General features: G+C 56.2%; 2 protein-coding genes across 4 annotated transcripts in view; both read right to left on the reverse strand.

Moving 5' to 3' along the window:
- Positions 1-636: 636 nt before the first annotated feature.
- On the reverse strand, positions 637-46,473 carry LOC144735272 (protein spire homolog 1-like). The gene is given in 25 exon segments (XM_078617785.1): positions 637-733; positions 735-902; positions 904-963; positions 965-1,014; positions 1,773-1,857; positions 1,859-1,981; positions 2,873-2,900; positions 3,979-4,049; positions 4,324-4,461; positions 7,764-7,955; positions 9,111-9,271; positions 9,536-9,635; positions 9,801-9,886; positions 16,549-16,590; positions 18,459-18,588; positions 19,502-19,588; positions 20,282-20,461; positions 21,031-21,129; positions 25,590-25,715; positions 28,285-28,617; positions 35,868-35,914; positions 43,550-43,636; positions 43,671-43,809; positions 43,811-44,062; positions 46,281-46,473. Coding segments are annotated over 24 exon segments (2,667 nt in total). The 5' UTR covers positions 43,898-44,062; positions 46,281-46,473; the 3' UTR covers positions 637-685.
- Positions 46,474-57,852: 11,379 nt separating this feature from the next.
- STX16 (syntaxin 16) overlaps positions 57,853-72,089 on the reverse strand; it is a 17,112-nt gene continuing 2,875 nt past the window's right edge. For 2 of the 3 annotated variants that reach the window (XM_078617488.1, XM_078617486.1), the window contains exons 2-9: positions 68,514-68,525; positions 67,341-67,448; positions 66,767-66,907; positions 66,385-66,547; positions 65,476-65,567; positions 64,522-64,665; positions 63,924-64,004; positions 57,853-58,098 (exon numbers count right to left, since the gene is read on the reverse strand). In XM_078617488.1, coding sequence (XP_078473614.1) covers positions 57,994-58,098; positions 63,924-64,004; positions 64,522-64,665; positions 65,476-65,567; positions 66,385-66,547; positions 66,767-66,907; positions 67,341-67,448; positions 68,514-68,525 — 846 coding nt within the window. In that variant the 3' untranslated portion in view covers positions 57,853-57,993. The remainder of the gene's footprint in view (positions 58,099-63,923; positions 64,005-64,521; positions 64,666-65,475; positions 65,568-66,384; positions 66,548-66,766; positions 66,908-67,340; positions 67,449-68,513; positions 68,526-72,089) is intronic. The other variant, XM_078617487.1, reaches the window with a different exon arrangement.

A 72,089-nucleotide genomic window follows, 5' to 3' on the forward strand; every position in this document is an offset into this window, starting at 1 on the left:
GTGTGTGTTTTGTGCGTATGTCCTTGTGTGTGTGTTTGTGCGTATGTCCCTGTGTGTGTGTTTGTGCGTGTCGGCGGACGCGCGTGTATCTGTGCGTACGAGTTTCTACGTGTGTGTGTGTTGTGCACGTGTGAGTTTCCGTATCTTCTTGTGTGCGTGCGTGTGTTTGTCCGTGTGCGTGCGCGCACCAAGTATAGGGGCAGTGCCATGCTGATGGAGCGGCCAGCGCGTGGGAACTCGCGCACACGCACACGCGCATGCACATACATGCAGACACACACACGCACGCCGCATCTCACACTTTGCAGTTTGTGCGCACTCCCTGGCGGGCAGCGCCGCTCACTCCACGGGCACCCACGGTGGCGGCCGTCCGTGCCGGTCCCCCACGAGTTCCGTCCACGGCGGCAGAGGTGGCACTACCGCCCCCCCCCCCCCATCCTCCCACGGCCCCGTGCCCCACCAGACACGGCCGCCACCCACCGCCACCACCACCACCGCCCACCACCACCGCCACCACTCGCTTCTCCGCTTGTCCATTTTGATCCTTCGACCGGCGACGGCCGCAGTTTCCGCGTCGTCCCGCGTCCATCAATCTCGGCGGAACTCGTCACCGCCGCCGGCCGCCTGCCGGCCGTCGTCGTCTTTGATTTCTCCGCTGTTGCCGACGCCAAACCCCCGGCGCCGCCTACACCTCCTTGATGGGCGTCTCGCGCGGCACGGCCAGGTGGAACCCCGCGGTTCACGCCGGGGGGGGCCACAGACGTGGCGGCCGCCAGCCCTTCCCCGACGCCGGCGCCGGCGCCGCCCGCCAACTTCCGGGCGCCGGCGCCGGGCTCCAGCGAGCGAGTCTTGTAGCGGCGCAGCCAGGGCGCCCGCCGGTCGCCGTGGAAGGGGTTGCGGCTTCGAGCGGATGATGTCGGCGACGAAGCGGCGGCAGTCGACGCAGACGTCCACGCAGCCCCAGGTCGGCCGTGCTGCGCGTCGGCAGCGCCGGCTCCCAGCCGCCACCCGCCGCTGCCCACCGAGTGCGGGGCTGCCCACAGACGACGGTCGGAGAAGGAGAGAAACGGTTTGTTGTTGTGATCATCATGATTTTGTTATTAGTTCCGCTGGTATACCCCGGGAAAGTCTCACCGAGTCCTCAAGCACACCCCGACCCCCCCACACACCACACTTTAAAACAAGGTCCCCCACGCTACAGCTGGTGGTGTAGCAGCGCCACCTAGCGGGGGTAGCGGTGTCACCTGGTGGTGTAGCGGTGCCACCTAGTGGGGTAGCGGTGCCACCCACGAGGTCACCGCTGGTCCTTGTCATCCGCATCGGACGAACCTCACCTGGCGAGGCCTTTTTCTGCAGGCTGCTCACCTGAAGATAACCTCACCTGAGGACTCCCCCCCCCCAACCCATCACTGCCCCCCCAACCCTCCCCCTGCAACACCCCCAACCCCCCCCGCCCCCACCCCCAACCCCCCCCGCCCCCGCCCCTAACCCCCCCGCCCCCGACCCCAACCCCCCGCCCCCAACCCCCCCCACCAACCCCCCCCCGCCCCCAACCCCCCCCGCCCCGCCCCCAACCCCCCCCACCCAACCTTCCTGCCCCCAACCTCCCCGCCCCACCCCCAACCAAGACGCCCTCCAACCCCCCCCCCGCCCCCCAACCCAGACGCCCCCAACCCCCCCCACCCACCGACCCCCAACCCCCCCCCACCCAACCCCCCCCCCAACCCAACCCCCCCGCCCCGCCGCCCAACCACCCCCGCCCCGCCCCCAACCCCCCCGCCCCGCCCCAAACCCCCCCCCCCCGTCCCACCTGGGTGTCGCCCTCTCGCGCATGGACACGGTGCGGCGTGGTGCGGGGGGTGCTGCGGGAGGAGGAGGACGCTGCAGGGGGGGGCGCCGTGGGGCTGCTGGCGCCGGAGAGGCCGGCGGCGCCCAGCGAGTAGATGGGGATGTGGCCGATGTGCTTGGTGGGGAAACGCATCTGGACGGCCACAACAACAACAACAACGACGACGACGATCATGATAAACAACATCAACGACGACGTTGACAACAATGGCGATGACGACAACGATGACGACAACAACCACGACAACAACAAAGACCACGATAACGACGACGATGATGATAAACAACATCAACGACGACGTTGACAACAACGGCGATGACGACAACGATGACGACAACAACAAAGACCACGATAATGACGACCACAACGACCACAATAACAATGACGACAACAACAACAACAACACCAAAGACGACGATAACAACGACGACAACAACGACCACAATAACAACGATGACAACAACCAAAACAACAACAACGCCAAAGACGACGACAACAACAACAATGCAAAGATGACGACAACAACAACGCCAATAACGACGACAACAGCGACGACAACAGGGGGGGGGGGCGGGGATGTGTTTGTCCTTCCCCCGCACCTCCGATAATTAGTGCAGTTGGCTACGTATGGTGCGAAAGAAGTTCCACGTACGTACTCGTACACACAAATTAAGATAATAATAATAACAGTAATTGAACACCTACTACTACTAGTTGTATTTTAGCAGCTAAGGCCCACTGAGCTCTACAGCTCTTTGTCAGAAGCCACGTGGCCACGAATACACTTACACAGACGCCAGCCTCCACCGCACGACTGCGATTGCATTGCGGCTACGTGGTTGTGGCGATAACGCACGCAACGCACGCAGGAATTCTTGCGCACCGTACGGAGCCAACCGCGCCAATCGAAGGTGCAGCGGCAGGTCATAATGGCTCGTGCGACAGTTGTGGTTGTGACGTGGTTGTGACGTGGTTGTGACGTGGTTGTGACGTGGTTAGAGTGGTTGTGGTCCGAGCTGTTACCTTTTTGCAGCACTGCGAGCAGACAGGCCTGAGCACAGGAGACAAAATGGGCAACAATGACAGATCATCATCATCATCGCGGACAGAGCCACCGATGCCATCACCACTACCGCTGCCACCACCACCGCATCTCGTGGTCGCGGACACCGCTCCCTGGCCTCCACCAGATCCCGCGGCGGCTGCGCGGTAGAAGCAGCGACCTCCACGGCCTGACCCCGGCAGTCGCCCGGAGCGTGGTCTTAGACTCACTCAGAGAGCCACAGACTCGCACAGAGAGCCACAGATTCACACAGAGAGCCACAGACTCACACAGAGAGCCACAGACTCACACAGAGAGCCACAGACTCACTCAGAGAGCCACAGACTCACTCAGAGAGCCACAGACTCGCACAGAGAGCCACAGACTCACACAGAGAGCCACAGACTCACACAGAGAGCCACAGACTCGCACAAAGAGCCACAGATTCACACAGAGAGCCACAGACTCACTCAGAGAGCCACAGACTCACTCAGAGAGCCACAGACTCACTCAGAGAGCCACAGACTCACTCAGAGAGCCACAGACTCACACAGAGAGCCACAGACTCACTCGGAGAGCCACAGACTCACTCGGAGAGCCACAGACTCACTCGGAGAGCCACAGACTCACACAGAGACCCATAGATCTCCCCTGACAGTCTCCCAGTGTCCACTCTGAGGTTTCCTCTTCCCCGTGAGCACCAGACTCGTAGTCACCGCTCCAAATGCCGGTCTTGGCTATCGGCCCTCAGCCCCCCCCAATCCTGCACACGCGTCCCACCCAGCACAACTGTCCCACCCAGCAAAGCTGTCCCACCCAGCACAGCTGTCCCACCCAGCACGGCTGTCCCACCCAGCACGGCTGTCCCACCCAGCACGGCTGTCCCCACCATCACACCAACCACCACCACCACCGCAACTACCACAAGGACAACCACCACGGCGCCTCTCAAACATCTAACTCCGGTCAAGAAACCGGGGGACGCAGGGCAGAGGTCAGGGATCACCGCCTCCACCACCACCCCCAGCCCCCCCCCCCGCCCGTCCCTCCCAGTGCCCCGCCCCCCACGGAGGACCCCCCCCCCCACCTCTTGCAGAAGTGGCAGGTGTAGGCCCAGGTGAAGAGCGAGAATCGCTTCGAGCGGCAGCAGAAGCACATCTGTGGGCGACACGACGCTCACGCTCGGCACACTCCCCACTCACTCTCGTCACGCCGCACAGCCAACCCCAGCCTGCCCCCCGGCCCGCACCCCGGCCGCCCCCCAACCTCCCCCAGCTACCCCAGCTGCCCCCCAGCCTGCCCAAACCTACCCAAGCTACCCCCAGCCTGCCCCAGCTACCCCCCAGCTGCCCCCCAGCCTGCCACAACCTCCCCCAGCTGCCCCCCAGCTATCCCCACACGAGAGGGCAGTGTCGGCGCGATGGGCAAGCACCTTGCCCTTCTTGAGCGCCGTGTAGATCTCCTTGTACTGCTGGAACTTCTCCAGCTCGGCCTTGACCAGCACCTGGCGGATGTGCATCACCTCCTCCACCGTGAGCGCGAGGCTCTCCACCGGGAAGCTGAACTCGTCCTGACGCACGCACGCGCGGACAGACGCACGCGCGGACAGACGCACGCGCGGACAGACGCACGCGCGGACAGACGCACGCGCGGACAGACGCACGCGCGGACAAACACATGCGCACAGGCGCGCGTACAAGCAGACGCGCACGCAGATGCGCGCACGCAGGCAGACACACGCACAGACGCAAATACGCACGCACACAGATGCACGTACACACACACACGCACGCACACACGCACCCACACACACACACACGCGTGCGTCACCACTAGCCCCGAACCAGGCGCGCCGTAAGCAGTCGGAGGTCGGGGGATGGCAAGCGGCGGCTGGTGGTGGCGGCGGCGGTGCGTTGTCCAATCGGGGTTGAGCCGGTCGCCACCCAGGAGGGGTGCGGGGGGAGGGGCAGCGAGCCGTCGACGATGCTCGGTGATCGAACCCTAACCCCGCTCGTTAGCGGCCAGAGTACGGAGCGCGACAAGGTCATCGTGGCGACGCCGTAACGTGCGCTTCACGTGCGGCGACCCCGAGCGCGTCACGCCGGCCACGTGGGATGCTCGTTGCTGGCAGCCGATTGGCTGGTGCAGCGAGCGGGCGTGATGATGTCATCGTCCGGCAATGTCTCTTACGGGAGCTACGAGGTTTGAACTTACGATCCCCGTTTTTCTGATGAAGAGCGTCTGGACAAAGGGAATCTAGCAACGGGGCCTGGCAGAGGTGTTGGCCAAACGACGTAGCGGGCAGGACCCTCCTAAAAATGCCTCTTCGGACTCAAGTTCGTGTGGTTTTCCCCGAGTGAAATAAGTCAATATTACTGCTGCATTAAGGTCGTTAGGACCGGCTCAATCGCATTGGACAATGTGCAATCACCACCACCATCACCACCACCACCATCATCATCACCACCAACACCGCTGCTGCCGCTGCCGTGGCTACTTGCAATGAGCGGAGCTGCCACCATCACCGGCGCAATCAGTGCAGCGGTGTGCAGGGCACAGCTGGCGCGACGAGCGAATCGCGCGACAAGCGATTGATCGCTCGGCTTAAGCGATTGCGTGATCGTGGGATTTGTTTGTTGTTGCGCGGACGGACAGATGGAAGGACGCACAGATGGACGGACGGGTGGACACGGAGACATTGACGGGGGGGGGGGGGGGGGGGACGTTGATCGGATCCCAAGACGCTCGCACCCCTTACCATGATCAACATTCCGTCGGCACGGTGCAGGACCGGCGGTCGCGGTCCGACTTCCTGCATTGATTAGAAGCGTGCGCAGAGAAAAGGCAGCAGGGAAAGGGGGGAGGGGGTGGTGAGGTGGGGGGGGGGGGGTCGTGGAAGAAAAAAAGATCGCCAGAACACAAACACACAAAATGCGAAACGGGGAAAAGGACAAAGCGAAAAAGAACGACACGACACCGAGCAGCGCCGGGTTAGAGGGAGATCACACGCGCGCGCGCGCGCACGTCGCAAAATCAGCCGGGGGTTAAGGGGGCGGGCGAGAGTGGAGCGGGCGAGCCAAGCGGGGGTTGGTGGGGCGAGAGGACGGGGGACGAGAGGGCGAGAGCAAGCGTTGTCCACCCTCGGTTGATTGGGGCGTTGGGTGGCAAGGAGGGAGAGGGATCGGTGGGGGGGGGGGGGGGGGGTCGGGGGTCGCGGGGGCGGCTCGCAGGACGTACCGGCACCCTCGGAGCCCCGACTAGGGGCACAGCGCAGGGCTAACGTAGAAGGCAACCGCCGCTGTGCTTCACAGACAAGTCGAGGCCACCACTGGATGGGGGGTGGGTGCTGCTGCTGCTGATCTGTGGCGTTACCCATTCGAGCTATCATTTGCGATAGACAGGTCACTTCGGAAAAAGACGTTAGGAGCTCAGCGGGCTTCGCCTGGTCAAATAAAAATAGGTTCATTGTTACCGATTTCACTTAGTAAGCTTACCAATCCTCTGCTTTGCACTCCTATCGTCTTTTCGCCGCATTGCTTGTCGTCATAACTTTCGGACCCGCCCCTAGTGGAACATCTGTGACACAAAGAGCTTTGGAGCTTGTCGGATTCCTACAGCATGAAATATTCTGATTGCGAGTAGCTAACGGGTTTAAATATACAGGCGGTTCCCGGGTTACGGAAAGGGTTAGGTTCCGCAGAACGAGCCGTAACCCGAATTTTCCGTACGTGGGAAACTGAACAATTTTCCCGACCAGAATCAACAATAAAATCACATAGCCGTAAATAGTTGTGCCTCCCCTACCCGGTTCGTTGTGCCCAAGTTGTGCTGCCTCTACCCGGTTTATTTTCTCTCAGTTCTCTCAGTTCTCTAGCATACACGACTGTATGCTACAAAAGGAAATTAATTACATAACGCTACAAACATTTTCCATTTGCCATAATCCTCGTGAAGTTCGGGCTCGCCAGGGGGCCCCCGCTCATCGTCATCATCGTCGCGATCCACGGGCAGATAGCCCCCCCCCCCCGCCGCCCGTAGGTGCCCGCTGCTGCACGTGCCGTCAATGTGTTTGCACCTCCCCGTCGTCTTGCGTCACTAGGCACAAGCAGTGGCCACATCTCTCTGGCACCAGTCTCTGACGTCGTCGTCAAGACGATGTCCACGAGGTCTCCCACCCACCCCCACCTCTCTCTCTCTTTCCGGTTCTATCCATTTTTCCCCAAACAACAACACTTTTGAAATCTACCCGTTCGTTGTCCATCCTACGCGCGTGTCCGCACAGTGCCAGTTTCATATGGGGCCACTATGGCGGAGGTCGCAAACGGGTTATGATTCCTTACCCGTACCCGGCCGCACCAGGGTCGCAAACGGGTACCCGTACCCGGCCGTACCCGTACCCTACCCGTACCCAGCTGGGTACGGGTAGGGTACGGGTAGGGTACGGGTATCAGGTACCTGCTTGCGACCTCTGGGATGAAGCCATGTTGCAGGCGCGGGTGGGTTGATTCTAGGAACTTGAATTGTGAGAAGAGACAAGACGTTGGGAAATGAGTGACAAACAGTTACTCACCAGTGACTCACGGCCTACCCGTACCCGGCCGCACCAGGGTCGCAAACAGCTACCCGTATCCGTACCCGGCCGGGTACGGGTAGCCGGGTATCGGGTAGGGTACGGGTATCGGGTACCCGGTTGCGACCTCTGCACTACGGCGACCTCGAAAACACATCGCCCTACCCTTCTCTCAACCCCCCGGTTCGTCCTGACTGCCGATCCCCACGGGGGAACAGTGGAGAGAGTGGGGGGGCGGGGGGGGGGGGATTCGGGTGGGGGGGGGCTGGTGAGGTTCAGGAAGGGTGGGGGGGGGGGCACACCTGCAGGGGGGCCCACTGGGGGGCATCCGAACAAACCAAGTGCAGGGCCTTGCAGAGCAACCCAGCCGCACACAGCAGCGAGACCTCCAGGGGCCACGAGGAGGGTCCCAGGGCCCCCCCCATCGCGGGGGGGGCCCTCCACAGGCTGCTGGCCAGCAGCGGGCCCCCCACAGCCGCCACAAGGGGGGAGGACTACGGTCTCACCGGTAAGGGGAGGGGGTGGGTGGGGGGGGGGGAGGAGGGGGGGGGCCAGCGGTCAACGGGGTTAGAGGTCGCCGGATGTTGACATTGGCGGCGGTGGCGCCGTCGTCCGTGCGGGTCGGCGGGCGGGGGGGGGCCAAGTGCCCCGGCGGCCATCTCGGGTCGATCACCGCCACTCACCGCCGGCGGTGAGCGTAGCCCGGAGGTTGGGCTCGGTAGGAGGAGGGGGGAGGGGGAGGTTGGGGGGCGGGGGGGGGGTGCGATGAAGCATGGAATGGGACGCAAGCGTGCGGCGCGGTAGTGGCGGTCGTGGCACCGCAGAGTGAACCGCGTGGAACCCGAGTCTGGCTCCCAGCCTCACCGCTCGGCTACAAACCTTGGGCGTGGTGGTGGTGGTGATAGCGGCGGTGGCGATTGGGGGGCGGTCGTGGAGTATTGGCGGTGGTGTTCATGTGGTCTTGTGGTCATGGGTGACGGTGGCGATAGCAGTGGTGGCGATGGCGGTGGTCGTGGGTGGTGGTGTTCATGTGGTCATGTGGTCATGGGTGGCGGTGACGGTGGCGGATAGCGGTGGTGGCGGTGGTCGTGGGTGGCGGCGGCGGCGGCGGCTTTACCGTGGCGGGTGACGACGAGGAGCTGGCGGTGGCGACTCGCGAGGGTGGCCAACGGGGCGGAGGACACGATGATGATGATGATGGGACACGACACGAGGGACGCACACACACGGGGACCGTCAAGCGCCGGCAACGCCACCCGGTGGCGCCTCTGGTGGTTGTGGCAGTGCGGGCGGTGACGGCAGTGGGGCCGATTGTGACGGTTGTAGTACTGACTGGTGGCAGTGGTTTTTGTGGTTGTGTTGGTGGTGGTTGTGTTGGTGGTGTTGGGGGTAGCCCTTGCAATGGTTGCCGCGGTGGTGATGGCGATGCTGGTCGTTGCGGTGGTTGCGGTGGTACTAGTTGCACTGGCGATGCCGATTGTCGTCGCAGAGGTGTTGTGGTGGTGGTGGTGGCCCTGCTGTGACGGTGGCCGTGCTGTGGCGGTATTGGTGGTGTTGTGACGGTGGTGTTGGTGTAGTGGCGGCGGAGGTGGTGTTGTGAAGGTGGCCCCTTTGGTGACGGTGCCAGCGTCGGTGGCGCCGTCTCTCACCAGCGAGCGCGAGTCCTGGCGCACGGGGCGTGGGAACTCTCGCGCCGCCGTGGTGGTCGGCGTCTCCTTTTCGATGGAGTGGCGCCGTGGGCCTGGCAGGCGGCGCTCCGGCTGCGGCGTCAACGACACCGGCATGAAGCTCAGGTGCAGCGAGCGCCGGTCTGCGGGCGCCGGCAGTGCGGGGGGGAGGGACGGGGGCGGGGGGGGGGAGCGGGTGAGGGGGGGGGAGCGGGTGAGGTGGGGGGGGGGGGGGATCCCAATGTTTATACCGCGGCTGCGTGTTGGTTTGGCGGCCGCCCCAGTCAAGACCCCGGGCCTCCTGCCCCCCCAAGCCCACCGCCAACACCCCCCACCACGACCGGCGTGGTTGTGGCCTCACGCACGCACGCACGCACGCACGAGCTGGCGCCGGCGGTGGTGCTCACCCCGGGGCCCCGCGTCGCGCAGGAAAGGCGACATGTCGCCCAGGTAGTCGAGTGTCCCGGCGTCGCCGAGGCTGCCCTCCTCCTGCTCCTCCTGATCCTCCTGCACGCACGCACATGCACGCACACACACATGCACACACACATGCAAACACACGCACGCACACGCACGCACACGCACAGTCCCAGCGCTCACCAAAGCACACGGACTGGCAACCAACTCATGCTTTTGGTGGTGGTGTTGCTGGTGCTGCCGGTACCACCGCACCTCGAACTCTGCCTCCATCTCCGCCAGCGTTGGCGCCTTCAGCAGCTTCTTCTTGCGGACGCGGCGCCCGTCCGGAGTGTCGATGTCTGCCCACGGCACGCACACACACAAACACACGCACACACACACACATAAACACACGCGCACACACAAACACACCCACATGCACACCCACACACACCCACACACCCACACACAAACACACCCACACACACACACATAAACACCCACCCAAACACACACACACCCACACACAAACACACACACCCACATACAAACACACACATACACACAAACACACCCACACCCACACAAACACACCCACACACACACACACCCACACACACACAAACACACACCCAAACACACACAAACACACCCACATACAAACAACAACAACAACAACAACCGCCATTCGCCACTAAGTGGCGGTGACGTCACCACGACGCTTGTGCCAGGCCATGTGCACCTTGAGGCCACGTGAAGTGTCGAACGCCCGCTGGCAGGAGGTCACGGGGCAGACCCAGGTGCCACGGGTCGACTGACCGAGATGACCGAGATGACTGGCTGATGCACCACCTGTGCCCCCTACTGTGCCAACTTGCTGTGCTTTAGCCACCCGGCGCTCCGCTCGTTGTTGTGAGCGTCGCTCCTCCGCCCTCCGTTGTTGTTGGAGGGCGACTGCCTCCAACTGCCCAGTAGCGTCCTTCACGAGCCTCCTCCACTGAGGCCGATCTTGACACCGCTGGTACCAGTCATCGGCAAGTCCACTCAGCTCCACGTCCTCCTGTACCACATCACTCCATCTCTTCTCTAGCCCGTGCCGCGCCCGTTTAGCCCCCTCGATCCGGCCGAACAAAAGCTGTTTAGGCATGCGGTGGCTGGGCATGCGGGCTACATGACCCAGCCAACGCAGCCTTGCCTGCCGGAGGAGCTCACTGATGGGACTTTGCCCAGATCTTTCAAGGACTTGTGAGCTCCTCACACAATCCAGCCTGGTTAAACCCAGGATGGATCGTAGGCAGGCCAGCCTAAATGTTTCCAACCGGCGAAGATGCTCCACTAGGGGGGTCCACGTTTCGCAAGCATAGAGAAGGGAGGGAATGACCGTGGCCGAGAAGACCTGAAGCTTCGTGCGGAGCGACAGACCAGGTAGCTTCCACACAGCGTTACGCAACCGATGAAAAGATATTGCCGCTCGACTGATTCGGAGTGAGACCTCTGCTGATAAACTGGAGCCGGTCATGAGCACACTGCCCAGGTATGGGAAACTCTCTACTCTCTCCACAACTGCCCCATCACCGATTGGGAGTTGTGGGGGCGGAGTGCCCGATGGTACAAAATACCCAGGCAGGTGCTTAGTTTTGGTGGGGCTGATGGTAAGGCCCCACCTCTTAGTGGCACGCTCCAGTCTCAGCAGCAGCGTCTCCAACTCCTCTTCTGAATGAGCAGCTATTACCAAATCATCGGCATACATAACGTGGTTGACCAATAGGGAGCCATCCCTTGATCGCACCCGGGCGTCGATCAGCCTCCCATTGTATCTGTACCAAATGGTAATTCCCCCGGTACAGCTATTGAAGGCTTCACGAACTACGCAGTCGAAATAGATGTTAAATAATGTGGGAGCCAGAGGACATCCCTGTCGCACCCCAAGGTGTACAGGGAAAGGCTCCGACTCCCGGCCACGTAGTTTTACCCGGGCCCGCTCACCATCATGAAGGTCCTTAATGATCGTGAGCAGAGGGTCAGGGACTCCGAAAGCACGAAGAACAACCCAGAGCCCAGTCCTACTGATGGTATCATAGGCCTTGACCAGGTCAATAAAGCAGAGATGTAGGTCTTTTTGGAATTCCCTACACCTCTGCTGTAGCAGACGGACAGAAAATATGGCATCTGTGCAGGACCGCCCTTTCCTGAAACCGCATTGGGGCTCCGCAAGCCTCTCCTCAGCATGCCTAGCAAGGCGATGTTGAATAATCCTTGCCAGGACCTTACCCGGCACACTGAGGAGTGAGATGCCCCTGTAGTTGTTACAGTCGGTACGGTCCCCCTTCTTAAAGAGGGGGACCACCAGGGCATCCTTCCAGTCCTGCGGAACCCGTCCAGTGGTCCAGACTGTTGTTATGATGTCATATAGGGCAGTCTGTGCACAAACGCCACCCTCCCTCAGCATTTCGCCTGGGAGATCATCTCTGCCCGGTGCCTTCCCTGGTCTCAGACTCCGGATCGCCCTCAGTACTTCCTCAACAGCCGGTACCTCAGCCAGCCACTCACAGGGGGTGACCTCTTCCAATATTTGAGGCACCGCAGCCTCAGCAGGGTTATCCCCACTTTGTGCCATGATGTTTTCCTGGCTGAGAGATTTTCTCTCCCCCAGGACCTCACAGAAATGCTCAGCAAATCTGCAAACCTGTTCCTGGGGGTCGGAGATTGGATCACCGTTTTTTCCTCTAATGATGGTAATAGGTGTGGCGCTGCAGGTTACTTTTTTGATGGAGTTAAATAGTGATTTGTGATCGCGGGCCACTGAGGCAGACTCCATCTCCTCAGCAACCCGCGACCACCACCCATCCTTACAGCGCCTCACGGCTCTCCGAACCTCCGAGCGAAGACTGCGGTAAACCTCCTCATTCTCTGACGTGGGATGCTGTAGGCGATGAGAGTGGGCCTGTCGCTTTTTCTCAATTAACCTGAACACCTCCTCCGTCAGCCAGGGTTCCCGGGGAGGTCTGGACCGCGTACCCAAAGCAGCCATTGCAGCTGCATGAGTCACAGTCTTAAACCTCGCCCATTTACCCTCGACATCAGGTGGAGTGGGGGACGATGCCAACCCCAGCTGCAAGCGATGATGAAATTCTCGCTTGCAACTTTCATCAGCTAACTTAGACCAGGCCACTTTTGGTTGGAATGGGATCCTGGGTGTACACCCACCACCGGAGTGGAAGAATGGCAGGCGCATCTTACAGATGACTAGTCGATGGTCAGAGGGCAGATCAGCTCCACGGTAGGTCCTGGTGTCAAGGACATGGGCTCGCATCCGCTGGTCCGTCACTACGTAGTCCAGCAGATGTTCTTGCTTGGACCCGGCATGCATCCATGATGTTGTGTGGATGCGCCGATGCCGGAACAGCGTGATGGTAATTACAAGCCCATGGGCTGCACAAAAATCTAGCAGCCTCCTACCGTTATTATTGAGCTGATCTGGCCCATGCCTTCCAATCACTCCAGACCAGGTGCCAGTATCATGACCAACTCGGGCATTGAAGTCACCCAACAAGATGACTCTGTCCCGAGTGGCCACTTTAGCCAGCACCTGTGACAGGAGGTCATAGAAAGCGTCCGACTCATCGGCTTTGCCTGCATCCCTCCACAGATGTTCGTCTTCGGTGGGGGCATAAGTAACCACGACCACCACTCCTCGCCTCTGGTTGATGGGAAGGCGAGCCCAAAGTAGCCTGGGGCTTACAGCTTCCCACACCTCACCGCCACGCTCCCACGCCCCCTTCATTCTTTTGTTCAGAAGAAGAGCCACACCCTGTTGTTTGGCAGTCTCCTGCCCCGAGTAGAGGACTGTCCACCCCTCATGGTGGCAGGAGCCAGAACCGGTCCACCGGACCTCCTGAATGCCACAGAGATCCAGGCGGGTACCGGTCCAGCTCCCGACAGAGGAGTGGCAGCCTCTCCTCCGCAGTGAGCGTTCGAACATTCCACGTGGCCATCCGCAATGGTTTTTCGTTGTTTCTGGAGGAGCCCCGAGGGTTAAAATTCAATCTCCTGGCTCCGCCAAATGGGGTTTGGCCAGGAGACGTCATAAAAGCCTGACCCCCCGGGGCCTCCGGCACAAGCTTATTAATTACAGGTTTATGTTTACTTCGTAGTTTAGTGGTGGTTAATTGAAGGTGGAGGGGTTACCAGCCCCTCGCACCCGTCCAGAGCCCCCGTTTAGCCACTGTGGTGGTCACAGACGCCATGAGGGGAGAGGCCAATGGGCATTGGCCCTCCCCCCACAGCACTGCCCACGACAATGTTGCCCGTCCGGCACCGCACGAACAATACTACGGCAACACCACTATGGTAACACCAATACGGTAACACCACCGCGGTAACATCACTATGGCAACACCACTATGGTAACATCACTATGGCAACGCAGCGGCACCACCACTACGGCAACACCGGCAACACAGCGGCACCACCACGACGGCACAAAAGCAGCGGCACGAAGCAGCGGCTAAGAAGCGACGGATGGCGTGGGATGGTGGGATGGGGGTGGGGGGATGGTGGGATGGGGGGGGGAGCGCATGGGATGGTCACGGCACAGGGAAACTGCAGGCTCGGCCGACAGGTCTGGGCCTTGTAGCGCCAAGGTCTGGCCTGGACATCCCGCGGCCGTGACGGCTCCCCTGCCAACTGTCCCGCCCTCGCTCGCGCACGCACAGACACGGACAGTAGCGCGGCACAGACACGGACAGTAGCGCGGCACAGACACGGACAGTAGCGCGGCACAGACACGGACAGTAGCGCGGCACAGACACGGACAGTAGCGCGGCACAGACACGGACAGTGACGAGGCACAGACACGGACAGTAGCGCGGCACAGACACGGACAGTGGCGAGGCACAGACACGGACAGTAGCGCGGCACAGACACGGACAGTAGCGCGGCACAGACACGGACAGTAGCGCGGCACAGACACGGACAGTGACGAGGCACAGACACGGACAGTAGCGCGGCACAGACACGGACAGTAGCGCGGCACAGACACGGACAGTAGCGCGGCACAGACACGGACAGTGACGAGGCACAGACACGGACAGTGGCGAGGCACAGACACGGACAGTGGCGAGGCACAGACACGGACAGTAGCGCGGCACAGACACGGACAGTAGCGCGGCACAGACACGGACAGTGACGAGGCACAGACACGGACAGTGGCGAGGCACAGACACGGACAGTGGCGAGGCACAGACACGGACAGTGGCGAGGCACAGACACGGACAGTGGCGAGGCACAGACACGGACAGTAGCGAGGCACAGACACGGACAGTAGCGCGGCACAGACACGGACAGTGACGAGGCACAGACACGGACAGTGGCGAGGCACAGACACGGACAGTGGCGAGGCACAGACACGGACAGTGGCGCGGCACAGACACGGACAGTGACGAGGCACAGACACGGACAGTGGCGAGGCACAGACACGGACAGTGACGAGGCACAGACACGGACAGTGACGAGGCACAGACACGGACAGTGACGAGGCACAGACACGGACAGTGGCGAGGCACAGACACGGACAGTGGCGCGGCACAGACACGGACAGTGACGAGGCACAGACACGGACAGTGGCGAGGCACAGACACGGACAGTGGCGAGGCACAGACACGGACAGTGACGAGGCACAGACACGGACAGTGGCGAGGCACAGACACGGACAGTGGCGAGGCACAGACACGGACAGTGGCGAGGCACAGACACGGACAGTGGCGAGGCACAGACACGGACAGTGGCGAGGCACAGACACGGACAGTGGCGAGGCACAGACACGGACAGTGGCGAGGCACAGACACGGACAGTAGCGAGGCACAGACACGGACAGTAGCGAGGTAAGACACGGCCATGCCGACACACACGGAAGCCAGGCGAATATTGGTTTCCCTCAAGATTTGTTTCACCACGGGAATTCAAATTAGTTCAACCTGCAAACATTTGTTCCCCTGACCCTATGTGTACCCCTGGGGTCGGGGTTAGGGGTCGGGGTTAGGGGTCGGGGTTAGGGGTCGGGGTTAGAGGTCGGGGTTAGAGGTCGGGGTTAGAGGTCGGGGTTAGGGGTCGGGGTTAGGGGTCGGGGTTAGGGGTCGGGGCTAGGGGTCGGGGCAAGGGGTCGGGGCTAGGGGTCGGGGCTAGGGGTCGGGGCTAGGGGTCGGGGCTAGGGGTCGGGGCTAGGGGTCGGGGTTAGGGGTTCGTGTTTGGGGCGAGGCTGGTGGAGGAGCGATCGGGTTGTCCAGGCGGTTGTTGAGGCTGCCACTTCCCTAATGCAGAACCAAACCTTGGCCGTGTCCTTCCTCTAACTCAGCGCTGGGCCTCCCCCTCCTCCTCCTCCTCATCGCGCCGTCACGGCACTGAAGCTCAACTCATCTTCTTGGTTCTTTCGGTAAAGTCACGTAGAAGGGAAGTAATAAAATAATAAAAATAAAACATAATACAATAATTCTCACGACGTTTCGGCCACAACGCAAGCAGCCGTCCTCAGGTGAAGACCAGGTCTGTCGGGGAGACAGCTTCTACGTGATTTTACCGAAAGAACCAAGAAGATGAATCCCTGCAGTCACGAAAGCTTTAAATCGAAGCTCAACTCAGCCAGACCGGTACCAGACCTGGGTTACAACGGCTGGCAACCCGACCTCACCGCCTTCAGCAACCCCGCAGCGACCAGCGTGGCGAAGTATGGCTGTACAACCCCCTAGGACCCGACAAGGCGTCCGTCGTGGCGGCGGGGGCGGGACCTTCATCCAGCAGTGTATTGACAAATAAATAGATAAATACAGTAGTATTTATCTATTTAGTTGTGGCTTTCAAGGAGAGAACCGGTATTCGGAGGGCGCACACAATCACAATTGCGTCGGCGCAAGCGGAGGGCTGGCGTGCATGTGGGGAGAGAGCAAAGCGAGGGAGCGAGCAAGCGGGCAGGCCCGTGACGACGGGGTCACGTGGCGGGGGGAGGGGGGGTCAGCTGGTACCGTACCTGCCAGGTCAAAGCTCTGTGACATGCTAAGCGGTCTCAGGGCTGGGGAGGGGTCAGGGGGGTACCGGGTCACACACGTACGCACACACGCACACGCGCACACACGCACGGGCACACACGCACGGGCACACACACGCACACACACACACGGACACGCAGGGACAAAAAATAGAACCAAGGATGACAACGGTCGTCAAAGTAAAACGAAGATGCGTGGGATGGGAGGCGGGCGCAGAGGGATTGTGAGGATGGTGGGGGGGGGGGGGTGTTGATGGCGAGCGGTGAGCGAGTGGTGAGCGATTGGTGAGCGAGTAGTGAGCGAGCGATTGGTGAGCGAGCGGTGAGCGAGTAGTAAGTTAGTGGTGAGCGAGCGGTGAGCGAGTAGTAAGTTAGTGGTGAACGAGCGAGCGAGCGGTGAGCGAGCGGTGAGCGAGTAGTAAGTGAGTGGTGAACGAGCGAGCGAGCGGTGAGCGAGTGGTGAGCGAGTGGTGAGCGAGTGGTGAGCGAGCGAGTGGTGAGCGAGCGAGTAGTAAGCGAGTGGTGATCGAGCGAGCGAGTGGTGAGTGAGCGAGTGAGCGAGTGAGAGAGTAGTAAGCGAGTGGTGAGCGAGTGGTGAGCGAGCGAGTGGTGAGCGAGTAGTAAGCGAGTGGTGAGCGCGCGAGTGAGTGGTGAGCGAGTAGTAAGCGAGTGGTGAGCGCGCGAGTGAGTGGTGAGCGAGTAGTAAGCGAGTGGTGAGCGCGCGAGTGAGTGGTGAGCGAGTAGTAAGCGAGTGGTGAGCGCGCGAGTGAGTGGTGAGCGAGTAGTAAGCGAGTGGTGAGCGCGCGAGTGAGTGGTGAGCGAGTAGTAAGCGAGTGGTGAGCGCGCGAGTGAGTGGTGAGCGAGTAGTAAGTGAGTGGTGAGCGCGCGAGTGAGTGGTGAGCGAGTAGTAAGCGAGTGGTGAGCGCGCGAGTGAGTGGTGAGCGAGTAGTAAGCGAGTGGTGAGCGCGCGAGTGAGTGGTGAGCGAGTAGTAAGTGAGTGGTGAGCGAGCGGTGAGCAAGTCGTAAGCGAGTGGTGAGCGAGTGGTGAGCGAGTAGTGAGCGAGTGGTGAGCGAGTGGTGAGCGAGTGGTGAGCGCGCGAATGAGCGATGAGCGAGTGGTGAGCGAGTGGCGAGCGAGCGGTGAGTGAGCGGTGAGTGAGTGGTGAGCGAGTGGTGAGCGAGTGGTGAGCGAGTGGTGAGCGAGTGGTGAGCGAGTGGTGAGCAAGCGGTGAGCGAGTGGTGAGTGAGTGGTGAGCGAGTGGTGAGCGAGTGGTGAGCGAGTAGTAAGCGAGTGGTGAGCGAGTAGTAAGTGAGCGGTGAGCGAGTAGTAAGTGAGTGGTGAGCGAGTGGTAAGCGAGTGGCGAGCGAGCGGTGAGTGAGCGGTGAGCGAGTCGTAAGCGAGTGGTGAGCGAGTGGTGAGCGAGTGGCGAGCGAGCGGTGAGTGAGCGGTGAGTGAGCGGTGAGTGAGCGGTGAGCGAGTGGTGAGCGAGTGGTGAGCGAGTGGTGAGCGAGTGGTGAGCAAGCGGTGAGCGAGTGGTGAGTGAGTGGTGAGCGAGTGGTGAGCGAGTGGTGAGCGAGTAGTAAGTGAGCGGTGAGCGAGTAGTAAGTGAGTGGTGAGCGAGTGGTGAGCGAGTGGTGAGCGAGTGGTGAGCGAGTGGTGAGCGAGTAGTAAGTGAGTGGTGAGCGAGTGGTGAGTGAGCGAGTGGTGAGCGAGTAGTAAGTGAGTGGTGAGCGAGTGGTGAGCGAGTGGTGAGCCAGTGGTGAGCGAGTGGTGAGCGAGTGGTGATCGAGCGAGCGAGTGGTGAGTGAGCGAGTGGTGAGTGGTGAGCGAGTGGTGAGCGAGCGGTGAGCGAGTGGTGAGCGAGCGGTGAGCGAGTGGTGAGCGCGCGCACCGGTCCGGCAGGGCTGAGGCAGGACGGGCGAGACGGGCCGCAGCTTGCGGTCCATGCGGATCTCGTTGAGCATCTGCTCGTGGAGACTGCGGGGTCGCTCCGGGGTCTCGCGGAGCTTCCGGAACGCGACCTACGAGCACAAAAGAAGACAAAGATCCCCCGCAAAGCCTTAACATTTTCTTGGGGCAAGTGCTGTTAGCAAACACCTACAAGGGGATGGGTGGCCAGCACCACGCTCGGCCGCCTTTGTCTCCCTAGTGACGATGTTCACATTCTAGATTTGAAGCTTTCGTGACTGCAAGGATTCATACTCGTAGGATTTTTCGGTAAAGTCACGTAGGAAAAACATCTAATTAATAGAAGTAATAATAGAAATACAATAATAAATCACGACGTTTCGGAGGCAACACAAGCTTCCGTCGTCTTCAGGTGGAACCGTCACAGCACAATTGCTGTATCTTTACTTGATACAGCTGTCGTGCTGTGACGGTTCCACCTGAAGACGGAGGCTTGTGTTGCCTCCGAAACGTCGTGATTTATTATTTTATTTCTATTATTACTTCTATTAATTTTATTTAAATCTTTTACCTACGTGACTTTACCGAAAAAGCCTAAGAGCACGATTTTTACACACAGCACCAGGTACTCATTTGAGGCCGAGTCGACCTAGGGGAGGCCCAGGACCGGTTTGAACATTCGTCACTGGTGTTGGCCGTGAGCAGGAATCGAACCCGGTTCGTGGGGTTCATAGTGCTGGTGTACAGACACACACACTAGCGTGTACACTAGTGTGTGTGTCTGCACACAGTAGTGTCCGCGCTAGTGTGTGTACACCAGTGTAAAGACACACACACTGGTGTACACGCGCTAGTGTGTGTGTGTATACACCAGTGTACAGACAAAGTTGCTGCGGGGAGGGAGAGTCAGAGGTGGGAGGTGGGGTCAGAACCTTTAGTTTGTTGTCCTTCCCCTCCGCACCTCCGATTAGCCCGCGGTGCGACAGCAGTTCACGACTCACGTAAACACACGGGGGGCCAACTCACGGGGTTAAGTGGCGGCCTCGAGCGGATGAACTCCAGGATGACGTCGTGCGCGCTCTTCCGCACCCGTTGGGGGATGTCACCGTTCACCTGACGGTGGTGACGGCAAGGACGTGGGGAGGGAAGAGCGGGGGGGTGGGGGCACACACGGTGAGCGCACGCAGCAACAAGCAAGGAAGAAGAACCATGCACACGCTGCGGGATGGGCCGAGACGTACCGTACGGGAGGCGCGGTGTGAAAAACAAACGACAATGATGGTGGTGGTGGTGGCGGTGGCGACGACGATGGCGACGATCCGGTGCCTTAAAATCAGCCGTGCAGCGGTGTCACGTTACGTTCCAAGATGCGCAGCGAGATGACGCGTGTGACGCCGCGTGTCATGAGGTCATCGGGAAACCCTTAAGTTTATTGCAATGCCTCTGGGCTCTATCGCTTCACCGAAACGAGGGAGACGGGTGAATTAACTCAGCCATACCTGGCGAGGGGGTGGGTGGACAGTCAAATGTGGTAGTCCGGCCGTACCGTTATTGTCCACCTTCCTCCCCGCTCATGTAGGAATGAACAGATGAGGTTAAACGGGCCATACCATTTTTTTCCCCGGGAGGTAAAAAGATGGAGTAGTTGGCCCGTACCAATTTATCGATCCCCCCCGGCAGCAATGCAGGAATGGATGGATGAATGGGGTAATCGGGCCATACCATTCCACCCTCGCCATGGTGGGCGGGCGGGGGGCGGGGGGGAGGTAGTTGGAGTGGTGGATGGATGGGGTAGTTAGGCCGTACCATGTCCCCTACCATGACCTTGCGCAGGTTGTATCTCTTGGCGCGGATGTCGTCCATGAGCATCTCGTAGGGCGTGAACTGGAACTCGATGGGCAGGCCGCTGTAGGGACGCATGGCCGCCACCTTCTTGAGCTTCACGCCGTGACGGAGCTCACGCATCACCTGGCCCCACAGGCGCGCCTACAGGGGTGGGTGGGGGTGGCAAACCGGGGGTCAGGGGTCAGCACGTGGTGGAGGGGGCACATGGAGGTCAGAGGGGGTTACTTGGTGGGAGGAGAGTGTCAGAGGGGGGGCGGCACACCTGGGTTAGAAGAGGTAGCACGTGGGGGTCGGGGGTCACAGGGGGTGGCATATGGGGGTCGGAGGTCACAGGGGGTTGTATATGGAAGGTTCAAAGAGGGTGGCACGTGTTCGTCGGGGGGGGGGGGGAAGGGGGGGGGGTTACACGGTGCGGGTGTTAGAGGAGGGCGCTTGGGGTTCAGGGGTCAGAGGTGGGGTTGGGGTTGGGAAGGGGGGTCCTGGAGGTCGTGGGCGATTGGGGTCGAGCGAAGAGCCGCTGGCAGTGGAACCCCGACGCTCTGTTAATCCACGGCCGAGGTCAAACCCCGAGCCGGCTCAGGGATTCCACGACCCCACTACGGCCACGACTACGACCCCACGGCTTTTACTACCACGTGACCCCCCCCCCCCCCCCCCCCGCAACCCCCCTCCCCCCACCCCGTGACGACCCCTAGCGGCGAGCCTCTCACCCAGTCCAGGTGCTGCAGCTCGTTGAGCTCGAAGGAGTTGGGCGACGCTTGATTTCCGTCGCCGCCGCCGCCGCCACCGCCCTGCATCTTCTTCAGCGCCTGCGGGGGGAGTGGGAGAGGCGGCGGCGTCAACAACGTCACCGGTCATCCTCGCAGCAGCAGCAGCAGCGGCAGCAGCAGCAGCAGCGGCAGTAACAACAGCAACAACAGCAGCAGCAGCGGCAGCAGCAGCGGTAGCGGCAGCGGCAGCAGCGGTAGCGGCAATTGGCTCAGCAATCGAACAAAGACGGTCACCCGCATCGCGCGGCGCGTTCAGATGCGCCTCTGCGGCCGTCTGGAACGCTCTTCCTTCCCATATTAGAAAGTCACCGGATATACGACCTTTCAAATCGTCTAGATTTAAAACTAATTTCTTTAGAAATGAGTTTTGTGTTTGGTTTGTTGTCCTTCCCCCCGCACGTCCGATTAACACGGTCGGCTACGTCCGGCGCGCGAGAAGTTCAACAAACAAAGCGTCGCGTCGGGCGGCACAGCAGGCATCCTGCCCCCGGTGGTTGGCGGCAAGGGGAACACAAGAGGCGGGAGCATAGAAGTACAGGACAGCTCTGGAGCTTGGGGCGGGCGGGGGGAGGGGGCGGGCGGGGGAACGATTCGTCGGAGCTCTCGGCTGGTCGATTCAAAATCGTAAAGCGCTCACCACCACGTTGTGGTCGGTTACTCGGGACCCCCTTTGAAAAACAAACACGGCGGCCGCCCTCCCTCATCATGCATGAAGGCTGGAAGCCCCCCCACCTCCCCCTCCCCCACAGGCCACGGGCCGCGTGACGCTCCAAAAGAAACGGCTGGGATTCGAGCGCAGGTATCGGGGGGGATTCCCGTGGCAAGAAGACAGGAGAGGGAGAGAGACATCGGGGGGAGAGAACGACGTGGCCTAGGGATGCCGAATGTTGTGGATGTGATCAGCCAAAACGGTTGCGCTGGGCGGGACGCGTGTGCAGGATGGGGCGGTGGGACGGAGTGTCTTTGGGTCTCTGTGTGAGTTTGTGGGTCTCGGAGTCTGTGGGTCTCTGCGTAAGTCTGTGGGTCTCTTTGGGTCTCTGTGGGGGTCTGTATGAGTCTCCGAGTGAGTATGTGGCTCTCCGAGCGAGTCTAAGTATGTGGCTCTCTGTAGCGAGTCTGTGGCTCTCCGAGTGAGTCTATCTAAGACCACGTGCCGGGAGACTGCCGGGGTCAGACCGTGGAAGTCGCTGCTTCCACCGCGCAGCAGCCGTGGGATTTGGTGGAGGGCAGCGAGCGGTGGATAGTGCTGACGAGATGCGGCGAGACGGTGGTGGCGGTGGCATCGGTGGCTTTGTCCACGGTGGCATCTTGATGGACGGTGAATCCCTTCCCACGACGCCGTCACGTCGCGCGGCCGCCAAAACAAACACGGCGACGGGCGGGCGCGGAGAGGAGTCTCCCGGCACACGGCACGCGGATGCCGCGAGATCTACCGCCACGCTCCGGCGTGCGTGCGTGCGTGCGTGCGGAGGTGTTCGCGTGTGTGTGTGTGTGTGGCGGCCAAAACCTGTGACGATTAACTAAATCGCTCCTGGGCCTCCCCCCCCCAGGTCGACTCAGCCTCAAACGAGTACCTGGTTTAGCCTCAACGGACCTTTGGGGCAAGTGCTGTTAGCGAGCACCGATGAAGGCCGGCACGGCACACGAGGTGGGTGGCCAGCATCGCGATGTTTACACACCGCACCAGGTACTCGTTTGAAGCCGAGTCGACCTAGGGGAGGCCCGGGACCGGTTCAGATAATCGTCACCGGCGTTGGTGGCCGTGAGCGGGAACCGAAGTCGGGTTGCCGGGTTCGTAGCGCAGCGCGGTGACCGCTGAGCCACCGCTCAGCTACAACACAAACACACGCTCACAGTCATGCTGTGTGTTCACACACACACATACACACGCACCGACGCACACATTCTCTCACGCACTCGCACATGCGCTCATTAGCACGCCGCGCTCGTTATCGTGTTTTTCAAGAGCCGACGTGATAATGAACGCGAGCGGCCCTGCCAAGATTCCCATTACGACCGTGCGGAGTCAGGCCTTTGTCAGGACAGACACTGGGCTCGCGTTCCCAATGCCAGAATGTCTCGATCGCTGGTCAATAGCCCGCACACACGCGCGCGCGCGTGTATGTGGCAACCCACCCCCCTCGTGTGCCGTGCCAGCATTTATAGGTGCTCGCGAACAGCACTTGCCAAAACAGTCCGTTTAGGCTATACGGAGATCTTTGTCTTTGTACGTGAGCGAGCGAGCGAGTGTGTGTAGGTGCTCGCGAACACACACTTGCCCCTAAAAGCCTGTTAAGGCTACACCGGGACATCTTTGCCTTTGTGCAGGGAGTGGTAGTCTAGTGGCTAGCGCTGTGCTTCGAACCTAGGAGTCCGAGTTCAATACCCGCTCACGGCCAAAACCAGTGACAATTATCCAAATCTGTCCCCTTGGCCGGTGTGTAGTAAACATCGCCACTGGGGAGACAAAGGTGGCCAGGCGTGGTGCTGGCCACCCACCCCCTCGTGTGCCGTGCCGGCCTTCGTAGGTGCTGCTACTCGCCAACAGCACGTACCCCAAGAGTCTAAGACTATACGGTGGATCTTTGTCTTTGTGTGCGTGAGTGAGTCTGAGTCCCCTAGGTCGACTCAGCCTCAAACGAGTATCTGGTGCAACGTTTGTAATCATCGCCGCTAGGATCTTTTTCTTTGTGCGTGCACCTAGCCTGGCACAAAGCACTGCTGCGGTGTCCCCGCCACTTAGTGGTGAATAACGGTTGTTGTTGTTGTTGTTGTGAGTCTTCGTCTTTGAGTGGGTTAATTGTGTGTGTGTGTAAGCACTTGGCCCAACAGTCTTTTAAAGGCTATATGGCAGAGGTGGGACAAAGTCATTGTTATGCAAGTCCAAGTCGAGTCGCAAGTCATCAAATTCATGACTCGAGTCTGACTCGAGTCCAAATCACATGACTCGAGTCCACATCTCATAGGTGGGACAAAGTCATTGTTATGCAAGTCCAAGTCGAGTCGCAAGTCATCAAATTCATGACTCGAGTCTGACTCGAGTCCAAGTCACATGACTCGAGTCCACACCTCTGCTATATGGGGGATCTTCGTCTTTTTTTGTGTATGTCTGTGTGTGTGTATGTGTGTGTGCAGGGTGGTAGTGTATTAGTTAGCACACTTCACTATGAAGCCAGAGACCCGAGTTCGATTCCCACTTGTGGGCATCAGTGACGGCGTGTGCGAGTATGCGAGTGAGTGAGTGGGCGAGTAAGCATGCGTGTATGTCAGTGTGTGAGTGAGCGTGTATATGAGTGAACGTGTATGCGAGCGAGCGAGTACGTGAGCGTGCGTGTGTGCGAGCGAGTGAGAGACTGAGCGAGTGAGCGAGCGAATGAGTAAGTGAGCAAGTGAGTGGGTGAGTCAGCATGCGTGTGTATAAGTGAGTGAGTGAGCGAACGAGTGGACGAGTGAGAAGGTGAGCGAGTAAGCGTGCACATGCGAGTGAGCGAGACAGCGAGCGAGCGTCTGAGTGAGAGAGTGGGTGAGCGAGTAAGCATGCGTGTGTGTGCGAGTGAACGAGCGTGTGAGGGAGCGAGCGTGTGGACGAGTAAGCGTGAGTGTGTGTGTGAGCGAGCGAGCGTCTGAGTGAGCCAGTGGGTGAGCGAGTGAGCGTGTGTGTGAGTGAACGAGTGAGCGAGCGAATGAGCGAACAAGCGTGTGGGCGAGTGAGTTAGCGTGTGTGCGAGCGAGCGAGCGTCTGAGTGTCCGAGTGGGTGAGCGAGCGAGCGTCCGAGTGAGCCAGTGGGTGAGCGAGTGAGCGTGTGTGTGAGTGAACGAGTGAGCGAGCGAATGAGCGAATGAGCGAACAAGTGTGTGGGCGAGTGAGTTAGCGTGTGTGTGAGCGACCGAGCGTCTGAGTGTCCGAGTGGGTGAGTGAGCCAGTGGGTGAGCGAGTGAGCGTGTGTGTGAGTGAACGAGTGAGCGAGCGAGCGAATGAGCGAACAAGCGTGTGGGCGAGTGAATTAGCGTGTGTGTGAGCGAGCGAGCGTCTGAGTGTCCGAGTGGGTGAGCGAGTGAGCGTGTGGGTGAGTGAGCGAGCGTCTGAGTGAGCCAGTGGGTGAGCGAGTGAGCGTGTGTGTGAGCGAGCGAGCGTCTGAGTGTCCGAGTGGGTGAGCGAGTGAGCGTGTGGGTGAGCGAGCGAGCGTCTGAGTGAGCCAGTGGGTGGGCAAGTGAGCGTGTGTGTGAGTGAACGAGTGAGCGAGCGAATGAGCGAACAAGCGAACAAGCGTGTGGGCGAGTGAGTTAGCGTGTGTGTGAGCGAGCGAGTGTCTGAGTGTCCGAGTGGGTGAGCGAGCGAGCGTCTGAGTGAGCCAGTGGGTGAGCGAGTGAGCGTGTGTGTGAGTGAACGAGTGAGCGAGCGAATGAGCGAACAAGCGAACAAGCGTGTGGGTGAGCGAGTGAGCGTGTATGTGAGCGAGCGAGCGAGCGTCTGAGTGAGTGAGCGAGCAGGCGAGCACCTCCTTGGCGCTCTGGATCTTCTCGAGGAAGGTGCGCAGCTCCATGGCCTCGGCGTAGAGCGCGCGGCACACGGCCTGGTAGTGCGACGGGGCTTCACGAGTCGTCCGCAGGTGTGACGTGCACATCTACCACAAAAACAAAGATCCCCTCTATAGCGTGAACAAACTGTTGGGGCAAGTGATGTTAGGGAACACCTATGAATGCTGGAATGGGACACCAGGGGGGGTGGGTGGCCAGCACCACGCCCGGCCGCCTTTGTCTCCCTGGTGGCGATGTTTACACACCGCACCAGGTACTCATTTGAGACCGAGTCGATCTAGGGGAGGCCCAGGACCGGTTCAGATAATCGTCACCGATGTTGGCCGTGAGCGGGAATCGAAATCAGGTCGATGGGTTTGAAGCGCAGCGTAGCGCTAACCGCTACACACTCACGCACACACTCACACACACACAAAGATCCCCCCTGTAGCCTTATCGCACCGTTGGGGCAAGTGCTGTTAGCGAGCACGTAGCCAACCGTGATAATCGGGAGGCGTGGGGGAAGGACAATGAACTAAGCACAAAACGAAATGACCTTTCAATTTAAAAGTGCATAGCGCCAATGGCTTCCTAACATCGGAAGGAAGAGCATGCCAGACAGCCGCAGGAACGCATCTGAAAGCAGGCGCATGCAGTGGCCATCTATGAAGGGCAGCATGGCACACGAGGGGGTGATGTGGTCAGGACCACGCCCAGCCGCCTTTATCTCTCTCCCCAGGGCATATATATTTACACACACACACACACACAGACAAAGATCCCCCGTGTAGCCTATGCAGACTGTTGGAGCAAGTGCTGTTAGCAAGCAACTACAAGGGCCGGCAACGGTGGTCAGCACCACCGTTGTCTCCCCAGTCCTCTTGTTTTACACAATGCGTCAGGCACTCGTTTAAGGCCGAGTCGACCTAGGGGAGACATAGGACCGGTTCAGATTTCCATCACCGATGTTGGTCGCGAGCGGGAATCGAACTCGGGTCGCTGGGCTCGCAGCGCTGTGCGCTTAATCACCGCACCACCTGTGTAAGATATGTGGGAGGATCTGTGTCTCTGTACGTATGAACATATCACGCTGTGCGTACGTGAGTGCGTGCGTGTTCATTCATTGCCACTAAAACACCGCCTGCCCTTTACTTTACCAGTGCCCGTCCTGGCACAGACACCACAGTGACATCACCACCACTTAGCTGCGGTTGCTGTGGTTGTTGAAAGAGTGGTTGTGGGTGGGTGTGTGGGTGTGTGCGTGCGTGTGTGGAGAGTGGTGGCCCAGCGGCGAGTGCACTGCGCTAACCACTGGGCAGGGGATCGACGCTCGCAACAACGAGTGGAGCGGCGGGCGGCTAAAATGCACAGTGGGTGGGAGTGCAGGTGGGTGCATCTGCCAGTCAAACAACCCATGGTGTCTGGGTCTGTCCCGTGACCTCCTGCACCTAACCTGGCACAGCAGTCAACTCAAAACATCTGGGTCTGTCCCGTGACCTCCTGGCAACAGTGAACAGTCCACACTTCACGTGATATTCTCAGGTGCACATGGCCTGGCACAAGTGCTGCGGTGACATCACCCCCACTTACTGGTGAATGGCGGCTGTTGTTGTTGTTGTACTGCGTGGGCAATGCACCGAGAATCATCAGAGTTCCATTACCCAACCCTACCCCCCGCCCACCGAATGAACACAACGCATCCTGTTTTCCTGTTTTCTCTCCCGAGCCCGAGCAGTGTAAACACAACAAATCTCACGCACTCGCCAAAGCACACTGCACAAAAGCTCCAACGGACGTAAGAGCCGGCACATTTAAGAGCCAAAAGCGGACTGAATTGGAGCCGATTGGACCAAAGCCCAGGTTCTTCCAACGCCAGGGGGAAAAGTTGCCCGCAGCAGGAAAACACGCGCCCCGCTGCGAGAAAACCAATCGCTCATTCATTCACCATGTGACTCGCCCACTTATTCACCATCTCGCTCGCTCATTCACTCGATGCCGGTTTCTCGTTCAACAAAATAAGCTCACTCGCTCGCTCACACTCATTCATTAATTCATGCACTCATTCACTCATCATCTAACTCACCAGCTGACTCACCCACTCATTCATCATCTGACTAAACCACTCACTCATTCACCCACCCACTCACTCACCCACCCACTCACTCACCAACTCTTGCAAACTGAGACTCATCCTGGAGAACTCTCACCTCGGTCAACAAAATACATTTGAACTCCCTCGCACAAACCCATTCACTCACACACTAATTAATTCACACATTCATTCACCATCTCACTCGCCCACTCATTCGTCATATCACTTTCCCACTCACTCACTCATTTATTCACCCACACACCCACTCACCTACCCATTCACTCACTCATTTATTCACCCACACACCCACCCACTCACCCATTCACTCACCCTTGCAATGCCCCAGTCTCTTAACAGTTCACAATCAGAATCTGGACTGGAGGAATCCGATGAGTTACAAAGCTATGAAGTTCTTTTTCACCGATGTCCAGTATGGGGCGGGTCAGCGACTTGCCACCCAAAGCAGCTCAAGGTGAGCACCACCTCGATGCCAAAGAAGGGGGGGGGAGGGGGCAGGGCAGGAAATCTCTGTCGCGATGTGCAAACCCGCCCCTCTCTAGTCCAGCAGCGAGCCTCCAACTCACCTTAATGACGGACTGGAACGGCCCTTCAGGACGGCTCACTCCGCAACCGCCGTCAGCGGCGGTGACGGTGCCGGTGACGGTGCCGGTGCCGGTGGTGCCGGCGGTGGTGGCGGCGTTGCCGGCGGCGGCCTCCTCGTCCTCGTCGGGCCCGTCGTAGCCCTCGTCGCGCAACGCACCTCCCCCGCCGTCGTCGTCGGTGGCCGCCGCGGCGTCCTCCAGGCTGGTCATCCAGTCGATGAGCTCCTCCAGCGGCTGGCTGAGCTCGCGCTCCTCGTTCTCGTCCAGGCCCCAGTCCAGGGCCTTGTAGATGACGAAGCCCAGCGAGCGCACCACCTGCGTGCGACGACAAAGGTCCCACCCCGCGTAGTCGTGACGGCAAGCGCTGCTAGCGAGTAGCGGCAGCCTACGGAGGCCGGCACGGCACACGAGGAGGGGGGGGGTGAGGTGGGCGGCACCGCACCCGCACCGCCTTTGCCTCCGCGCCGACGGTGTTTTGCACACCGCTACTAGGCACTCATTTGAGGCCGAGTCGACCTAGGGGAGGCCTGGTACCAGTTCAAATGTGTGTTTGGACACGAGCGGGAATCGAACTCGGGTCGTCGGGTTTGTAGCGCGAGCGCGGTAACCAGTACGCTACTGCTCCTCGCACGCACTCACGCACACCTGCACACGCACCCACACGAACGCGTGCACACGCAACACAAAGATTCCTCGTAAAGCCTCAACAGACTCTTGGTGACCCTCCAGAGCCCCCACCCCGTGAGTTTGCTTGCCATCGAGAAATCCAAGCTGCTGACATTATGCACTTCAAGAAGGCCATGGGTTGTGTAAGAACTACTTAAATGTTTTTTTTTTTTACACGCGGAGCGATACATACGCGAAGGAGATGTATTATCTACTTATTTACTTTGTCACATATATACTCCACAACGACGCTATTGATGGTTTTGCATTCCAGGAAAGTAATATATATCGATGAATAACTGCTATGATTTCATGACATATACACGACGCTAATTGCTACGAATTAATACGTACCATCAATCAGATTTCGCAAAACACTTGGGAGGACTGAGTGTGCCACTTTATGGGTGGCAAGGCACGAGATTTGGACGCTTGCCACAGATTGGTGGCCCTGGCCGGTGAATCAAACTCAGGCCGCCGGGTTCGAAGAGCAGTGCCCCGACCACTGCACGGCCTTGTCGTGGCGTTTGACAATCGTCGAGGATTTTCTAGAATCTGATTTTTCGTCTGTTTGTTAAGTCACAACAGCTGCAAGAAGACTCGCACACACGCACACACACACACTGGCACACACACGCACACACTGGCACGCACACACACACACTGGCACGCACACACTGGCACGCACACACACACACACACACTGGCACGCACACACACACACTGGCACGCACACACTGGCACGCACACACACACACTGGCAAGCACACACACACACACACTGGCACGCACACACACACACTGGCACGCACACACACACTGGCACGCACACACACACACTGGCAAGCACACACACACACTGGCAAGCACACACACACTGGCAAGCACCCCCCCCCCCCGTATATGCTTTAAACAGACTGTTGGGGCGAGTAGCACCTATGAAGGCCGCCACAGCACACTTGGGGGTGGGTGGCCAGCACCACGCCTGGCAGCCTTTGTCTCCCCTAGTGGCGATGATTACACACCACACCAGGTACTCATTTCAGGCTGAGTCGACCTAGGGGAGGCCCGGGCCTGGTTCCGATAATCATCACCGATGTTGGTGTCCGTGGGCGAGATTCGAACTTGGGTCACAGGGGTCCGTAGTTCAGTGCGCTAACCGCTACATTACCTCGTCGCACTCGCACAAAGATAAAGACCCGCCCCGCATAGCCTTTCACACACCGTTAGGGCAAGTGCTGTTAGCGAGTAGCAACGACGAAGGCCGGCACGGCGCACGAGGGGGTGGACGACCATCACCACACGCTGGGACGTCTCGTCGGCTCGAGCGCGCCCGTGTAATCCACACAGGTCAGGTGTCAAATTACAGAGTCATTCCTCACGACCGCACGCACGCACACAAGACAAAGATCCCCCGTATAACATTAACAGACGGTTGGGGCAAGTGCTGTTAGGCCGGCACCGCGCCCGGCCGCCTTTCTCGCCCTAGTGGCGATGTTTACACACCACTGCACCAGGTACTCATTTGAGGCTGAGTCGACCGAGGGGAGGCCCGGTAACGGTTCAGATGACCATCACTGGTGTTGGCCGTGAGCGGGGATCGAATTCGGGTCACTGGGCTTCGTAGCGCAGCGCGCTAACCGCTATGCTACCGCTCCACACACACACACTCACCGACTCACGCACGCACACACATGGACACGCGTGCACTAACAAACACACACACACACGCGCGCGCCACACACACACACACGCGCGCACTCACACACACACACGCGTGCACACGCTCGCTCGCGGCCGCTCCCAACGCCGATCCTGGCGCGGCTCAGCCAATTAAGCCTCAATTAGCGGAGCGAGCGGCCTGCAATGCACGGATCCGATTAGTGGGGCTGGCGAGGCCGGTGGCGGCAGTGATCTCAGGCCACGACACGGGGACACATTCACCTCCTCCTAAACCTCCGACTCCTCCGACTCCGTGCCACCAACGTTGAGAAACCAACGGCGTTCATTTCACCGAAATATAAACCCGGACGCAACGCGATCTGGATACGGTCCACTTCACAGGACCCCCACTGTGACCCTACTGGGCCCCCACTGCGTTACTACTGGGCCCAGACTGTGACCCTTCCCGGGCCCTCCACTGTCAACAGATCCCCATCTGTGCCCCCTCTACTTGTGAAGCGTTGCACCCCCTCAAGCACGCGGGCTTTCTTCGCGCGCTCCGGTTTCCTCCCGCTCATTAATTGCCCGATAGCATCTTCATATGTTGAGGACTGCAGAGCTTGGGCAATCGTTGGGTAGAGCCGGCACCTCACGCCGTGGCCGCTACTGCCTTCCCGTTCCTCGCCTGCGGTTCTCCCTCCTCGCGCCTCCGAGTATTCCTCTCTCTCTCCCTGTCTCCACGAGAGCGATGAGCGGACTTCTGTGCGGCGGTGGCGCCGAGGCACAAGTTGACGTCGTCGCGATTGCTATTGTGTTAACGCGAGGACAGGGGTCGAGTTGGATCCCCCCCCCCCCCCAGTCACAACCTCGCACTCGGTGGTGGCGGTCGTGGCGGTCGTGGTGGCGGTCGTGGTGGTGGTCGTGGTGGTGGTCGTGGTGGTGGTCGTGGTGGTCGTCGTGGTGGTGGGCGGGGTGGTCGTGGTGGCGGTCGTGGTGGTTGTGGTGGCGGTCGTGGTGGTGGTGGGCGGGGTGGTCGTGGTGGTGGTCGTGGTGGTCGTGGTGGCGGTCGTGGTGGTGGTCGTGGTGGCGGTCGTGGTGGTGGTCGTGGTGGTGGTCGTGGTGGTGGTCGTGGTGGTCGTCGTGGTGGTGGGCGGGGTGGTCGTGGGTGGCGGTCGTGGTGGTGGTCGTGGTGGTGGTCGTGGTGGTGGTCGTCGTGGCGGTTGTGGTGGTTGTGGTGGCGGTCGTGGTGGTGGGCGGGGGGGGTGGGCAAGAAACAACGTGAACGATGGAGGGAGGGCGGGGGTGGGGCAAAGGGTGGCCACTTGCCTGGGTTCGTACACACGTCCTTCTGTCAATCCACTGCTGGATGAAGCCCTCCCCCCCCCCCCTCCGATGGCTTGTCGGTCGGGCGGAGTGGGGGTTGTCCGACCATACTTCACCACGGTGGTGGGCGCGGTTTGGTGAAGGTGGCGCAGTGTCATCTTGCCAACTCCCTAGGGTTTACTACTTAACTATTTTTGTTATTTTACCAGGTAAGACCCACTGAGCTATACAGCTTTTTTTTTTTTTCAGAGGACACCTGGCGATCACAAATGATGGCTCAACCAAGTGGCTTATCACCACGTGACGGGAATTTTAGAGCAGCCAAACACTCCAAAAGCGTGATGTCGATTCTAAAATGTGGAGGGGAAAACCAGAGGAACCGGAGAAAAATCCACATGACTACCACGAGGAGAGAGAGAGAGACACGCAAACTCGAAATATACAGCAGGCGGCAGGGTCAGGATCGAACCCAACCCCTCCTGTATACCAGACGAGGTCGTTAACATCTCGCCATCGTGGCGCCCTCCACCCGGGCAGATCCGGCACCGGTGGTGTTGGCACAGTGTTGATAAGGCTACCTAGTGCTGACCGAAGATACATGTCCGGGTTTTAGTGGCAGCCCTTGGCAGAAGGACGAGACGGGGGTGCAGAGAAGGGGGGGAGGGGTGTGGTGGGCAGAGTGGGGTAGCTGTGGAGGACAGGTGTGGCCGAGTATAAGAATTTGTGGGGAGGAGGAGGAGGGGGACAGGTAGAGCAGACAGGGTGAGTGGGGAGGGGGTTCCGCGTTTCATTTCCTCAATGACGCTTCACTCCGATGCCACCGACACTGCTCTGTCTGCGTTGGGGCTGGAGACCGCACGCACGGCACACGAGGGGGGTGGGGGGCGGCCAGCACCATAGCAAAGACCCCCCCCTTGTACAGACTGTTGGGGCAAGTGCTGTTAGCGAGTAGCAGCACCTATGAAGGCCGACACGGCACACGAGGGGGTGGGTGGCCAGCACAACGCGTACGCAACCACAACCCCCCAAAACCCTGCCACCGCCCCCAACCCCAAAGTTGACGGGGGGGGGCACAGCGGTAGCGCGTTTGCCGAAGAAGTTCGTGGTTAGATCCTGGCACGAACAACGAAAATGGATTTTTGTCGATTTCTTTCTTTATTTCTTCACGACGTGCCGCCCGCTTTGAAGTGGATGCTCAAGACGCCGGCGACGTCATTCGGCAAGAACAGCGGGAGCCACTCTGTTTGCCGAAGTCACGGTCCCGACATCCCAACTCGGAGAAATTTGGCCGCAAGCAAAACAATAATACAAAATTAAAAAGAATCAAAAAATGACTCGACTGGGAGACGCGCGGTGGCAGGGCCCGTCGCTCCGCCACCACGAGCGCGCGGGGGGGGGGGGGGCAGGACCCTCCTGACAACGAGAGTCTGGAGACTCGGTCGGGGCCTTTCCCGGCTGCAGCAAGCGCGATAACAGAAATAATAACGTCCCGCCACGCACACCTGCGTCTCTTCGCGCGGCGCCGGTGGGAGGTCCACGGTCGCGCGCGACGTTCGTGCAAATGAGATGCAGATGAGATGCAAATGAGATGCAAACGAGATGCTTGCGCTACATTTATGGCCGAGCGATTGAGCGAGCGGACGAGGCTGCGGGAACGAGACGGCAATCGTTGGCGAGGATCGATCAATCGCCGGAGCGGGTGGCCCGGCATCCGAGGGGACAGGGTGGCCAGCACCACGCCCCAGTGGCGATGTTTACACACCGCACCAGGTACTCGTTTAAGGCCGAGTTCACCTAACGGGAAGGCCCAGGACTGGTTCAGATATCCGCCAACTTTGGTCAACTGGCACAGCGGTTCGTGCACTGCACCAGCCACAGCTCCCCCCCCTCCCCCCCCCCCCCCCCACGTAGGTACGTACACACACTTTCGTACGTACGTGACCACGTGGTCACACAGCCATCACCCCTCCCCCTCTACCCGTGTGGTCCCCTGCCTCCTCCCCGCCCGTTCCTCCAGACCCGTGGCACGGGGCCCCGCCGGGCCGCGCCGGGCCCCGCCGGGCGAGTCTCAGCCGTGACAAGGCTGCTCGCATTCTCCCCGCGCCACGCCTGGTCGCACGGCGGCTATATTTACCGCCGCGACGCCGCAGCATTGTGTGCCGCGCAAAGCCGAGATGATCCCACTCAGCGGGCCCCGGTAATCGGCAGGGGCCCCCCCCTTCAACCACAACGCCCCCCCCCCCCTCCTCCTCCATCGCTCAATCGGCCTCCCTACTTCCCTTCCTTCGCCAACTCCCTTCCTTGCACCTTCCCACAGTCACTCCCTCGATGCCGCCCTCCCTCCCTCCTTCCATTCCTCCTTCCCTCCATCCTTCCCTCCCGCCTTCCTTCCTTACATTCCTCCTCTCCCTCCCCCCTCCATCCTTCAAATCCCTCCATCCTTCAATTCCCTCCATCCTTCAATTCCCTCCCTCTCTACCCTGCCTCCATCCATCACTCCGTCCCTGCATGCATACAGAGGAGGAGGAGGGGGAAGAGGAGGAGCAGGGGGTAGGAGGAGGAGGAATGTGGGTCCATGGAGACTGAAGAACGCGGAGACAAAGCACAAAGCCAAGGCCGCTCCGCTGGACACCACCCACACCGCCTGCCCACACTGCTCGCTCACTCAAATGTTCTGGCTGAGCGGATCTAGGAGGAGGACAGAACCGTGTGCTGTACACACACTTGTGTGTGTACATATGTACACAGAGGCGTGTATGCAGCGATGTACACACCTGTAAAGGCAAAGATTCCCCCGCATAGCCTGAACAGACTGTAGGGGCAAGTGCTGTTAGCGAGTAGTACCTGTGAAGGCCGGCACGGCACACGAGGTGGTGGGTGTGGCCAGCACCACGCCCGGCCGCCTTTGTCTCTCCCGTCACGGTTTTTATACACCGCACCAGGTCCTCATTTGAGAGTCGAGCTAGGGAAGGCCCAGGACCGGTTCAGATAATCGTCAGTGGCGTTGGTGGCCGTGAGTGGGAATCCAACTCGGGTCGCCGGGGTTCGTAGTGCAGTGCGCTAACCGCTGCGCCACAGCTCCCCACAAAAAAAGACAAAGATCCCCCGTATAGCCTTACCATACTGTAGGGGCAAGTGCTGTTAAAGAGCACTTATGAAGGCTGGCACGGCACATGACGGGATGGGTGGCCAACACCACGCCCGGCCGCCTTTGTCTCCCTAGTGGTGATGTTTACACACCGCACCAGGTACTGATTTGAGGCTGAGTCGACCTAGGGGAGGCCCAGGACCGGTTCAGTTAATCGTCACTGATTTTGGCCGTGAGCGGGAATCGAACCCAGGTCGCCAGATTCGTAGCGCAGCGCGCAAACCGCTACACTACCGCTCCCCACACACACACACCTACACGCACACACCTGTACAAAGACCTCCTGCGTACGCACCTCTACACGCGCCAGCGCACACCCTGACCCTAACCTTGGCCTGACCCTGTGACCCGTTGACCTTAACCAACAGCCCGAGGAAGAGGAAGTCGCATTTGAGCAGCAGACAGATCCACCTCAAAACACTTAAAAAGATTCTTGGGATTCCAGAGATAACCACCCGGTTCACAGAGCCGACGCACGGAACCGGACTCGCACCCACACCCGCACAGGTGCGCGGTCACACTTCGTAGGAGACATAGGAAGAAATCCGTGGAAGCACCTTGGCACCCCCCTTCGGACCAAGGAGTTGTAAGGTGCGCTTAGCCATGGTACCGCAGATTTCTGGAATGGACGAGTCCATGTTTGTGTTCATAACACCGGATTTCAAGTGCGGGAGATTCTGCAGATTTCTGCTGTGGGGGGAGGGGTTTCGGGGGGGGGGGGGGGGTGGCGGGCTGGGGGGTGGCGTGGGTGGAGTTGTGACCTCACCTCCACCTCTGGTGAGCAGGGTTCAGTTGTTTCCCCAGTTGTAGGGTCTGTGAAGTGCATGGGGGCATTGGGCACACACACACAGGGGCATGGACACACACACACAGGGGCATGGGCACACAAGGACAGGGGGCATGGACACACACAGGGGCATGGGCACGCACACACAGGGGCATGGGCACACACACAGGGGCATGGGCACACAGACAGGGGGGGCATGGACACACACACACAGGGGGCATGCTGTTAGAAGCCAGATCAAACAATCGAACTATAAATTGTTCGGACTGGTACAGTATTCGCGCACTATTTCGCACGGTGCAATTGTGGTTAATATTCCCGCGAAAAGTATTAGTGATACTTTCGTGACCGCGGGATTCGCAATTGCCGGTCCGTGTAAATTGTGTGTCGTAAACCCTCCTGCAACCCGACGCGGCCCATCAAGGAAGTTGTCCCGTCATTAACAAATACACGCGACCAACTTATCGCTTCCTAAGCAGGAGCAGCAGCAGCAGGAGCAGCACTAGCGGTGCTCTCGATTAACAACTGGGCAAGGACGTTTCTCGCTGGCTGGGTAGCGGAGCGTTTATCAACTCGTTGCGTCCGTTTCGTTCACCGCGTGCCCACTTTAACTTGTGTCGTCCCTCCCCCCTGCGCCTCCGATGGGCACGGTCGGCTGCGTATGGTGCGAAAGAAGTTCGGCGGACACCAATTGGCTGCGTCTGGGTGGAGGAGCATGCACTGCACACGTGATGTACACCCACAATATTTGGTCGCGCGTAGCAGAGCGCTACCACCACATCGTCGGTGTGGTGGTATAGCCCCCCCTCCCCCCTCCCTTGATATATCCAACTTCTCAACAGCCCACCCCTACTCTTAGTTTTTTCGGTAAAGTCACGTAGGAAAAAAATGAAATAAAATTAAAGTAATAATAGAAATAAAATAATAATAAAAATCACGACGTTTCGGAGGCAACACAAGTCTCCGTCATCAGGTGGGACCGTCACAGCTAGATTAGCTCCCTCTACCCCTGCCGTTATTTCCACGAAGAACCGAAAATTCGGCGGATTGTTCCGCAAACGCCACCGTTATTGGTGCCATCCTGGGTCGTGGGTGGCGGGGTTAAAGGTCGACCACCACGACCTTGCCAACACCCCGCGCCATGGGAATGTGGAATTGTCAGCAAACAGGGCCGTAAAGCAACGAGGGTTAGAGTTCCGATTTAAAGCTTTCGTGACTGCAGGGATTCATCTTCTTGGTTCTTTCGGTAAAGTCACGTAGAATGGAAAAAAATAAAACATTATTTTATTATTATATAAAATAAAACATAATATTATTATGTTTTATTATTATTTTATTATTTACATTCTACGTGACTTTACCGAAAGAACCAAGAAGAGGGTTAGAGTGTCGCGCCTCCGATTGGCACGGTTGGCTTACGTACGGTGCGAAATAAGTTCAACGTGGGGGCCCTGAAGGGTCAACGTGGGGGCCCTGCGGGGTCAACGTGGGGGGGGGGGGGCATGCAGGGTCAACGTGGGGGGGGGCCCTGGGGGGTCACCGTGGGGGGGGCCCTGGAAGGTCACCGTGGGGGCGGGCATGCAGGGTCACCGTGGGGGGGGCATGCAGGGTCACAGTTGGAGGGTCACAGTGGGGGCTCTGGAATGCGTCAATGCTTACTGTGAGCACGAGGTCAATGTTGACCCTTGACAGAAGTAAACGGGGGGCTAAGCGGGGTGGGGGGGGGGGCTGGGAAGGAGTGGGGCGGCTGGGTGACGGGCGGCCTGTCTGTGCAGCGTGGTGACGCGGCGGATAACAAGTTCAACGTAGGATTTGGCAACGCCGCTGCTGCTGCTGCTGCCGCTGCACAAGCGAAGTTAATGCAAAGAAAAACAAATCCAGACGGGTGACAATAACACGGTGGCCTCAAAAAGAACAAATGTACCATCAGTTATGCTGTATATTTGAAGGGGTTGTCCGTTACTCAATAGTCACTCATTCGTTCGATCAATGTGTAATAAAAGTTACAGGGAACGTCGCGGGTAGCTAGTGAACCAGATGTGTTCGGGAGATCGTGGACTAACAGTGTCACGATTCACTCGACTATTTGGCAAATTATATTCTTGGTTCTTTCGGTAAAGTCACGTAGAAGGGAAACAAAAAAATAAGAAAAATATAAAACAATATTTGTATTATTTTACAATAAAATAAGTTTACAATAAAATAATACAAATATAAAACAATATTTTTTATTATTTTAGTGTTTCCCTTCACTACGTGACTTTACCGAAAGAACCAAGAATATGAATCCCTGCAGTCACGAAAGCTTGAAATCAAAATGTATTTGGCAAACTGTTCGTCAGGAAACATTGTTGTTGAATGTGTCATTATCGTCAGGCCACCCATGTGCACTCATTCGCTCCTATGAGGTAGGGCCTTTGTCCTGAAACGTCGCCTCGGATATATTTGTTCCTTTTAAGGCCACTCACTCACTCACCGTGGTGGTGATGTTGCTATCAACGAGCGCGCTTGGATTTCTCAGCTTTGTTCTGTACTCTGCGCCCAGTTTTTTTTGTATAATTGTGGGAATGCGACCTCCACCCCATGATTTTTGTTTGTTTGTTTTACAGCCGCCCCAGAGAAACTCACGACAACGGTAGACCAAAGCCCACGTGATTATTTACAGAACAAAGACAAAGATTCCCACCACCCCCCCTCCCCCGTATAGCCTCAACAGACTTTTTGGGTCAAGTGCTGTTGGCGAGTATCACCTATGAAGGCCAGTTCGGCATACGAAGGGGATGGGTGGCCAGCACCACGCCCGGCCACCTTTGCCTCCCTAGTGGCGATGTTTATATACCACACTAGGTACAGATTTGAGGCTGAGTCGACCTAGGGGAGGCCCAGGACCAGTTCAGATATTCATCACCGATGTTGGCCGTGACCACCGCACCATCACTCCCCACTGATTCCAAGACGCACTTTGGTAGAAGAACAACAGAGCTGGAATCGTCGCCACAGGTTCACGATGAGCGTCATCGTTATTGTGGGTTACAGGTTCACGGTGGTCACGACCCCAACACCGAATCATCCACACAAACCACGGCGCCAGCATCAGCAGACGCGGTCACACTTAATTATGGTAATCTATGGAACCCTGTTCAAACATCTTGACAACTCCCGTTATTATTGCTGGGAAAGGGTAAAGCCTATTATTGATTAATCATTTTGAAACCGGCAAAAAGGGTCCCGTAGTCATAACTGCTCAATCCGAGCTATTAATGCTTTGATATTTGCATTGGCTTTGTGCTGTTCGCTGTTTGGCCTTGAGACAAGACCATAGAGAAGGCAGCCTCTGCCGTAGGCCAATCCGTTTCGAAGACAACGCACACATTATTATCCACGCAGTATCTTTTGTAAGTTTTACCATAAGCACGATGTGCGAAAACGTACGATGTGTTATTATTGCCAAAAATTAACCCGTAAAAACTAAGTTTTTCACTATAAATCCTTTATATGCGTGGCATCGGTTTTATTATATTATTCATTTCTGTTTTTCTTGAGTAAGAGTTTCATTTTAATCGCATTGGTATTTTAAATAAAAATTTTTTTTTTTAATTCCTAAAAAGTGGAAAATTTTTGAAAAAATTTTTCACGAATATAAATTGTCACGCACAACGAGTCTGTGTGCAAAATGTCAGCTCGATTGGATCACGGGAAGTGGGTTAAAAAACGACCGAAAGATTTGCATGGTCGTAAGCGCGCAAGCAAGCAAGCAAGTGAACTTACTATAAAGGATTTAAAAAATTAACCCGTAAAAACAAAGTTTTTCACTATAAATCCTTTATATGCGTGGCGGCTAGAGTCCTCTCGTCCTCTGGCTTGAGATGGCTGCCACCTATGGGTCAGATGATTGCCTGCCACCATTAAGCAATTGGTAATTACATATAATTTTTTTTTCCTAAAAAGTGTAAAATTTTGGAAATAAATTTTCACGAATATAAATTGTCACGCACAACGAGTCTGTGTGCAAAATGTCAGCTCGATTGGATCACGGGAAGTGGGTTAAAAAACGACCGAAAGATTTGCACGGTCGTAAGCGCGCAAGCAAGTGAACTTAATATAAAGGATTTAAAAAAGGTTAACGCCTCTCCTTTGTGTCATAATTTCAATACCGGCAAATCATGGTCCCCATAGCTGTAACTGCTCAACCGGAGCTATGTATGCTTCTATGTTTGCACTGGCAAACATCTTAACACGTCCCGTATTTACACCATTGGAACCTAATTTGCCAGTAAAAAATATGATAATTGTTTTTTGACCCTTTTATCTGGCAACCAATGGTGTAAATGCTTACCCCGAGCTCTCATACTCTGATGGTGCATTGTCTTTGAGTTGTGCGCCTTTTAGCGTCATCTGGTCCAACGCCATGTGAGACTAGGCTCTAAGGAAAGCTGTCTCGGGTGTGGACCAATCAACTTCAAGGACAGTGCATACATTATCAGAGTTGTGTTTTTTGTTTGCATTATGACTGCAGGTATTGTGGTCTATGCAAACATGACTCCTTGTAAAAAAAGGTGTCAGTTTTGTTGCCAGATAGAAGGGTAAAAAAACAATTATCACGTTCCGTATTATTGCCGGAAAGGGGTAAATGACGCTTATTCATTTTTTGTTTCGTCAGGACAGAACCATGGAAAGGTTGTGACGAAGACTCAATGCCCCATTCACAAATACGGAGGTGGAAGGAGGAGGAGGAGGAATCGTCGTCACAGCTGCGATGGAACACCAACCACTCCGCGACACTCCTTACGCGCCATCATATCACTGGCTCATCAAACACTACATCGACGTATAACAACCTAATAAAACAAAATCACGGTTTCCATCAGCCATACGAAAAAGAAGAAGACTAATAAGACTGTGGTCAAATCATCGCTTGCCGTCGTTCATTAAACCACAGCGGGCTCGTGATCGGCACCGCCGTTGTGGTTTAAATAAAGATTACCACCGTTATTGCTACAACAGGTCAGCACCGTGTGCCGTGTTGTTGGGTATTTGACAGAGGTCGCAACCGGGTACCCGATACCCGTACCCTACCCGATACCCGGCTACCCGTACCCGGCCGGGTACGGGTAGCCGTTTGCGACCCTGGTGCGGCCGGGTACGGGTACGGGTAGGCCGTGAGTCACTGGTGAGTAACCGTTTGTCACTCATTTCGGGTAGGGTACGAGTACGGGTAGGGAACGGCTACCCGTACCCGGCCGGGTACGGGTACCCGGCCGGGTACGGGTACCCATTTGCGACCCTGGTGCGGCCGGGTACGGGTACGGGTAAGGAATCAAAACCCGTTTGCGACCTCTGGTATTTGACCAAATCACCACTCACGCAAGGGCCCTTTTCATCCCTACCTCGGGCCTCATGAGCCACGCACCGTGGCATCATCTGTTAGGTCGTACTGTACTTTGACACATGTACAGTAACCGGGGCCTACCTTGCAATGCCAGGTGCTCTGCGGCTAGTGAGAGCAATGTACGGCAATGGATTCTCGAATCCATCTGTGCGGAGTTTTTTGCACATTTCTCCGGAGTTCTCCGGAGTTGTCCGGGCTGGCTCTGGCAAGAAGCCACCAAAAACTCTTGCGGACGATAGCGATTCACTAAGTTTAACACGTAGTAGTAGTAGACTCGCGCGATCAATGTCATCCATAATAAAGTATTTAGATCGCATAAATATAAATGTGTAGTTACACCCGCCACCACCATTACCACCACCCGACACAGCCAATTAGTAAGGTTTGTCACGTCAACAGAACGTGCCAATTTGTTATTAGTACAGCACACCGGTGTGTCGGAGAGTAAACCCACAACATGTGCACTGAGTACGGCCGTTTCGCCGGTAATTGCAACCAGCATCATCAGGCGACAGCCAGAGTTGTGGAGAAATCCCCCTGTTTCGGTCTTAAACAAGGGAGGATAAATGTCACGTTTACATGACAAACTTCACCAATAATTGGCCATGTCGGGTGGTGGCGGGTTTAACGACACATTTATATTTGCGCGATCTAACCCCCCCAAAAAAAACCTTTTTTTGGGATTCACTAAAGCAATTCACTCTAAAGGTAGCAGGACCCTTCGCTGAACGAAATGTCTTCAGACTCACGGAGGCTTTCCCTATGGTTAGGGAACCTTTAAGATCGTATTGGATTCAACACCTATATTACTGTACTAGTGCATGCCTTAACGTCGGATGGCACCGCGCTATAAACCCGGCGACCAGAATTGTTGATATCTGAACAGGTCCAGTGCCCCCCAAACTTCACCAACCATACTTCACCACTGTGGTGAAGTATGGTCAAACAACCCCCACGCACCCCCCCTACACCCACCATGACAAGCAACAACAGCACGGGGATGGGAGGCCTTCATCCAGCAGTGAATAAACCATGGGGCTGTAAGCTGTCACGTTACATGCGAACGAGTTGCTGGTGTTGTTCAGGTTTTCAAGGCAACTGTCAAACTAAATCCACTGCTGGATGACCCCCCCGCCCCCGTACCACGCTGCATGGGTCGTGTGACAAAGGCACGAAGGCTGGGCAAGACATGCAGAAAGCGAGAATACATGGAGGGCAAGGCTGGCAGGGAAATGGGCAAGGCAGGGCAGAGGGGGGAGTGGGCAAGGCAAAGGGCGAGGAAAGGGCAGCCGAGGGAAATGGGCAGCTGATATATGAAGGGCAAGACGAGAAAAAAGTGTATTGAGGTCAAGGTATTGGGGGCAAGCAAGACGCGGAGGGCAAGGTTGGGCAGCGAGGGTGAGGCAGGAGCATTGCCCGAGTAGGCAACAGATGAAGGGCAAGGCCGGGGGGGGGCATGGGCAGGGAGAAAGAGAAGCCAATAGTCTGGAGGGTTAAGACGAGAACACAATGCACGGGGGGCGAGGTGAAGAGGTAGACAATGGATGGGAGGGCCAGGCGGGGAGAAGGGCAGGCGGCAAGGGAAGGGCAGCCGAACAAACAAAGACAACAACAACAACAAACACGAGACGGGAAATCGGGGGGCAAGAAGGGGCAATGGGGGAGAAGGCAAGGGATGGGGGGGGGGGCAAGGGGTGGGGGGGGCAAGGGGTGGGGGGGCAAGGCAAGGGATGGGGGGGTAAGAGGTGGGGGGGGGGGTAAGAGGTGGGGGGGGGGGCAAGAGGTGGGGGGGGGCAAGGGGTGGGGGGGGGCAAGGGATGATGGGTGGGGGCAAGGGTTGGGGGGGGCAAGAGGTGGGGGGGGGGCAAGGGGTGGGGGGGGGCAAGGGATGATGGGTGGGGGCAAGGGTTGGGGGGGGGTAAGAGGTGGGGGGGGGCAGGGGGTGGGGGGGGCAAGGGGTGGGGAGCAAGGGGTGGGGGGGGGGGGCAAGGGGTGGGGGGGGCAGGGGGTGGGGGGGGCAAGGGGTGGGGAGCAAGGGGTGGGGGGGGGGGCAAGGGGTGGGGGGGGGCAAGGGGTGGGGAGCAAGGGGTGGGGGGGGGGGGCAAGGGGTGGGGGGGGCAAGGGGGTGGGGAGCAAGGGGTGGGGGGGGGGGCAAGGGGTGGGGGGGGGGAGCAAGGGGTGGGGGGGGGGGCAAGGGATGGGGGGGTGGGGGCAAGGGATGGGGGGGTGGGGGCAAGGGATGGGGGCAAGGCACCCCCCCCCCGCCACACACCTCGAGCCTGCAGCACGCACTGCACGGCACCGTCCCTGTGCAGCAGCACCCCGTGGGGCCCCGCGAGGTGCAGACGGGGTCGAGCCGAGCTCCCCTCGCCGCCGCCGCCGCCGGGGGTCACGGGCCCCCTCGCCGCCAGAGGGGGTCGCGGCCAGGACCCGGCAGGCTTGGAAGCACACGGCCCACGCCTGCTCCTCGTTGATGGGCTGCTCGTAGGCTCGGAGCACGGCCTCGAGCGGTAAGGGGCCCCCCCCCCTCGGCTGAGTCCCCTTGGCCATAGGGACCCCCTCCTCCTCCTCCCACGACATCCCTCGCCGGCTCCGCTGCAGCAGCCGCGGTCGCCGACATCCTCGGAGGGTGGCGAGGGCTGCGGAGATTGGACCCCCGATCGGAGTCCCACGGCTCACATGCCCCCCACGACCCCGTCGGCGTCTCTGGGGTCCGTGTCCCGGCCGCTGTTGTCTTCCCTGCGGGGTCTGGTGGGTACCCCCCCCTCGCACGGACCCCGTTGTGCTTCCACAGAGAGAGGGGAGAGGGGGGTGGTGAGCCGAGCCACCACGTGACGCGAGCGTCAGCTGACAACCGCGGTGGGGGTGAGGTTGTGTGTGTGTGTGAGTACGTGTGTTAATGTGTGTGTGTCAATGTGTGTGAGTACATGTGTGTGTGTCAATGTGTGTGTGAGTACGTGTCAATGTGTGTGTGTTATTGTGTGTGTGTGTCAATGTGTGTGTGTTATTGTGTGTGTGTGTCAATGTGTGTGTCAGTGTGTGTGTGAGTACATGTGTGTGTGTCAATGTATGTGTGAGTACATGTGTGTGTGAGTACGTGTGTCAATGTGTGTGTCTGTGTGTGTGTTATTGTGTGTGTCAGTGTGTGTCATTGTGTGTGTGTGAGTACATGTGTGTGTGTCAATGTGTGTGTGAGTACATGTGTGTGTCATTGTGTGTGTGAGTACGTGTGTCAATGTGTGTGTGTTATTGTGTGTGTGTTATTGTGTGTGTTATTGTGTGTGTCAGTGTGTATCAGTGTGTGTCATTGTGTGTGTGAGTACATGTGTGTGTCATTGTGCGTGTTATTGTGTGTGTGAGTACATGTGTGTCAGTGTGTGTGTTATTGTGTCAGTGTATGTGTTATTGTGTGTGTCAATTTGTGTTATTGTGTGTGTCATTGTGTGTGTGAGTACATGTGTGTGTCTCATTGTGTGTGTGTTATTGTGTGAGTACGTGTGTGTGTGTCAATGTGTGTTATTGTGTGTCAGTGTGTATATCATTGTGTGAGTACGTGTGTGTGTGTGTGTGCCAATGTGTGTGTTATTGTGCGTGAGTACATGTGTGTGTGTCAATGTGTGTGTGTTATTGTGTGTCAGTGTGTGTCATTGTGTGTGAGTACGTGTGTGTCAATGTGTGTGTGTCATTGTGTGAGTAAATGTGTGTGTGCGAGTACATGTGTATGTGTCAATGTGTGTGTTATTGTGTGTGTGCCAATGTGTGTGTTATTGTGTGTGTGAGTACATGTGTGTGTGTCAATGTGTGTGTGTTATTGTGTGTGAGTACATGTGTGTGTCATTGTGTGTCAGTGTGTGTCATTGTGTGTGAGTACATGTGTGTGTGTCATTGTGTGTGTCATTGTGTGTCATTGTGTGTCATTGTGTGTGTGCCAGTGTGTGTGTGTCAATGCGTGTGTCAGTGTGTGTGATTACATACATGTGTATGTGTCAATGTGTGTCAATGTGCGTAATTACATGTGTGATTACATGTGTGTTAATGTATACGATTACATGTGTGTCAATGTGTGTGTGCCAATGTGTCTGTAAATGCGTGTGTCAATGTGTGTACAAGTCTGTGTGTGTGTGGGGAGCGGTAGTGTAGTGGTTGCTGGGCCTCCCCTAGGTCGACTCAGCCTCGAATGTGTACCTAGTGCGGTGTGTAAACATCGCCACTGGGGAGACAAAGGCGGCCGGACGTGGTGTTGCCGTCCTTCATCGGTGCTCGCTAACAGCACTTGCCCCGACAGTCTGTTCAGGCTACACGGGGGACCTTTGTCTTTGTGTGTGTGATTGTATGTGTCGGTGTGTAAATGTGCTCGCTAACGGCTCGCTTCACAACAGTCTACGGTCGATACATGTGTATGTAAAGTATGTACTGTATGTGTAAGCGTTTGTATTAGTGATGTGCATGTTAATGTGTCTTTGTTGTGTTGTGAATGTGTTTAATGTGTGTGGGGGGGGGGGAGCGGCAACGTAGTGGTTAGCGCGCTGCGCTCCAAACCTGTAACCAAATCGGTTCTGGGCCTCCCCTAGATCGACTCGGCCTCAAATGAGTACCCGGTTTCGGCGTGTAAACATCGCCACTGGGGAGACAAAGGCGGCCGGGCGTGGTGCTCGCGAACAGCACTTGCCACCAACAGTCTGTTAAGGCTACACGGGGGATCTTTGTCTTGTTGTATGTGTGTAAGCGTGGGTGTGTGCGATTGTGCTTAAATATTAGTAAATACGTCTGTAACGCGTGTGATTGTGTGTAAGTGCGAGTATAAATGCGTGCGATTAGCGTGTAAATGCGCGTGTACGTGCGAGTATTGAATTGTGAGTACAGTGCTTAAGTCATAACCTTGCGTTATCATCCACTGCTGGATGAAACACGTACAGTGTAGGTGTGTAAATGTTGTATGAACGTCACCATACCCCGCCACGCTTAAGTGTTAACGCTTGCGACCCGTGAAATGTTTAACTTACTGCGCTCTGTCGATTCAATCCACTGCTGGATGGATACAGGTCTCGCCACGCCGTGTCGTCCGTACGCGAAAGTCTACCCTGTATAAATAAATGAGTGTCGTGTACGGCCGTGAATGCGCGTGGAAATGTTTGAGTGAGCGAACGCACGCACGCGTTAATAATGCAACACCTGCGAGCCACGCCCCCTTTACAAACAGACCACGCCCATCACCCGCAAGCCCCGCCTCTTATCTCCAAACCACGCCCCTCACCCGCAAGCCCCGCCTCTTATCTCCAAACCCCGCCCCTCACCCGCAAGCCCCGCCTCTTATCTCCTAACCCCGCCCATCACCCGCAAGCCCCGCCTCTTATCTCCAAACCACGCCTCTTATCTCCAAGCCCCGCCTCTTATCTCCAAACCACGCCCATCACCCGCCGTACCCCACCCCCTCTTCATTCCAAAACTCCACCTCTCAGACACATGCCCCACCCCCCTGACCCGCAGACCACGCCCTTATATCCGCAAGCTCCGCCCACTCACCCACAAGCCCCGCCCTTCATTCACAAACCCCGCCAATTGCCTCGAAGTCCCATTCCTCAGCCAGACCCCTGGCTCCTCACAACCCCTCCCCCCGCAAACCCTTCACCCACACGCCCCGCCCCTAACCCGCATAACCACGCCCCCTTACCCACACGCCCCGCCCCCTAACCCGTATAGCCACGCCCCCTTGCCCGCAAGCCCCGCCACTCACCCACAAGCCCCGCCCTTTTTCCTTGGTTCTTTCGGTAAAGTCACGTAGAAGGGAAATAATAAAATAATAAGAATACAACTTCATCAAATAATTATCACGACGTTTCGGCCACAACGCAAGCAGACGGCTGCTTGCGTTGTGGCCGAAACGTCGTGAGAATTATTTTATTATGTTTTATTATTTTATTGCTGCTTGCGTTGTGAGAATTCTTTTATGTTTTATTTTTATTATTTCCCTTCTACGTGACTTTACCGAAAGAACCAAGAAGATGAATCCCTGCAGTCACGAAAGCTTTCAATCGAAAATTACCCCCGCCCTTTGCTAAGAACACAAAAAAAACTTGCCTTCACAAGACGTGTCGACGTTTCAGGCAATGCACCTTTTTTAATAGCGCATTCACAAAGGAAATTTGCCCGAAACGTACCTATTATAAAAGTGCGGATTGTTTTGTTAATTGTGCACCACTGCCAACGCAGTAGCAGCATCGGCAGCATCAGCAAATCGTCTGTTAACGCCCCAGGCGCTGTACAAGAGGCAACCTATTGATGTTTAGCGTTCCCGTAACATAATTGTCTAATTGTGCTGTGATCAAGTCTAAACTATAATCTGCCCCAGCCGACTTGGCACGCTACAGAGGGGAGGGGGGGGGGAGTCCACTAATTCACACGGGGTCGTGTTTGTGCCACATTTTTTCGTTGTTTTTGCACCGATGATGCACATCGCTTCACATTATCGGTTGACCCCACTCTTTGCAAATGAGAGCCGTGACAAATGAGACCCGTTCTCTCTCGGGAGTTCTCACCAGGTCAAAAGTTAAACTTTTAGTTTTTACCAGGCAAGGCCCACTGAATCTGTGTGGCTTTTTTTTTATTATTCCACGCTTTCTACACGCTTTTATTTAACTCACTCTGTCTGTTGTTGTATCAAATCTTGTAACTCAATTTTAACCCACTTCCCAATGTGGTATTCTGCAAATTTTGTATACTTATGTCATACTGGTGAAAACACTATATTCTATCATAGAAAAAATAAAAAAATAACAATTTAAACATTATTTTTTACATGTTATGTTTCGGCTTGGGTTTAATTGTCTTACACGCTTTTATTTAACTCACTCTGTCTGTTGTTGTTGTATCCTCAAATCTTGTAACTAAATTTTAACCCACTTCCCAATGTGGTATCGACTGAAAACTTAGTATACTTATGTCATATACTGATGACAATACTATATTCTAGCATAAAAAATAAATATACTGCATATTGAAACATTATTTTTTATATGCTATGTTTCGGCTTGGGTCTAATTGTCCACGCTCAACTCACGTTGGCTGTAATTGGCAGAGGTGTGGACTCGAGTCATGTGACTTGGACTCGAGTCAGACTCGAGTCATGAATTTGATGACTTGCGACTCGACTTGGACTTGCATAACAATGACTTTGTCCCACCTATGAGGTGTGGACTCGAGTCATGTGACTTGGACTCGAGTCAGACTCGAGTCATGAATTTGATGACTTGCGACTCGACTTGGACTTGCATAACAATGACTTTGTCCCACCTATGAGATGTGGACTCGAGTCATGTGACTTGGACTCGAGTCAGACTCGAGTCATGAATTTGATGACTTGCGACTCGACTTGGACTTGCATAACAATGACTTTGTCCCACCTCTGAGATGTGGACTCGAGTCATGTGACTTGGACTCGAGTCAGACTCGAGTCATGAATTTGATGACTTGCGACTCGACTTGGACTTGCATAACAATGACTTTGTCCCACCTCTGAGATGTGGACTCGAGTCATGTGACTTGGACTCGAGTCAGACTCGAGTCATGAATTTGATGACTTGCGACTCGACTTGGACTTGCATAACAATGACTTTGTCCCACCTCTGAGATGTGGACTCGAGTCATGTGACTTGGACTCGAGTCAGACTCGAGTCATGAATTTGATGACTTGCGACTCGACTTGGACTTGCATAACAATGACTTTGTCCCACCTATGAGATGTGGACTCGAGTCATGTGACTTGGACTCGAGTCAGACTCGAGTCATGAATTTGATGACTTGCGACTCGACTTGGACTTGCATAACAATGACTTTGTCCCACCTCTGAGATGTGGACTCGAGTCATGTGACTTGGACTCGAGTCAGACTCGAGTCATGAATTTGATGACTTGCGACTCGACTTGGACTTGCATAACAATGACTTTGTCCCACCTATGAGATGTGGACTCGAGTCATGTGACTTGGACTCGAGTCAGACTCGAGTCATGAATTTGATGACTTGCGACTCGACTTGGACTTGCATAACAATGACTTTGTCCCACCTCTGAGATGTGGACTCGAGTCATGTGACTTGGACTCGAGTCAGACTCGAGTCATGAATTTGATGACTTGCGACTCGACTTGGACTTGCATAACAATGACTTTGTCCCACCTCTGAGATGTGGACTCGAGTCATGTGACTTGGACTCGAGTCAGACTCGAGTCATGAATTTGATGACTTGCGACTCGACTTGGACTTGCATAACAATGACTTTGTCCCACCTCTGAGATGTGGACTCGAGTCATGTGACTTGGACTCGAGTCAGACTCGAGTCATGAATTTGATGACTTGCGACTCGAATTGGACTTGCATAACAATGACTTTGTCCCACCTATGAGATGTGGACTCGAGTCATGTGACTTGGACTCGAGTCAGACTCGAGTCATGAATTTGATGACTTGCGACTCGACTTGGACTTGCATAACAATGACTTTGTCCCACCTATGAGATGTGGACTCGAGTCATGTGACTTGGACTCGAGTCAGACTCGAGTCATGAATTTGATGACTTGCGACTCGACTTGGACTTGCATAACAATGACTTTGTCCCACCTATGAGATGTGGACTCGAGTCATGTGACTTGGACTCGAGTCAGACTCGAGTCATGAATTTGATGACTTGCGACTCGACTTGGACTTGCATAACAATGACTTTGTCCCACCTATGAGATGTGGACTCGAGTCATGTGACTTGGACTCGAGTCAGACTCGAGTCATGAATTTGATGACTTGCGACTCGACTTGGACTTGCATAACAATGACTTTGTCCCACCTATGAGATGTGGACTCGAGTCATGTGACTTGGACTCGAGTCAGACTCGAGTCATGAATTTGATGACTTGCGACTCGACTTGGACTTGCATAACAATGACTTTGTCCCACCTATGAGATGTGGACTCGAGTCATGTGACTTGGACTCGAGTCAGACTCGAGTCATGAATTTGATGACTTGCGACTCGACTTGGACTTGCATAACAATGACTTTGTCCCACCTATGAGATGTGGACTCGAGTCATGTGACTTGGACTCGAGTCAGACTCGAGTCATGAATTTGATGACTTGCGACTCGACTTGGACTTGCATAACAATGACTTTGTCCCACCTATGAGATGTGGACTCGAGTCATGTGACTTGGACTCGAGTCAGACTCGAGTCATGAATTTGATGACTTGCGACTCGACTTGGACTTGCATAACAATGACTTTGTCCCACCTATGAGATGTGGACTCGAGTCATGTGACTTGGACTCGAGTCAGACTCGAGTCATGAATTTGATGACTTGCGACTCGACTTGGACTTGCATAACAATGACTTTGTCCCACCTATGAGATGTGGACTCGAGTCATGTGACTTGGACTCGAGTCAGACTCGAGTCATGAATTTGATGACTTGCGACTCGACTTGGACTTGCATAACAATGACTTTGTCCCACCTATGAGATGTGGACTCGAGTCATGTGACTTGGACTCGAGTCAGACTCGAGTCATGAATTTGATGACTTGCGACTCGACTTGGACTTGCATAACAATGACTTTGTCCCACCTATGAGATGTGGACTCGAGTCATGTGACTTGGACTCGAGTCAGACTCGAGTCATGAATTTGATGACTTGCGACTCGACTTGGACTTGCATAACAATGACTTTGTCCCACCTATGAGATGTGGACTCGAGTCATGTGACTTGGACTCGAGTCAGACTCGAGTCATGAATTTGATGACTTGCGACTCGACTTGGACTTGCATAACAATGACTTTGTCCCACCTCTGAGATGTGGACTCGAGTCATGTGACTTGGACTCGAGTCAGACTCGAGTCATGAATTTGATGACTTGCGACTCGACTTGGACTTGCATAACAATGACTTTGTCCCACCTATGAGATGTGGACTCGAGTCATGTGACTTGGACTCGAGTCAGACTCGAGTCATGAATTTGATGACTTGCGACTCGACTTGGACTTGCATAACAATGACTTTGTCCCACCTATGAGATGTGGACTCGAGTCATGTGACTTGGACTCGAGTCAGACTCGAGTCATGAATTTGATGACTTGCGACTCGACTTGGACTTGCATAACAATGACTTTGTCCCACCTATGAGATGTGGACTCGAGTCATGTGACTTGGACTCGAGTCAGACTCGAGTCATGAATTTGATGACTTGCGACTCGACTTGGACTTGCATAACAATGACTTTGTCCCACCTATGAGATGTGGACTCGAGTCATGTGACTTGGACTCGAGTCAGACTCGAGTCATGAATTTGATGACTTGCGACTCGACTTGGACTTGCATAACAATGACTTTGTCCCACCTATGAGATGTGGACTCGAGTCATGTGACTTGGACTCGAGTCAGACTCGAGTCATGAATTTGATGACTTGCGACTCGACTTGGACTTGCATAACAATGACTTTGTCCCACCTATGAGATGTGGACTCGAGTCATGTGACTTGGACTCGAGTCAGACTCGAGTCATGAATTTGATGACTTGCGACTCGACTTGGACTTGCATAACAATGACTTTGTCCCACCTATGAGATGTGGACTCGAGTCATGTGACTTGGACTCGAGTCAGACTCGAGTCATGAATTTGATGACTTGCGACTCGACTTGGACTTGCATAACAATGACTTTGTCCCACCTATGAGATGTGGACTCGAGTCATGTGACTTGGACTCGAGTCAGACTCGAGTCATGAATTTGATGACTTGCGACTCGACTTGGACTTGCATAACAATGACTTTGTCCCACCTCTGAGATGTGGACTCGAGTCATGTGACTTGGACTCGAGTCAGACTCGAGTCATGAATTTGATGACTTGCGACTCGACTTGGACTTGCATAACAATGACTTTGTCCCACCTATGAGATGTGGACTCGAGTCATGTGACTTGGACTCGAGTCAGACTCGAGTCATGAATTTGATGACTTGCGACTCGACTTGGACTTGCATAACAATGACTTTGTCCCACCTATGAGATGTGGACTCGAGTCATGTGACTTGGACTCGAGTCAGACTCGAGTCATGAATTTGATGACTTGCGACTCGACTTGGACTTGCATAACAATGACTTTGTCCCACCTATGAGATGTGGACTCGAGTCATGTGACTTGGACTCGAGTCAGACTCGAGTCATGAATTTGATGACTTGCGACTCGACTTGGACTTGCATAACAATGACTTTGTCCCACCTATGAGATGTGGACTCGAGTCATGTGACTTGGACTCGAGTCAGACTCGAGTCATGAATTTGATGACTTGCGACTCGACTTGGACTTGCATAACAATGACTTTGTCCCACCTCTGAGATGTGGACTCGAGTCATGTGACTTGGACTCGAGTCAGACTCGAGTCATGAATTTGATGACTTGCGACTCGACTTGGACTTGCATAACAATGACTTTGTCCCACCTATGAGATGTGGACTCGAGTCATGTGACTTGGACTCGAGTCAGACTCGAGTCATGAATTTGATGACTTGCGACTCGACTTGGACTTGCATAACAATGACTTTGTCCCACCTATGAGATGTGGACTCGAGTCATGTGACTTGGACTCGAGTCAGACTCGAGTCATGAATTTGATGACTTGCGACTCGACTTGGACTTGCATAACAATGACTTTGTCCCACCTATGAGATGTGGACTCGAGTCATGTGACTTGGACTCGAGTCAGACTCGAGTCATGAATTTGATGACTTGCGACTCGACTTGGACTTGCATAACAATGACTTTGTCCCACCTATGAGATGTGGACTCGAGTCATGTGACTTGGACTCGAGTCAGACTCGAGTCATGAATTTGATGACTTGCGACTCGACTTGGACTTGCATAACAATGACTTTGTCCCACCTATGAGATGTGGACTCGAGTCATGTGACTTGGACTCGAGTCAGACTCGAGTCATGAATTTGATGACTTGCGACTCGACTTGGACTTGCATAACAATGACTTTGTCCCACCTATGAGATGTGGACTCGAGTCATGTGACTTGGACTCGAGTCAGACTCGAGTCATGAATTTGATGACTTGCGACTCGACTTGGACTTGCATAACAATGACTTTGTCCCACCTATGAGATGTGGACTCGAGTCATGTGACTTGGACTCGAGTCAGACTCGAGTCATGAATTTGATGACTTGCGACTCGACTTGGACTTGCATAACAATGACTTTGTCCCACCTATGAGATGTGGACTCGAGTCATGTGACTTGGACTCGAGTCAGACTCGAGTCATGAATTTGATGACTTGCGACTCGACTTGGACTTGCATAACAATGACTTTGTCCCACCTCTGAGATGTGGACTCGAGTCATGTGACTTGGACTCGAGTCAGACTCGAGTCATGAATTTGATGACTTGCGACTCGACTTGGACTTGCATAACAATGACTTTGTCCCACCTATGAGATGTGGACTCGAGTCATGTGACTTGGACTCGAGTCAGACTCGAGTCATGAATTTGATGACTTGCGACTCGACTTGGACTTGCATAACAATGACTTTGTCCCACCTATGAGATGTGGACTCGAGTCATGTGACTTGGACTCGAGTCAGACTCGAGTCATGAATTTGATGACTTGCGACTCGACTTGGACTTGCATAACAATGACTTTGTCCCACCTATGAGATGTGGACTCGAGTCATGTGACTTGGACTCGAGTCAGACTCGAGTCATGAATTTGATGACTTGCGACTCGACTTGGACTTGCATAACAATGACTTTGTCCCACCTATGAGATGTGGACTCGAGTCATGTGACTTGGACTCGAGTCAGACTCGAGTCATGAATTTGATGACTTGCGACTCGACTTGCATAACAATGACTTTGTCCCACCTCTGAGATGTGGACTCGAGTCATGTGACTTGGACTCGAGTCAGACTCGAGTCATGAATTTGATGACTTGCGACTCGACTTGCATAACAATGACTTTGTCCCACCTCTGAGATGTGGACTCGAGTCATGTGACTTGGACTCGAGTCAGACTCGAGTCATGAATTTGATGACTTGCGACTCGACTTGCATAACAATGACTTTGTCCCACCTCTGAGATGTGGACTCGAGTCATGTGACTTGGACTCGAGTCAGACTCGAGTCATGAATTTGATGACTTGCGACTCGACTTGCATAACAATGACTTTGTCCCACCTATGGTAATTGGCCATGATCCATTACGTTATTGCAAGCTTCGGCGCCACTTCCTGGAGTCGTGGAGTTCTTCCATTGCAAGTCCGGTACATTTCATGAAAGTGCATTTTAAAATGTTTTTAAATATATATTACTTATTTTTTCAGAAGCCACCAGGCACCACGCACAAACGACAGCCACCAACTAAGTGGCGGCTTTGCCGTCGTGTGGAAATGCACGACAGTCAAATCCTCTGAAACGCGTGATGTTGATTCGATTCCCAACGTGGAGGGGGGGGGGGTAAACCGGAGGATCTGAAGAAAAATTCACGCGACCACGGGGAGAGGGAGAGAGACACGCTAACTCCAAATGTACAGCAGGCGTCAGGGTCGGGATCGAACCCACGACCTCCTGCATGCCAGGCGAGGGAGTGAACATCTCACCTCCTGAAACATGAAGCTCCGTCTTTCCCATGTTAGTCTATGGGCATTCCGTTTTCTCCATGTTAGTCTATGGGCATTCCGTTTTCTCCATGTTAGTCCATGGGCATTCCGTTTTGCCCATGTTAGTCTATGGGCACTCCGCTTTGCCCATGTTCACCTTTCTACATCAGCTCAAGCCTCCTGTAACTCACGTGGCTTGTGGCCACCCCCACTCTGAACCCCCGCCCCTCTCCCCCGTCGCCGCCCACTGCGAAAACAGACGCCGTTCCTCCGTGCAGCAGCAACGTGGAAGCTCCCGTTTATCCCTTCCTCTGCCATCCTCTTACTCTCATTTCCCATTCTTCCTCCCCTCCCTTCCCGTTCCTCTCTCTCTTCACCCATGCGTTGCTACACCCTTGACTCGAACGTCCCTTCCCGCGTTGTCGCCACGGGTACAAGATTTCTGGACTTCTTGGTTCTTTCGGTAAAGTCACGTAGAAGGGAACTAATAAAATAATAAAAATAAAATATAATAAAATACAATTCTCACGACGTTTCGGCCACAACACAAGCAGCCGTCCTCAGGTGAAGACAGAGCTGTCTGAAAGTCAGCTCTGAAAGACAGCTGTCTTCACCTGAGGACGGCTGCTTGTGTTGTGGCCGAAACGTCGTGAGAATTGTATTTTATGATGTTTTATTTTTATTATTTCCCTTCTACGTGACTATACCGAAAGAACCAAGAAGATGAATCCCTGCAGTCACGAAAGCTTTAAATCGAAAAGACTGCTGGTGTTTTAAGTCGAGCAATGGCACCGATAATCGGTAGAATTCATTACTTTAGTAAAGCATTACTTTAGTAGTCAATTACTTCAGCCACCGATAACTTGATGGACCATGACACGTGCAACACAACCAAACCAGGACGGACGGACGGGCGGGCGGACACGCCGCGAGAGAGAGCGGGAGCGAGAGAGCTGAGTCGCGACGGAGCGTGCCCGTTTATTAAACCGCAAGCGGCTCACGTGCCAGCCCGTTACAGGGGGCGGATAAATTAGACAAATGATTTGCGGCCCTCCACGCTACGGACACGCGGGTTACGCAACACGATGAGGATTTACAGGCAGCGCCGACAACGACAAGACATTCATCGCACGGCTTATTCCACCGCCGTGGCCCTGGCAGTCATGTGACCCGCCCGACGTCTCGATCCCGACGCCGCAGCGGGGAGATCGGACGCCGCGGGGACTGGGTGGGTGGACGCGATCGAGCAAGCGAGCGGGGGCGAGCGGCGGTTGAGATCGAGCGGCTCGGCGCGAGATTAACGAGCGGACGACTCGCTTGATGCGCGAGCCATCGATCGAGTGACAGAGCCACTCTAGCGGAGGCCCGAGCGAGTCGCGCGCAGACGGAGCGACTGGTGTGGAAGGTGAGCGACTCGCAAAGGGCAAGGGGGGGCAGGCGATTAGCTGCGAGTCGCCCTTCCGGTCTTCGTGCGAGCGAGTGAGCGAGTAACTCGCTTGAAGCCCCAAGCGACCGCAATGCGAGTTGCTCGAGTCTCCGCGTGGGTCGCTCGCCACGACGAGTCGCCCCGTCCACACGTGGGCGAGTGAGCGGGCCAGCAACCTACGGGGGACGAGGGCGACCCTCGCTGTGTGGATGACTCGCATTGGGGGGGCGTGGCCGTACCGTGTCACCGTGTGACCCCACGACCCACCCAGTGGAATGTCAACTTCATGAATTATTTGTTCACGTTAAAGTCACAATTAAAACAAAGCAAAACAACAAGATGCCGTACATCCCCCCCCCCCCTCCGAGCCAAAGGATAATTACACACAGATCTCTTGTACATCTTTAACTTCCCCCATATATTCACAAAAATAACCCCTCTTCCCCTAGACACAACAAGCACCACCACATGCATCTCTTGGTTGCCCGTGTATTTGGTTAAAACCTTCGCACCCAATTCGGAACAGAACCCAGCTGCCCCTCTATACCTCCTGCCTCGGTCCCACCACCAGACCCCGTGACCCCACTGGTGATACCGTCAACCACCCACTTTTTTTCCCCACCGGCGCAACAGAGCCGTGCCGAGTTGGCCCTGTACGGCTCAGGAAGTCGAGCCGGGTTGCTTTCTCCACTACAGAAAGCCGCGCCGTGCCGTGCAATGCCAGCGAATCAAAGTTTGGTTCCGGCTTGGCTCGGTGAATATCGAGTGGAAAAAACAACTTGTACCGCGAGGGCAGCGTGCTGGCTCGGCTTGGATGTGCCAGTGAAAAAAAAACCGGTATAAGAATTCCATTGCCCCTCAAGGCTGAATATCGCTTCGAGAAAGGTCAGACTTGGGGAACTCATTGCCGCCAAACTTCTCGCTCGGACACGGAACAATCGATTCATGGAACAGATCTCCACGTAGATGAATACGCTAACCTAAAGATGTATTCCAGACCCCAACCCCTTTGCTGAGAAGCGTAAAGGGAGGACAGGGACGGGACCAGATGGAGCAAGAGTCCGCGAACTCTGACCCTGGGCCCTGGTGCCATATCTGGGCCAGAATTGGGCCAATCCTGGGTTGACCAAAACCCAGTGTCCACCACCACCACCACCCCCCTCGTTGGGTCAGGGAAACGAGGCATCAGACGACCCGCAAGCTACCGGCACCACGGTCAGACACGGCCCCCACCCCTCTCCCCCTCCTCCCCCCCCCCCCCCGCGAATCTTTACCCATCTCCCCTCCTCACTCCCTCCTCGTACCCCCGACATGTCCAAACGCCGCGCAAGGTTGCAAGGCTTCCACTCCCCCCCCCCCATCCCCTCCATCGGCCGGCCATTATGAACCCGGCGGTGCTTCGGTCGTTCGGAAGTTCGTCGAATTCTGGCGCCTGTCGTGGGCCGGGGGTGCGGAGGGAGGGGGTGGGGTCGGTGGGGGGGCAGGGGGGAGGGAGGGGGCGGGGTCGGTGGGGGGGGGGGGCGCGAGGGGGGGGGGGGTATTGGGAGGCAAGCGCCGACGGGAAATTTACATCCAATAAATAGAGCGATGCTCAGCACGCGTCGCCACGTTGGTGCACGGGGGGGGGGGCGCGGTGGTCCCGGGGGACGCCGGCCCGCCCCGTTATCTCCCCTTGGTCCCCACCAGGACGAGGATCATGATGACGAGGATCACGAAGAGGAGCAGGATCGCGAGCATCTTCCGGTTCTTCTTTTGGTACGTCTCGGCCTGCAAACGCACACGCGCACACACACACACGCGCGCACACAGGCATGTGACGCACACACACGCGACACACACACAGGCATGTGACGCACACACACGCGACACACACACAGGCAGGTGAGGCACACGCGCGCACCGGTTCGGATATTCGCCACCGATGTCGGTCGTGAGTGGCACATGGGACTCAAGGATTGCCGGGTGCAGAGCGCAGTGCGCTATCCACTGTGCCACTGCTCCCTCCCCCCCAATGCACACGTAAACGCACAGACAGTTTTCTAAATCGTGTGTCTTTATACGCATAGGTGTCAACAGGCAAATTTGCGTAATATACATACACACAAAGACAAAGGCCACCCGTAAAGGCTTTTCAGGTTGGTGAGGCAAGTGCTGTTAGCGAGCACCCATTAAGGCCGGCACGGTGCACGAAGGGAGGGCGGGTGTGGTGTGGCAAACACCAGGCTAGTGCTGATGATGCTCATTTAAGGTTGAGTCGACCTAGGGGAGACCCAGGACAGGCAAGTCTTGAGGCTCCTCTGGGTAAACAAGTGGAATAGTGAAGTTCTTTTTTACGCTTGTTTACCCAGGAAAGCCTCCCCGAGTCTCAAGATTATTTTCTCAGGATGGGCCCTGCCAGGGTTTTGCTGTGGTAGTAATTTTCAGGGAAATGTCAGCGATTGGGATGTTTTGGTTGATACCGGTTGCACTGTGTTGCGTCTGTGTGTGTGTGTTTCGCGATGGGAGGCCGGAGAATCAGAAAGAAACCCATGCAGAATATGGGGGAGAATATACAAAGTTTACATACACTCACTCACACACACTCACACACACTTACTCACTCACACACTTACTCACTTACTCACTCACTCACACACTCACTCACACACTCACACACTCACACATTCACTCACACACTCACTCACACACTCACTCACACACTCACTCACACATTCACTCACACACTCACTCACACACTCACTCACACACACACTCACACACTCACACACTCACACACTCACTCTCACACTCTCACACTCACGCACACACTCACACACTCACACACTCACTCACACACTCACACACTCACACACTCACTCACACACTCACACACTCCCTCACACTCACACACACTCACTCACACTCACACACTCACACACTCACTCACCCACACACTCACTCACCCACACACTCACTCACTCGCACACTCACTCACACACACACTCACCCACACACTCACTCACACACCCACCCACACACTCACACACCCACCCACACACTTACACACTCACACTGCAGAACAGGAGGAGAACACACAAACTCCACACTTACACACACACACTACAGAACAGGGGGAGAACACACAAACTCCACACTTACTCACACACACTCAACACTACAGAACAGGGGGAGAACACACAAACTCCACACTTACTCACACACACACTCAACACTGCAGAACGGGGGAGAACACACAAACTCCACACTTACTCACACACACTCAACACTACAGAACAGGGGGAGAACACACAAACTCCACACTTACACACACACACTCACACTGCAGAACAGGAGGAGAACACACAAACTCCACACTTACTCACACACACTCAACACTACAGAACGGGGGAGAACACACAAACTCCACACCTACTCACACACACTCAACACTGCAGAACGGGGGAGAACACACAAACTCCACACCTACTCACACACACTCAACACTACAGAACAGGGGGAGAACACACAAACTCCACACCTACTCACACACACTCAACACTACAGAACAGGAGGAGAACACACAAACTCCACACTTACACACACACACTCAACACTGCAGAACAGGGGGAGAACACACAAACTCCACACTTACACACACACACTCAACACTACAGAACAGGGGGAGAACACACAAACTCCACACTTACTCACACACACTCACACTACAGAACAGGGGGAGAACACACAAACTCCACACTTACACACACACACTCAACACTACAGAACAGGGGGAGAACACACAAACTCCACACTTACACACACACACTCACACTGCAGAACAGGGGGAGAACACACAAACTCCACACTTACACACACTCACTCAACACTACAGAACAGGGGGAGAACACACAAACTCCACACTTACTCACACACACTCAACACTACAGAACGGGGGAGAACACACAAACTCCACACTTACTCACACTCACTCAACACTGCAGAACAGGGGGAGAACACACACACTCCACACTTACTCACACACACTCAACACTGCAGAACGGGGGGAGAACACACAAACTCCACACTTACTCACACTCACTCAACACTGCAGAACGGGGGAGAACACACAAACTCCACACTTACTCACACACACTCAACACTGCAGAACGGGGGGAGAACACACAAACTCCACACTTACTCACACTCACTCAACACTGCAGAACGGGGGAGAACACACAAACTCCACACTTACACACACACACTCAACACTACAGAACGGGGGAGAACACACAAACTCCACACTTACACACACACACTCAACACTACAGAACAGGAGGAGAACACACAAACTCCACACCTACTCACACACACTCAACACTACAGAACAGGAGGAGAACACACAAACTCCACACTCACACACACACACTCAACACTACAGAACAGGGGGAGAACACACAAACTCCACACTTACTCACACACACTCAACACTACAGAACAGGAGGAGAACACACAAACTCCACACCTACTCACACACACTCACACTGCAGAACAGGAGGAGAACACACAAACTCCACGCAGAAAGGCACCCGAGTCAGGAATCGAACCCAGGCCCCTTCTGGCTGTGAGGCTCCAGAGTTACCACTGCACCACTTCCCTGCCACCCCATGCACCGCCTCCTCTAAGGTGTCACGCCCCTGTGCTGTCAGAGCCCTATGCGAGGACCCCTTTGCCAGACCCCTGCCTTTGCCGTCACCCTGCCACATGAATACAACTGCAGAGGTGGGGGGGGGAGGAGCGAGGGGGTCGCTGTCCAGATGTCACTCAACGCCCACCCCCCCACCTCCCCTCGCATGGGCAGAGGGAGGGGGTCAGGGGCGGTGTCGAACTCGTCACACGCACAGGGCGGAGGTCGCGAGTTCCCGCGGCGCCGTCTAAATCCGCCAGGTGCTGCCCCCCCCCTCCTCCCCCAGCCACCCCCCCCCCCACCACTGCCCTTCCCCTATTGCCGTGAGTGTCACACACCTGGCACACCTGACACACCTGGCACACCTGTCCTGCGCCCCTCCGTCCCACCGCCCCCCCCCCCGCCTTCCACAACCTCTCAATTCGCCCACGACACTGCGGTCGCCCTGTCTCACGGCTGTCAGCTGATGCCACGTACCGAGTGTCAGACACGCGGACGCACGGACGCGGGGACGCACAGACACGCGGACGCACAGACGCGCGGACGCGCGGACGCACAGACACGCGGACGCACAGACACGCGGACGCACAGACACGCGGACGCACAGACACGCGGACGCACAGACACGCGGACGCACAGACACACGGACGCACAGACACACGGACGCACAGACACACGGACGCACAGACACGCGGACGCACAGACACGCGGACGCACAGACACACGGACGCACAGACACGCGGACGCACGGACGCACGGACGCACAGACACGCGGACGCACAGACACGCGGACGCACAGACACACGGACGCACAGACACGCGGACGCACAGACACGCGGACGCACAGACACGCGGACGCACAGACACACGGACGCACAGACACGCGGACGCACGGACGCACAGACACGCGGACGCACAGACACGCGGACGCACAGACACGCGGACGCACAGACACGCGGACGCACGGACGCACAGACACACGGACGCACAGACACGCGGACGCACAGGCACGCGGACGCACAGACACACGGACGCACGGACGCACAGACACGCGGACGCACAGACACGCGGACGCACAGACACGCGGACGCACGGACGCACAGACACGCGGACGCACAGACACGCGGACGCACAGACACACGGACGCACGGACGCACAGACACGCGGACGCACAGACACACGGACGCACAGACACACGGACGCACGGACGCACAGACACGCGGACGCACAGACACGCGGACGCACAGACACGCGGACGCACAAACACGCAAAGACGAATGCAGAGACCCCCCGTATAGCCTTAACAGACCGTGGGGGCAAGTGCAGTTAGCGAGTTGCACCTATGAAGGGCGGCTCGGCACACGAGGGGGGGTGGGTGGCCAGCACCACGCCCGGCCGCCTTTGTCTCCCCAGTGGCGATGTTTACACACCGCACCAGGTACTCGTTTAAGGCTGAGTCGACCTAGGGGAGGGCCATGACCGGTTCAGCTAATCGTCACCGGTGTTGGTTGAACTCAGGTTGCCGGGTTCGTAGCGCACTAACCGCTACAGACAACACGGACACACATCGACACGCACAGATGCACAAGCACACTGATACACGGACACATAGACACACACGGAACGCACAGGCACACGGATGCAACAGACGCAAGGATTATAAGACGCACGGACATGTGGACGAGTTTTCTGGTGTCGCGAGCGGGAAAGGTCCCCACGATAAGTACTAATCTGCTTCTGCACTTAATGTGGAAACATTCCAGCCGTCAGATAATCAAGACCTCGGATTGACGCAGATCCTCAGCGGTAGGCCGAGTGGGAAAGTGCTGCCCCCTACTGTGCGTCTACATTGAATGGAAGGCATCTTTCAGAAGGTACAGGGACTCCTCTACTTACGAACATTCGACTCAGGAACTTTCAGAGATACACACAAAGCTGTCCGTATGTCCAGTTGCCTGTTCGGACCGAGAGGCGTAAGTTCAACCACCACGCAATAGATGATGGCGGTGGTGGTGGCATCTACATCTGCAGAACGTGAAGAACCAGCGGCATCTACATCTACAGGAGATTATACGACGTTTAAAGCCCCGTGTTTAGTGTACGTGCCGTACAACGCGTTTGGAGTCGACAGGAGTCAAGTTGAACTTGCGAAACAAATCGACTTGCCAACAGACCTCTGTCGGGGTTAGAGTCAGGGTCAGGAACCAGGTCGTGTGTCGGGGTTAGAGTCAGGGTCAGGAACCAGGTCGTGTGTCGAGGTTAGAGTCAGGGTCAGGAACCAGGTCGTGTGTCGGGGTTAGAGTCAGGGTCAGGAACCAGGTCGTGTGTCGGGGTTAGAGTCAGGGTCAGGAACCAGGTCGTGTGTCGGGGTTAGAGTCAGGGTCAGGAACCAGGTCGTGTGTCGGGGTTAGAGTCAGGGTCAGGAACCAGGTCGTGTGTCGGGGTTAGAGTCAGGGTCAGGAACCAGGTCGTGTGTCGGGGTTAGAGTCAGGGTCAGGAACCAGGTCGTGTGTCGGGGTTAGAGTCAGGGTCAGGAACCAGGTCGTGTGTCGGGGTTAGAGTCAGGGTCAGGAACCAGGTCGTGTGTCGGGGTTAGAGTCAGGGTCAGGAACCAGGTCGTGTGTCGGGGTTAGAGTCAGGGTCAGGAACCAGGTCGTGTGTCGGGGTTAGAGTCAGGGTCAGGAACCAGGTCGTGTGTCGGGGTTAGAGTCAGGGTCAGGAACCAGGTCGTGTGTCGGGGTTAGAGTCAGGGTCAGGAACCAGGTCGTGTGTCGGGGTTAGAGTCAGGGTCAGGAACCAGGTCGTGTGTCGGGGTTAGAGTCAGGGTCAGGAACCAGGTCGTGTGTCGAGGTTAGAGTCAGGGTCAGGAACCAGGTCGTGTGTCGGGGTTAGAGTCAGGGTCAGGAACCAGGTCGTGTGTCGGGGTCACCTTCTGCAGCTGCTTGAGCCCCTCCTCCGTCTTGACGCACGACTGCTCCACGTTGTAGTCGATGCGGTCGAGCACCGTGCCCTGGGGGAGAACGGACAACGCCGGCCACGAGTCACTCCTCGTCCACCTCCTCGTCCACCTCCTCGTCCACATTCTCCACCTCGGCGGTGATGATGACCACGCTAACGATGAGGGCGATGATGTTGTTGACGACGATGATGACAAAGATGACGACAACGACGATAATGATGACGACGATGAGCACGGATCGATGATGATAATGATCATGGTGATAACAACGATGATGATGACGACGATGATAACAATGATAACGACGATGATTACGAGGACGGCAATGATGACGACGATAACGACGATGACGACGACGACGACGATAACGACGCTAACGATGACGAAGATGACAATAACGACGACGATGAAGATGATGTTGAAGATGACGACGGCAAAGATTGGTGGCGATAATGACAACGACCACTGCCGTCGCGATGTCGACACCTGTGGTGCGAGTGCCGCTCAGTGGTGATGACGGTGGCAACGACGACATCGACGGCGCGATGATGTTGACAATGCGAGTCACCTGCTCCACCACCATGTGCGCGAGGTCGCGGAAGATCTCGTTGAGCTCGGAGATGGACTGCGCAATCTGACGGATCTCGCGCTCTCGCTCCTCCACCATCTCCGTGTTGCCCTCCACCAGCTGCAGCTGCTCCTCAGTGAACCACTGAAATCGCACCATGACAACAAACGGGCAACGACGGCGACAAACCACGATCGCACAACAACAACAACAACCACACAACAACCACCGCGGCCGCACGGCAACCACTGCAGCCGCACTAACACATTCCTGCGGAGGGAGCTGGTAGGAACATTGGGTTGCTCGGTCAATGGCCAGGGTCAACGGCGGCGTGGTGTATTCCGCAAATATGGCCGACTGTGAGCGCGGGCACAAGCCGGCGTGAGTAGGTTAAACATTGAGTTTTATAAGGGCACCACGGGGTGGTGCCCCACCCAGCCCCACCCCTCGCATCCCCCACCCAGCCCCACCCTCCCCACCCAGCCCCTCCCCATCCTCCCCTCCCCCAACCAGCCCCTCCCCACCCAGCCCCACCCAGCCCCTCCCCACCCTCCCCTCCCCACTCAGCCCCACCCAGCCCCTCCCCACTCAGCCCCACCCTCCCCACCCAGCCCCTCCCTGCACGACGGATGGACACAATAATCCCCTGTGGGCTGGTGTAACCAGGAGGTTCCTACCAGTATAACCATTGAAATTGCACAACCACACACACGCACAACGCACCATCGCAACCACACACACGCACAACGCACCATTGCGACCACACCACAGCAACACGACAACTGCCGCTCTCAGCAACGGCCAGAGCCGCACACAACCGCACCGCAACGACCACCACGTAGAACGACTCCCTCCCCCCCTCCACCACTCCCCCCACCGAACCACCGTGGGCACCCCGCACGTCCACCACCGCACAGACTGAGCACCGCACGGGTCGGTGGGCTCCACACTCACGCGGTCGTAGAGGTCGTCGGGTTCCGTCTCCTCCATGAGCGGTCCCCCCGTGCTGAAGAGGACCTGCGAGCGCTCCTCGCGGTTCTTCATTCCTGCGGGGTCAAAGTCACGGTCAGGGTCGGGGGTCAAGGTCGCGGTCAGGGTCGGGGGTCAAAGCCGTGCCAAGGCAGTGGCGACGCTCGTGTCTTGTGGCAAGGAGGGGGGCGGGGGGGGGGCTGGGTTTGAGCCCCGAGCAGGGGCGCCTTTCTGCGTGCGTGTGTTCTCCCCCCTGCTCTGCAGTGTGAGTGGGTGAGTAGGTGGGTGGGTGAGTGGGTGGGTGGGTGAGTGGGTGGGTGAGTGGGTGGGGGAGTGGGTGGGTGGGGGAGTGGGTGGGTGGGTGGGTGAGTGGGTGGGTGGGGGAGTGGGTGAGTGAGTGGGTGGGTGGGTGGGTGAGTGGGTGAGTGAGTGAGTGGGTGGTTGAGTGGATGTTGTTGTGATCTGCAGTGTGGCGAGTTAGAGTGTGGATAAGTTGGTGTGCGAGTGAGTAGTTGGATAGGTGAGTGAGTGTGCCAATGTTATTGTGACCTGGAGTGTGTGCGAGTGGCCAACACCGGTGACGATTACCTGAACCGGTCCTGGGGCTCCCCTAAGTCGACTCAGCCTAGATGAATACCTAGTGACGATGTGTAAACATCACCCGCCCGCTCACCCACTCACTCACTCACCATCTCACTCGACCACCCACCCACCCAAACGATACTCATCCTGGCCTCTTGCGTTCTCTCACCGGGGCCAGGGGCAGTGTCGACTCAAAACCACCTCGGGAAAACCCGGTAACCGGCAACAAAAAAAAACCGCGTGGCAAGCGTCCCGCACACACCGGGCGGGAGCGTGATGCGGTGGGCCCGGCGTGGGGGCGGCACTACTCACGGCGCAGGTATCCGGACTGCGTGTGGCGAAACGCGGTGGACAGCTCCTGGAGCCCCTGCGCCAGCGAGCTCACCACGTTGGCGAGGATGCGGCGCTCCTGTTCGCCGCGCCCGCGCGCCCGGTTCTGCAGCGCCTGGACGGAGCGCTGGCACCTGTGGAACATCTGGCGTGCGGCACGCGGCAGTCGGGTCCCGTGCCAACGGGGATCATTTACGTGCTCTTAGGTTTTTTTCGGTAAAGTCACGTAGGCAAAAAATTAAAATTAATAAAAGTAAAATAAAATAAAAATCACGACGTTTCGGGGGCAACACAAGCTGCCGTCTTCAGGTGGAACCGTCACAGCACGCTTGCTGTATCACGTGTATCAAGTGATACACCCCACCTGCGTGGTCTCCTGCGTGGTGATCTCGATGGCGTGCTCCTCCTCGCTCGTGTCGTCCAGCGTGGGCCGGTTCAGGTGCTTGTCGTGCAGCACCGCCAGCTCCTTCATCTTCTGCTTGATCCGCGCCACCTCGTACTGGATCTGCCGGGACCGTCGGCACGGCCGGCCGACTGGTTAACCGCCGTCCCCGGGGGGTATCGCCATCGTCCGCGCGGGAAGAGGACGTGGTCAATGCCGAGCGTGTGCGCGTGTGTCTTTGTCGTGCCGCGGTATGGGGGGCGGTGGTGTAGCGGTTAGCACGCTACGCTGCGCTACGAACCCGGCGACCCGAGTTCGATTCCGGCTCATGACCAACGCCGGTGACAATTATCTGTCGTGGGCCTCCCTTAGGTCGACTCAAATGAGTACCTGGTGCGGTATGTAAACTTCGCCACTGGGGAGACAAAGGCGGCCGGGCGTGGTGCTGGCCACCAACCCCCTCGTGTGCCGTGCCGGCCTTCATAGGTGCTCGCTAACAGCACTTGCCCCACCAGTCTGTTACAGGCTACACGGGGAGCCTTTGTCTTTGTCTCACCTCGTCCACGCTGTCCACCCAGTCCGGCGGGAGTGTCTTTGTGACGGCAATGGCTGCCTCGGGGTCCATGCTGAGACCAGACACGAGTGCCATGCGGTCATCCGCCATCTACACACGCACGCACAAACACGCACGTACAAACACGCACGCACATACACAGGTACGCATACACGCATAGACGGGTACACGCGCATGCGCACACCTACGTACACACGCACGCGCATACGTATGCAAGCACACACATACACGCGAACACGCGCGCACAAACGCGTCACACGAGGAGGTGGGTGGCTAGCACCACGCCCGGCCGCCTTTGCCTCCCCTGTGGCGATGTTTACTACGCACCGCACCACGTACTCAATTGAGGCCGAGTCGACCAAGGGGAGGCCCAGGACCGGTTCAGATAATCGTCACTGGTGGTGTTGGCCGTGAGCGGGAATCGCACGTGGGTGGCCGGGTTCGCAGCGAAGCATAGCGCTAACCGCTACACCACCGCTCCCCACAAACACACATTCACATGAGCAGCGCGTTCTGCATGAGCTGTTGATGTTCACATTTTGAATCCGGCAGGCTGCCCTGGTTATCAACACTGCGGCGTGTACAGTGCTCACCATAAAATAGTACGAGCCTTCAGCTTCACTCAAAATCGCAGTAATTAGAAGAATAATTAACGTCCCGTGGCAAGTTTGAGACACTCAAAATCAGACAGCCCCGTGTCGAGATCGGGGAAGGTGAGTTGTGGGTGAGGTGCGAGAGGTGAGCGAGTTAGGAGTATGGTGATTAAGGGAGGGGTGAGCAAGTTAGGGGTACGGTGAGTAAAGGAGGGGTGAGTTCTGGGTGAGCCGAGTGCGAGAGGTGAGCTACATGGACCCACGGAGGAGGTCGTCACATGGATGCGAGAAGTGTCGTCACGGAAACGGCGCGGATGGCACCATCATCGGAATGGGTGTCGCCATGGCAATGTGCTGTCATGGAGACGGGTGACATTGTCATGGAGATGGATGTTGTTGTCGTCATGGAGATGGGTGGCGTCATTTAGATTGGTGGCATTGCCATGGGCACAGGTTGGGCGGCATTGTCACGGAGACGGGTGCTGTCACGGAGACGGTTGACGTTGTCACGGAGACGGAACGAGTGGTGTCGTCATCACGAGGAAGGGACCAGGAGTTCTACCTCGTCCAGCTCCTGAGTGGTACGGTTGCCGGGGCCCCGGGAGGCAGGAGAGGCAGCGGAGCACGGTAACCACGGTTACGGCCGCCAGCACACGGCATGGGGAAACACAAACGCGGCTCAGAGAGACAGAGACAGGGAAGAGACACATCAGGGAGACACAGAGACATCGCACAGAGACAGGCAGTGAGGCACAGGAAAGGCCAGTCAGCAATTACCACTCAAGAGATCAATATACCAAGACACCACGCAGCTCAGAGTGACACACAGATCAAACGCAGACACGGAGATGGATCAGACAGTGACACAGAGACACAGATCAGAGGAGGGGGGGGTGGGGGTTGTTGTACACACTCGCATGCATCAACATTGTCCAACTCCCCACGCGATGCCTCATTTTGTAAGCCATGCAGTGGTTACCAGCAGTTAACCAGTCTGGTGGTTAACCAGTCCAACGGTTAACCAGTCCAGCAGTTAACCAGTGTGGGAGTTAACCAGTGTGGGGGTTGATCAGTGGAATGGACAGAAACGAAGGTCTCCCTTGCAGTGCACCGGGCCAGGCACGAGCGGCGTAGCGACGTCACCGCCACTCAGTGGCAAAAGCCGGAGGTGGGGGTTGTTGTTGTTGTTGTTTACGCAGTGGATTAGGGGAGGAGGGCGGGGGGCATCACGATGCATGGATACGCTCATGACAAGCGTATTCTGATCGCACTGCAGAACAGGGGGGGGGAGAACACAGAAAATCCACACGCAGAAAGCTCCAACCGGTTCCCGCTGGCAGGGGCACTGAGCTCACCGACGTCCACCCCACTCATGCAAGGGAGAGCTGGGTGACTCGTGCAAGGGAGAGCTGGGTGACTCGTGCAAGGGAGAGCTGGGTGACTCGTGCAAGGGTGCCCTCACTACGGACGCACAGCGGTGCCGTCAAAGTGTGCGCGTGCGTGTGCATGAGTGTGTGCGTGCACGAGTGTGTGCGTGCACGAGTGTGTGTACGTGTGGTTGTAAGTGAACACGTGGTTGTGAGTGAACACGTGGTTGTGAGTGACCACGTGGTTGGGTGAACACGTGGTTGTGAGTGAACACGTGGTTGTGAGTGAACACGTGGTTGTGAGTGACCACGTGGTTGTGAGTGACCACGTGGTTGTAAGTGCACACGTGGCTGTAAGGGAACATGCACACCGCACATCTCACGGGCCGAGACTCGAGGCGGCTTCCACCTTGGCCCTTGCCCCCAGGGTCGGGGACTCCAACTCAGGCCCCGACAACATCGTGGTCGAGGGCATCCTCCCCTCCACCGCCGACTCCCATCAAAGCCAAACCGGTCGGGTCGAGTCAACTCAAAGAATCGGAATCGGGATTCGATTGGCTCGAGTTTTGAATCCACACAACAAAGGTGATGAAAGGTCCAATTGAGAGCCGAGCCGATTTCGGGACCCGAGTTGTTTGTTGATGTAGCCGAGTCGAATTAAAACACCTGGATCACAGGCGCTCTATAAATATAAAGACAAGGTAAGAAAATTCTGAGAATCCCAAAGCGGATCATAGCGGTCGGAAATGAGAGCCGACCAACCAAGGCTCGGGATAAAATAATGCCGGAGGTTGAGACGAGATAAGCCGGCCGACTGCCGAATCAAATCGAGTCGAGTCAAACCAAATCAAGGTGCCGGATGAATGAGAGTCCGGATTAGAAGGAATATGAAACGAGGCCGAAGAGAAAAAAAACCCCGACGAGATTCGAATCGAGAGATTTCGCGAGTCGGGTATGAGATGGGAAAAGGAGTTGAGTTTTTTTTTGACACGAAGAAAGGTTTTTGTGCGACAGCCGCCCCCCCGCTTGGGAATCCGGACGCGGCTTCGAGCTTTCGCCACACACTGCTGCTTCGAGTTGGTTTGGTTCGTCAGCGTGTCCAATAAAAAAAAACGAGCCGCGTCAATTTTGACGAGGAGGTCCGAATACCGTCAACCGACGGACAGAGCCGAGGCAAAGCGGCGCGGGGCAGCAGGTCCATCGGGGTCAGATCGAATCAGAGACGCAAGACGAGCTTAAAACGAGACAATTACAGGGGTTCACTCGGTTAACGGTATTAACTGGTACCACGAAAACCATCGTTTGTTGAAATTATCGTGAATAGAATATAGGAAATACAAGCTAAAGGCTTCATTTGTTCCAAGACGATCGAAATTGACATTTTTCACTCAAAATGTATTGTTTTCCTCACTTTCTTGTATTTTATTCACATGAATTTTAGAGGCCATTTTTATTGATCTTAATCACTTTGAAGTAAAAAAACCCACTATGTATTCAAGAGAGCTGTTTCCATAAGCAACGCACCATCAAACATTGAAAAGCTTAGCAGCCAGTTGCTGTCAAGACGCTCATAAAAGGGCATCGCTGATTGGCCGAGGTCTGCCGAGTCCACTTAGGAGCGCTCCAATTGGCCAAAATTGGCGGCCACGTGATATCGTAAACACACGCATCGTTAATCGAAAATGTCTCGTTAATAGAGACAATGGGGACTCTACGGGAGGCGAATTGTTCATTGACGGCATCGTAAACCGAGGAACCAGTTGCACTTGGCGATACTCTCACCTTTCTAGGTCTACGCGGCGTGAAGAAGAACCGCTGCTCGAAACGTCACAAATTGTACAGGGGACTCCTTCACTTACGAACTGGCGATTTGGTCGTAAGTCCAACTTTACTCTCGTCGATTCCAAACGTGTTGTTGCGGCGTGTACACTAAGCACGGGGTAATGGCTTTGAAAGTTTGTATGATCTCCTGTAGATGTAGATGCAACTGGTTCTTCACATTCCGCAAACGTATGTAATGACATGGTGTCATCTACTGGTTGGAAAAGGGAAGCACGGGTACAGGCACCACTATAAACATCATTCAATCCCGAGATACTCCGGGAACCGGCGAGAAGGTTCCACGAGAGGGCGTGGCCGGAGGCGGAGCCTAGCTGTGCCTGCGGCAATATAAGCGGAGGCGGAGGAGGACTCGTGGTCGGTGTGGGGAGTCTTGGGTCCGCACTGCGTCGCTGCTCGCCGTCATCTCTCTCCGTCGTTCGACCACGTGGCTGATCTCCTGCGAAGTCCCACCATGCACGCCGTCAACCAGCGGTGAGGCCGGGAGTGGGCGGACAGAACCACGCTGTGGGATCGGCCACGCGTAGCCTGTAGGGATACTAATATCTACGTGTGTACTCGGAGAAGGAAGAGGATAAGGTTGGCCTGTGGTTTGCCCGAATGTGAATAAAGAGGAGAGTACCCTGGACACGACGTGTAGCGGAAGTCGCTCATTACACGTAGATGCAACTAGTTCTTCACGTTCTGCAGATGTAGATGCCACTGGTTCTTCACGTTCTGCAGATGTAGATGCCACTGGTTCTTCATGTTCTGCAGATGTAGATGCCACTGGTTCTTCATGTTCTGCAGATGTAGATGGCACTGGTTCTTCACGTTCCCCAGACGTAGATGCCACTGGTTCTTCATGTTCTGCAGATGTAGATGGCACTGGTTCTTCACATTCCCCAGACGTAGATGCCACTGATTCTTCATATTCTGCAGATGTAGATGCC

This window comes from Lampetra planeri, chromosome 54 (genome assembly GCF_965212315.1).
Source record: "Lampetra planeri chromosome 54, kcLamPlan1.2.h2, whole genome shotgun sequence".
Classification (NCBI taxonomy): domain Eukaryota; kingdom Metazoa; phylum Chordata; class Hyperoartia; order Petromyzontiformes; family Petromyzontidae; genus Lampetra; species Lampetra planeri.